Source organism: Juglans regia, chromosome 11, assembly GCF_001411555.2.
Source record: "Juglans regia cultivar Chandler chromosome 11, Walnut 2.0, whole genome shotgun sequence".
Lineage (NCBI taxonomy): Eukaryota > Viridiplantae > Streptophyta > Magnoliopsida > Fagales > Juglandaceae > Juglans > Juglans regia.
Genome location: NC_049911.1, coordinates 23,721,290 through 23,793,378, shown reverse-complemented (window position 1 = coordinate 23,793,378; position 72,089 = coordinate 23,721,290). Strand labels below are relative to the sequence as shown.

The 72,089-nt window shown below is 36.1% G+C and overlaps 6 protein-coding genes and 2 long non-coding RNA genes across 10 annotated transcripts in view; 4 read left to right on the top strand and 4 right to left on the bottom strand.

The window, feature by feature from the left end:
- Positions 1-9,198: 9,198 nt before the first annotated feature.
- On the bottom strand, positions 9,199-9,825 carry LOC109008239 (monothiol glutaredoxin-S1-like). The gene has a single exon (XM_018988256.2). The coding sequence runs from the start codon at positions 9,693-9,695 to the stop codon at positions 9,384-9,386; it is 312 nt and encodes a 103-aa protein (XP_018843801.1). The 5' UTR covers positions 9,696-9,825; the 3' UTR covers positions 9,199-9,383.
- Positions 9,826-12,431: 2,606 nt separating this feature from the next.
- On the bottom strand, positions 12,432-29,397 carry LOC109008238 (OVARIAN TUMOR DOMAIN-containing deubiquitinating enzyme 5). The gene is made up of 4 exons (XM_018988253.2): positions 28,816-29,397; positions 28,585-28,699; positions 13,994-14,107; positions 12,432-13,501 (listed from the first exon to the last, which is right to left on the bottom strand). The coding sequence occupies exons 3-4, from the start codon at positions 14,095-14,097 to the stop codon at positions 12,628-12,630; spliced, it is 978 nt and encodes a 325-aa protein (XP_018843798.1). The 5' UTR covers positions 14,098-14,107; positions 28,585-28,699; positions 28,816-29,397; the 3' UTR covers positions 12,432-12,627.
- A 15,136-nt stretch (positions 29,398-44,533) lies between these two features.
- Positions 44,534-45,094, top strand: LOC118343832 (glutaredoxin-C11-like). Its single transcript, XM_035682900.1, has one exon. The coding sequence runs from the start codon at positions 44,671-44,673 to the stop codon at positions 44,977-44,979; it is 309 nt and encodes a 102-aa protein (XP_035538793.1). The 5' UTR covers positions 44,534-44,670; the 3' UTR covers positions 44,980-45,094.
- Positions 45,095-45,620: 526 nt separating this feature from the next.
- On the bottom strand, positions 45,621-50,833 carry LOC118349835. Of its 2 annotated transcripts, none has more exons than XR_004802769.1 (5): positions 50,740-50,833; positions 50,424-50,646; positions 47,064-47,099; positions 46,647-46,986; positions 45,621-46,442 (listed from the first exon to the last, which is right to left on the bottom strand). It is a non-coding gene; the product is annotated as an uncharacterized LOC118349835 (long non-coding RNA). The 2 variants fall into 2 exon arrangements; XR_004802768.1 differs by having other exon boundaries at positions 50,424-50,525.
- Positions 48,494-48,988, top strand: LOC118349834 (monothiol glutaredoxin-S9-like). The gene has a single exon (XM_035695501.1). The coding sequence runs from the start codon at positions 48,615-48,617 to the stop codon at positions 48,879-48,881; it is 267 nt and encodes an 88-aa protein (XP_035551394.1). The 5' UTR covers positions 48,494-48,614; the 3' UTR covers positions 48,882-48,988.
- Positions 50,834-66,355: 15,522 nt separating the features above from the next.
- Positions 66,356-66,927, top strand: LOC109008236 (glutaredoxin-C11). Its single transcript, XM_018988252.2, has one exon. The coding sequence runs from the start codon at positions 66,504-66,506 to the stop codon at positions 66,810-66,812; it is 309 nt and encodes a 102-aa protein (XP_018843797.1). The 5' UTR covers positions 66,356-66,503; the 3' UTR covers positions 66,813-66,927.
- A 492-nt stretch (positions 66,928-67,419) lies between these two features.
- LOC118349831 overlaps positions 67,420-72,089 on the bottom strand; it is a 5,236-nt gene continuing 566 nt past the window's right edge. For both annotated transcript variants that reach the window (XR_004802763.1, XR_004802762.1), the window contains exons 3-5: positions 68,891-68,926; positions 68,474-68,813; positions 67,420-68,269 (exon numbers count right to left, since the gene is read on the bottom strand). This is a non-coding gene — a long non-coding RNA (uncharacterized LOC118349831). The remainder of the gene's footprint in view (positions 68,270-68,473; positions 68,814-68,890; positions 68,927-72,089) is intronic.
- LOC109006467 (monothiol glutaredoxin-S9-like) lies at positions 70,322-70,915 on the top strand. Its single transcript, XM_035695495.1, has one exon. It carries the CDS (start codon positions 70,443-70,445, stop codon positions 70,743-70,745), a length of 303 nt encoding a protein of 100 aa, XP_035551388.1. The 5' UTR covers positions 70,322-70,442; the 3' UTR covers positions 70,746-70,915.

Here is a 72,089-nt window from a genome sequence, read left to right as displayed (position 1 = left end):
TTATGGAGTAGTTTGATGGATATTAGCTCTCAACAGAGGCCTTGGGTTGTGTTGGGTGAAAGACTTGGGGGCAGGTCAAGGCTTGTGCTGGCTATGGATGACTTTAACACTTGTATTGATGCTTGCGGGTTTTCTGAGTTGCAATCTTGTGGACAACAATTTTCTTGGTGCAATGGTCACTCGTGACTTAGTAGAAGTTGGGCGAGATTAGATCATGGGTTAATAAATGCACTTGCTTTTGATTATTTTCCAGATGCTCATTTGAAATACCTCTCCAATTCGCGCTCAAACCATGCCCCTATGGTCTTGTCTTTGAAGAGCCCGTTGGCGAATTATGGATATCCTTCGTTTAAATTTCAACAAATGTGGGTCACACATGATCATTTCTTGGAGTGTGTTTCCCAAGCCTGGAGCGGGAAGGTGGTAGCAGGTTCTGTTATGGTAATCCTCATGATTAAGCTAAAGCGATTAAAAGTGGCTTTGAGAGATTGGAATAAAAATGTTTTTGGAAGAACGGAGGTGCATATTGAGAATTTAGAAGAACGTATTAAGGGGTTGGAGAGGGATTTGCAGGAGGGGTATTCGGAGGATATTGAAGCCAATTTAGTTGCCTCACATGTTGAACTCTCTGGATGGATGGATCGTGAAGAACAGAGCCTTTCACATCAGATAAAACAAGGTTGGTTGAAGAAGGGAGAAGCATCTTCATCATTTTTCCGCACTATGAGTAGACGAAAGCAGCAACAGGTGCAAGAAATGAAGCTGCCGGATGGATCTGTTCTCTCGTCACCAGAGGCAGTCCATAATGGGGCTATCTCATACTTTCAAAACTTTCTAGCTGCTGGTGATAGGCGTCCTTTGCCTTCTTTGGAGAGTTTGGTGCAGCAGGTTATTCAACAAGAAGACAATGATGTTTTATGTAGTATCCCAACTCCAAAGGAAGTTTATGATGCAATTGTCTCTATTCCGATTGAGAGTAGCCCAAGTTCAGATGGGTTTGGTTCAGGATTTTATCGAGCTTGTTGGCATATTATAGGTGGGGAAGTTGTGGAGACTGTGGTTGAATTCTTTAGAGGTATGGTTTTTCCTCGCTTTTATACATTTGGTGTTAATTCCGAAAGTAGAAAATCTTGCAAGTTTTGATAAGTTCAGACCTATAAGTTTGTGTTCTGTTTTCTACAAAGTGTGTTCTAAGATCCTGGTCACTCAACTATCTCCTTTATTAGGAAATATTATCTCTCATGGGCAAGGTGCTTTTATTCCGGGTAGAAACATTTTTGAAAATATCAGTTTATCGTAAGAAATTATTCATGGCATTAATAAACCATGTCATGGAGGGAATGTGTTGCTGAAAATTGATATGGCCAAGGCGTATGATAGTGTTGGAGTTTCTATTGCATGTTTTGAGATCTTGTGGATTCTCAGAATTTTTTTGTCACCTTATTAGACTTTGTATTACTACACCATGGTATTTGGTTGTTATAAATGGTATCCTAAAAGGCTTCTTTAAAGGAGGGAGAGACTTGCAACAAGGTGATCCTGTGTCGCCATATTTATTTATTCTGGTGGAGAAGTTGCGTTGGGGAAGATTACTCCTTTTTCTCAACCTTGTGGTACACCAATTATCTCTCATCTCCTTTATGCTGATGATATTGTGTTATTCTCTAATGGGGGAAAAGCCTCGCTACGCTCTATCACTAAAGTTTTGCAACAATATGAAGAGTGGTCCGATCAAGTGGTGAAGAAAAGGAAGTCATCGATGTTTTTCTCTAAGCATATTACTGAAGGTCAAAGGCACATGTTGCTTCATATTACAAGGTTTTCAGAAGGGAAATTTCCTTTTATATATTTGGGAGTGCCTATAGTATCGGGTAGGCTGCATAGTGTCCATTTTAAGGATATTATTAATAAGATTCGAAGTAGACTAGAAGGGTGGAAAGCTAGACTATTATCTAATGGGGCTCAACTACTATTACTCAAACATGTGCTTCAAATTCTACCGATTCATTGCCTCTCTGTGCTACAAACTCCTAAAAGTGTGATTGGGAAAATTGAAAGGCTCATGAGCACCTTCTTTTGGGGTACCAAGGATGGAAAGCCAAAACGGAAATAGAGGGCGTGGGGTAATATATGTAGGCCGGTATTGGAGGGGGGACTTGGTCTTAATAATATTCTTGATGTGCAGGGGTCCCTCCATATGAAATTGGTTTGGAATTTGTTACAAGGATCTTCTTTATGGTCTTCCTTTTTTCTCAGTAAATATGTTAGGGGGAAGCATATTTCGTTGGTTGATCCGAATAAAGGCACAAAGTTTTGGAAGATGTTAATGAGATGCCTGTCAAAGGTATCTGGAAATTCTAAATGGAAAGTGTTGGATGGAGATGTCTCCTTTATGCATCACCATATTAGTGATTTACCGAACTTAAATCTGAAGGATTGCAAATCGGAGCTCACCTGGAATGTTGAGCTTTTTGCTAGACTAATGGGGATGGAGAAAGTAGAGGAGCTTGTAGAGCAATTGGGTTGTCTTAAACCTGGTAAGGATTTGTTGATCTGGTTGAAAAATCCGAATGGACAGTTTTCTACACTATGTGTTCAAACTAAAACTACTGATTTTCATTAGGCGAAATGGGTGTGGCATACTACTATTCCAAAGAAGATTTCAATTACAATGTGGAAGGCAATGCATGAGTGTTTGGCAGTGGATGATCAAATTTGCAAATTGGGAATTCCAATAGTTTCTAGATGTGATTGCTGCTCTCTCAAAGGCTATGAGGATCTGAACCCTATATTGGCTACTGGTGAGTTTGCTGAAAAAGTATGGAATATGTGCTCGGTGCAGGTTGGAATGCCGAATATGGTTGGGAGGAGATGGAGAGATAGAGTGGAATGCTGGCATAGCCGTGCAAGAGGCTCATCTCAGACTGGTCAACTGCTGGGCATACTTCCGTCAGTAATTATTTGGAGGTTATGGTGGAGGCGGTGCAAGGCTAGAATAGAAGGGGTACAAGAATCAAAGACTACCGTGTGGTGTTCAATTAAACACTGGATCTCATGAGTTGCGATTAGACTCAAGAACTCAGGAAATATATCACGTCGGGTTGAAGACGTCCTTTGATGTTTGTAGTTACCAGTCAATACAACGAGATAGATGGTATTAAAATAGGTGAGTTGGACAAGGCCAAAAATTGGGAGCTATAAGCTAAATGTGCATGGAAGTTCATTTGGTAATCCAGGCCCCTCAGGTGTTGGTGGAGTAATTAGAAATGATAAAGGTGAGTTTGTGTGTGGTTTCGCAAATTATATTGGGAATAATTCAAATAATGAGGCAAAAGTGTTGGAGCTGTTATATGGTCTTCGTAATGTTTGCTCTTTGGGTGTGAGAGATGTGGAAATTGAAATGGACTCAATGTTGGCAATTCAATGGTTGAAGTCTAAGCAATGTGGCTTGTGGTATTTGGAGGATTATTGGGATGAAATTTCCAGAATACTAGACAGGCTTAATTATTCCATTAATCACTCTTATAGAGAGACAAATGCAGCGGCAGATGGCTTGGCTCGTAGTGGAGCAAAGGGTGGTAATGGCTTGTGGTTTTCACTCTCGAAACTCCCTTTCTTTATAAAAGGTATAATAAGACTAGAAAAGAAGGGTTTTCCTTATATTAGAATTACTCACCAATACGTTTTGTTTTTTGCAGAGATTTGTAGGATTGTTTTATGGATTTCTTGTATAGTTTTTTTTCTAAGGTTATATTGGTTTTTGCGCCCTGGGTTTTAGTTTTTAGAAATAAATGTTACCCCCATGTGTGGAGTTGTTATCACGGTATTCCTTCGTTATAAGTGAGGTTTTATTAATAAAATTGGAGTACTGTGGGGCCCCCGACCCCCATGTACAAGAACACGAGAATCGAGACACCCTGATGGTAACAACACGGTCATGTATCCCAACGATGGTGCCAAGTGTGTGTACATGCAATAGTGTACAAAAACAACGCAGTGGATAATTTAAGTCAACTAAGTACCATAATTGTTACACAATTTAAACATCAGTAAAAGTGGTTTAAAAGAGTTATACAGTCATCCAAAATAAAAATAATACAAGTCCAATATTACATGAACGAGTGATCCCAGATCACTCCTCTGGAGGAGCCAAATCCTCAGGCTCGCCCTCAACATCATCTGCATCAAAATCTGCGTTACCAAAAACGGTACCGTAGGTAAGTATAAACCAAACAACCCCGAGATTACAAATGCATTAATTGCTACCAACAATAATGCATGTATATGATGAAATATGCATTATGCCCCAAAACGTCATTTTTCCCAAAAATAAATATTTTTCAACGCACACCAAAATCCCATTTTTGGCCCAAACATATAATCCGTAAAACATTTTTCTAGAAAATGATTTACACAAAATCCATATTAAACACACTATTTTCTCATAAAATAGTCCATTAATCCATTATTACCATATGCACCATGATCTCCCCTAGGGATCATTCGCACGTCCTGGCTTCGTAGCGATGCCCAGTTCCGTGCCCAGCACGTTCATGGCCAAGCATCCACTACGCAACGAGCGATGCCCAGTTCTGCGCCCAGTGCGTTCGTGGCCAAGCATCCTCTAGCCCTCGCCAGCAGAAGGGCCACGGAGTCGGCACAAGACCATCTCGTCCGATCCCATTGTTGCCCAAAGACAATCCAAGGGATGTCACTCAGTATATTCCGCTCCCAAGTGACCAGAGGAGCTCCACCGAGATAATGCCCCATCTCGACTTGGGGTAGTGATACACACGCACCCAAAAATCCTTTCACATGAAAACCCAGTTTTCAATAAACACATGAACATGAATGCAATTACACGAAAACCCAGTTTTCATTTACAAACATGATCATGCTTGCAAATATGCAATGTACATGAACAACATAATTCCCAACCAACAATTCAACACAACCCAAATACACAATCAAACTTGCTCCACTAAACCATCCGACCCCCATACTCCTCGGACTCAGTTCGGCAAAACCAATCAGATCACAGTGTAAGCAGTTAGTGGAAAAATACATTTAAATCTCAAAAGTTATTTGGAAAAATACTTACAGCGCTATATAATAATTTTCAGAGGATCACGGAGCTGCAAGAAGTGACGGCTCAGCAGCGTAACAATGCAAAATGCACTATGGCCGTGGGTCTCAAAAACTCACTTTTGAACGGGTACAAACGAAGACCCGAGATTGATAGGGTAGGGCTTAGGGATGTCAGTGAAGTTAGTGGTGGCGGTGGTGGTGGCTGGCCGTGGGTGGTGGCGGCGTGGGCAGTGGTTGAAGACCAAAAAGCCCAAAACGGAAATATTGATGAATGTACTTCACCGGTGACAGATCGAAGGTGAGGATGGGTGCATTGGGTTGCTATGAGGTCGATGATGAAGTGGTGAAGAAATGATGGCCAGAGGTAACGCGACGGCGACTCTAGAGTGAAGAGAAGGCCGCAGCTTGGTGTTGTGTGTGGGGACAAACGGCGGCGCGAGAGGGGCTGAGATTGGAGGGGTGGTGTCGCCGATCGGTGGGGAAGCTTATGGGAGGGGCGGTGTCACGCACGGCGGCGCACAGCGGTGGCTGGGTGGAGAGGAAGAAAACTCACGGGAAGTAGAGGGAGAGGGGTGTCGCGCGGGAGAGAAGCAGAGGGAGAAGAAAAATGAAGAAAAAGAAAAGAAAAGAATAAAAGAAAAAGAGAGGAAAGAGAAAATGGAGGGAAAGAAATGGGATCCAATCCTCACATCTTGGGTCACGAAAATGATCCAACGGGAACGATTTCAAAATAAAAAATTAAATAAAATAATTTAAACGTAATGATAAAATGAAATTAAAATAATTAAATCCAACAATAAAATAATTTAGGATAAAGAGAAATTTAAATGCATAACAATAATTAAATATTAAGAAAACACAACAAAATAATTTTTACAAAATTAAAATCATAACAATAAACCCACTAAAAATCCAACCAATTTTAAAATAAGAGAATAAAATTTAAATTAATAAAAATAATCATTCATTAAAAATATACTAAAATACGGAGTGTTACAGATACCTTCTTCTTCTAAAAAAAAGAAAGTATTAATATATTTGTTTTAAAAAACTGCTTAATGATTAAACAGTTAAGTCTCAATTATAATGTTGCTAAAAGGGTTATAAAATAATTTTTATGTTTTTGTGGTGCGTTCTTAATTTTCATTCTCCATTTTAATCAAGAAATAGTTTTGTCGATTTCATTGGAATCGGTCGCACTTTTTAGGTGTTGGAGGTTGTGTCGGCTGTTAGAAAATAGACGCTAATTTTAAATTGTAAAATCTTTAATCTGGTGTGGCTTCCTACACCTGTTTTAGTTTTTTCTTTTATTTTTAACAAATCTCCTTAATTAAAGAAGATTGGTTGGATACTTGAGCTGCGCTAAATTCTCATTTCTATCAAGATTATTTTTTTAGAACAGAATTTTGTGTCCTGTCAATTGTTCTTAACTTCTTAGTATGTCTGATAAGTGAATTGGGAAGGGAAATGCTATTGCTAGAAAGTAGTATTTACAAATTGGTTTAGAACTTCATTACAGTCAAGTAAAGTAGTGTTGGGTTTAACATATTTTTGGAGTTACACTGGATTCTTTGAGCCTAGAATTGAATGGAATCCTGAAATTTGATTGCTCCTCTTTATGTATTGGTATGTCACAATCATTACACCCAAGTATTGCACTTATATTTGTTCACCATACTTTATATTTTATGTATATTTATATGCTCATAAATCTTTAATAACCATACTTAAACTGCAAATTCATTTCATGCAGGAATATTTACCGTGTCTCCAAAACATAGCATGCGCAACATTATGCTCAGAAAAAGAATAGATCATATAGCTAGGTGCAGAGGTGGATCAACTCTAAAAGCTGCGCCACAAAAGATTCAATGTTCTCTCGATAAATGTTGTGAATCAAGACACCACATGACCTCGACATGCATGACCCCCAAAACTTTGTAACCGCCATCTCAATGACCAAGAAAACAATTCCATGATATTTTGTTGTTTAAGGAAGAAACTGTAATTTGAATTCCCAACAAACATGTTTTATTTTCCAAATTTGCTTTAACCTATAGTTTGTTTAAACTTATTACTGTTTGGCTTAATAGTTTATAATTGGAATGAGATTGTTATCCTTCTTTAGCTTATCATGATTACGTTTTTTTGGTTATACAGAGCATGTTTATATTTTACAACAATTTATTTTTCATTTAACCGGACAAATCATTGCCCCACTACGAGTTTGTGTGTGTGTGTATATATATATATATATATATATATATATATATATATATGAAAATGATAGACATACAATAATTTTTTATAAAGTAACATTCACTTTAGTAAAATATACTCTCATTTTAGAACATGATTTTATAAAAGATTATAAAAAGGTTGTACATGTATCATTTCTCACTAGTACTGAAGATCAGATTTTAGTCTTTTCATTCATCAGTACACTAGCTGGTATTTTCTATCCCAAACCCTTTTTCTTCATCACCAGCTTAATTTGTGCAAATATTTATCAGTACGCCATCCTACATCTACCATGCCTGCATGCATGCAAGATTATTCTGCAGATATATGATTATATCTTTGGCGTACAGTTAAGCTGGGATATATATATATATATATATATATATATAAATATATATATATATTTATATTGGAGGGCAGGCCTGCAATGTACGTCACTCTAGAATTAACATGTAGAACTACGATCGAGGTCGGTTCCTGGCATCACACACGACGTACGGCCCGGTTATAAAAGCAGTACTAGTACGTACAACTTTGGTTCGATCTAGTATAGTTCGATCTAAACGTATATATTTGTACTTAATTTCTGCATTAACCTTTAAGCTGATCATGATGTCTTTTTCTAGATACGAAATGAATTAAGAAAATACGTGACAATTAATTAATACATAATTATAATGACCTTTTTTTTTTTTTCGCTCAGTAGCTAGCAAGAGAAAATAGCTAGGGACAACGTACGTACGTACGTTAACAAGCATGCATGCCGCTGGTTCCCGGAGATCGACATTCTTCTTGTTAGTTTTTGAAATATGAAGATGCAGATCGAACTTAATGCATGTTAGCATGCATTCAGACCGAGAGCTTATATCGACGTACGTACGTACGTATTAACATGTCAAGATTAATGTTAATATTATAGATTACCGATAAATTAAGCAAGCTGATCATAAATATATACGTACGCAATTAATTAGCTAACCGTACTCCCGTCGGTGGATGAAGGCATCTTTGCGCACGCGCGAGCTGTTGTTTTCTTCTTTTGGTACTCCTCTCACGTGGTTCGCTATTCCAATTATTCCTGCCATTGTGCATGATGTGAGTCGGGCATTTTGTGATTGAACAGATGTTTTTTTTTTTTTTTACCCAGGGGCCAGTTCTATTCTGCATGCAATCATCATGATCAGGGATAAGATTTATATAACGTACATGGTTATTATAATCGTTTAATATTCCAAACTACTAAGTAGCTAGCTAGAAATCAAGAGGCCGGCCATTTTGATCCCCCCTGATCATCGGTGACATGATCTAGCTAGGCAACCTTGCAGCGCTAGCTATAGCTTTTGATCTCATGGGAGTTGAGGAATGATCCAGAGTAGTGGCCAATTGCTAAGTGCGCATAACTTGGTCAGCTAGCTAGCTAGATCATGATCTTCTTCTAATTCCCTTCGAGAAGGGAGCTAGATAGCTAGCATTAATTCCCGTATTCGATCGAATTATATATCCCCGATTAATGTACTAATTCTCATTCAGAAATTTATGATTCATCATCATCATGATAACCCATGAACTAGGTAGAAATTAAAGGAATTAATTAGTATGCATGGCAAGAAAATATATATATATATATATATATATATATATATATATATATATATATGGAGATCAAACCGTACGTATATATACTTGGCATGCACTTGCTGTATTTATTTTCTAGCACAAGAATTAATCTTGCATTTAGTTAATTGGTTATTCCAAGTACCAACTAATTATAATGTGAAAAAGAGACAATTAATGCGGTTCTAGTCAACCAAAACGAGAGTACCACACGGAGAGAAGATAATTATATAATTAATTAGACTCGAACAAACATCTCATAATGTCCAAACTATATATATTATATATCACGGGCGTACAAAAAAGGTTTATTCGAGCCTTATCATGATTAGTTAGTAATTAATAAAGTAGCAAAAATATTGATCAGTAGTACATGCATGATCTAGATGATCATTAATATATATATATATATATTTATATATATAAATATTACTTGATGATCAGACCCATATCGCTCTGGCCTCTCTGAGTAATGGCTCCAGCTCATTCCTAAGAAGTAGACTGTTGACCTCTTTGCTACCACCAATTAACCTCTGCCCTATGAACACAGCTGGTACGTTTTCTTGACATCCTAGCTGCTGCAGCGCCCTCTGAATTTGCGGGCCATCTGGTACCTGATCCAGCTCGTAAACTTTAGGGTTTGCTCCAAAGCTACCTATTACTGACTTGACGGTCAAGCTCAGGCAAGAAGAGCTCCTATTGCTGAAGATCACCACTGGGTACTCACCCACCAACCTCCTTACGGTCTCCATTAATGTTACAGATGGAGGTACTTGCAGGAATTATGCGATTTGTGTCAAAGAAGCTTAATTGTGCATGCAGTGATCGAGTTAAAGGCTTTGCTGTGAAGAGCTTGAGCTCCAATTGATGTCTATTTATAGAATCCGTTTTAGACTGTCTGGTTCCTAGAATAACAACAGAAGAGGATGAATAAAATGTGCACAAGAATATAATCGGATCAGTCCTAAATTACTCATTATGATTACTACTTGATAATGACTGAAGTGAAGCTTTTTACACACAGAATAGCAAGTTGCAAAGTAGCTTGAAAATGTATCCACCCATCATCTTAGCAACCTTAAGGTTAATGTTGTCATTTAGAAACGTCAGTACTGAATGACAAGTTGCATATATATCGGAATATTAACATGGAAAATGTGATGATCATTGGGATCAAATTAGTACAATATTCCTCGAGCTAAAGTACTTATCCTTTTCTCAGTGACAAGCTGGTACTGATTGATATAAACATTAATGAATATTAACCAAAGTGGCTGCAGGTACTTACTGTGGGTACCGACATATATGCATGCATGATAGATGGAGGATTGATACAAGAAAAGCTTATTCCAAATAAATAAATAAACATATTAGACACACTACAAGAAAACTGGGCCTTCCCAACGCTCAAATTCGCCGAAAATGATCATCATAATCGTAGCGAGTTTACACCATGGCAACGAGTTTGTATTCGACGAGATTGATATTGTTTGCGTCGATATTACTTGCGGCGATTTTATAATCACTGGAAAAGCCCAATTTTCTTGTAGTGACAACATCCAAAAAAAACTTTGTACGTTTTTTCGTGCATGACATTCCTAAATTCATTCACTAGAATTCATTCCCGATTTTAGAGTCACATACATGCATACATGCATACATACATACATAAAATTCAAGAAAACCGAAAGCTAAATAATTAAAGGGAGATCAAGTAGTTTTGGGCTGAAAAAAAAAAAGAAAAAAAAAAGATGCTTATTAAAAGTAATGATCTTCCCAAACAGGTTGAAAATCTATGCAATGGCCGTACAAAAAAGAGAAGATGCCTTCAAGACCCACCACATTATCTTTTATCACACATTGCACTAATCGGAAAGATGCGCCGCTAAGATATTCTCTGCGTTAAATGGCTGATTAGTACCCTAAACTTTGGACCAAGCTGCCTATTATAATGTCATGATCAATATATAAATATCACGTGTGTCCAAAATATAACCATATCAAAGCTTTATTTTGATGTCAAAAGAGTTACTTTGATGTCAAAAGAGTTAAAAGGAAGAAAGAAAAGAAAAGAAGCAGCCGGGGATGGAGAGAGAGAGAGAGAGGTCAATGTGCTAGGTCGAGATGCCACTTGGTAGCATATATAATGCGTGTGTATGTATAGTAAGTAGTATACATTGTGCTTTCAGGGATTTCACACCATTAATTCTTTAAGTAAGCAATATGCTCAAAGCAATGTACATTAATGATTAGGAAACTCCTTTCAGTACTCGTAGATACAACCATGCATAGCTTGTACGTTCTATAGAAACACTTCCATAGAGCTAGCGAACCGGCCTTGTACGTGATCATGATTGTGAAGGAAGTAAAACTGATGATATGGCTTATATATGGTACACTACTACTGCATCACTGGCCAACATGACTGTTCAAACCACAGCTTATATATATATATATATACGTTGTCAAAATTTTTAGTAATTTTGCGCATGATTTAATCATAAATAGGAAGTGACGCAACCACAACTGTTTTTAGCGATGCAGTTAAATTTCGCCGTTATAAACTTTTTGAGACGGATTACTACCGACCACTTAGCGGCGAAACTGGTTGGATGGGAAATACCATTTGCGGCATAAATTGGATTTGGATTATTTAAATCAATGTGATGATTTTAAACTCCTTTCTTTTCAATGTGATTTGAAGTTCAAAATTTTGAAAAGAATTTGGTCCAAATCTAAATTAAAATGTATGATCCAAATGAAGGATTTAGATTCTAAAAATCCCAATCTTAAATCCTCCTCTCCAAACCCAACCATCCAAACACCACCACAAAGTCTAATGAACATTATCTATCCTCAGAAACTTTTTCGAAAATAAGATTTCTGTCGCCTATCCATATCCTGGAAAAGATGCTTCCTCATTTTATTCTCTTTTGTGATCACTCCAAAACTATGCGTATATATAAAAGATGTTTCATGTAATTTTCAAGCAACTACATGTGTCGCCACGTATCTTCGGCCTAGAAAAGAAAAAAAAGCCTCACGTACGATCCAAATGTGATGGATCGATTTGCAAATCTGGCTCTAGAGAATGCGAAGGGCCGGGTATGCAGTGTCACTTTTAGCAATTGATATGATAGGATAAGATATGGAAATCCCAAGTCGATCTTTTTAATTTGCAAGACAACACCCTAACATATATAAATTGACTCACCGGGTATGGCTGAGTGAGCTGTAACAATGGGAACACTGACCAGGGCGAAAAGTTTTATCATTGCTGCTGCTTCAATGTCCTGCATCTCTGAAGTTTATGGAATTCCATCAGAAAGATCTAATAAAAAAAGAACCAAGAGATATATCAGGAATTTTGTTGCAACCCAATTTCAGATTTGGAAATGGCCATGCATCAGCATCAGGGCGGTTACACCTACATTTAGAAATATAAAGAACAAATGAACAATCCAAGGGTTTAATTCAATTCAGAGAGGAAAAGAAAAGTACTTCCATTCAGGGAGGAAAAATCAATTTCAAAGTGTAACTGATAAGAAAGTCCAACCAGCACATTAAAACTTTATGTAGTTTAAATTAAAACAACCATATTATGACAGGAGGGTCATTATGATCCAACAATGCAGTACCTCTTCAACTAATTTTATACTCGTAATTCAAAACATATTTATTCGATCAAATTGGTATCACAGAATTATAGTGCTCCCCCAGGCCAAATGCATGCCTATGGTATGATAGCATGATACTTGAATCTGATGAACCATTCACACCAACACCATCTGATACGTACTCCTTCCCCATCTCTACATCAGGGAATGACCCCGAGTATATCATGATATGTTTTCTAAGGCAGTGAGTTAAAGCACCGAGCTCTAGTTGTCCTCCCCACACTGCTGTTGACTCCACTTCTTTGCAGTAATTCTCAAATCTCTCTGCCAGAGAATTATCAGAATCTCCTTCTATCGCATTATCTGAGAGGAAAAATGGAAAGAAATCAGATGCATGTTTCCTCATATAAGAAGCCACCATTTCTCGAAGCTCTTGGTACGTATATGGAGATAAACCACCAGATAGAAGAGCTAACTGGTCCTCAACAGCTCGGTAGAGACAGTGACCATCCGGCTTTATTTCATTTACAGTCAAACCAAGGGGTTCAAGCTTTCTTTCCAGTTTCTCATCTTCAATCATTCGATCACTTACAATGCTACTCTGCTCCTCTTGAATTCTTTGCTCTCTTTCTGCTTCTTGCTGAGCTCTTTTTCCTCGTCTCTTTGCACTCTTGCTAGGCTTTGATTGGTCAGGTTGACTGGCAACAGAAACCCCAGCAATGGCTTTCACCAAATTGACAATATTGCTTTTTCCCTCTCCATCACTACTGCTATAGCCTAATGAAGCAAGTTCTGCAGCATGTTTTTCTTTAAGTTTAGCAGAAAGTTGAGAGATCTCTTCCTCCACCTGTTTCTTCTTAGCTTTCTGTTCAGCCTTGCTACCTTTGGCTGCTGCCTTTTTCAGTTCAATTTCCTTGTTCTGCAGCTGCGATATCTCTTTCCTGTACAAAAATAAGTGTCATTATGTAACATCATTATCTGAAAATGCTGAAACATGGAATCCAAATTCTAAAACAATAGAAGAAAAGAAAAGAAAACTAGATCATTGTCAATGCACTGCCTAGCAGAGCAAAGAACAGATGGAATAATAAAATCTAATGCTAGTAAAACTAGATCATTATCCCACAATGCAGTGGGCAGAATGCATGTGGGGCATTCAAATCAGGCCAATGTCTTATCATACCCATTGAACTTGAAAAAAAAAAAATTGACTTTATTTTCCAAAATTTTTTAAAGGGGACAATGTTGGTGACTTGTGTTATGCTGTAACATGTCTGCATCTTCAAATTAAACTGTAAAATGATACGTCAAAGTAATAAGAATTAAGCATCCAGAACCATAATGTTCCAAAACAAAGAAAATCAACACATTCAACACATTCACAAAATGAGCCCCAAAAAAGTAATAATTTAGAATTGCGATGAATACATCACCTATGCCTGGAAAGCATATCATCACGAGTTTCCTGTTTCTTTTGTGATGCATTATCAGATATTGTTTCTGATGTTTTGTCCTCTATTTCTTGATAATCATCCATTTGAGCAACCCTGCAATCAAGGTAGACAATAATTCAGACACGGGGAAACCTTTCAAAGTAACCAGTGAAATGTTCAACTTGAACAGATGATTTTCATTTCCAAAATTGTTTTCTTTTAGAAGTAAAAATAAAATAACATCTTAGCTTGTTCCGGTTATAACGGCTCAAGAAAAACCAAAGCCACATCTGGGTTTATTTTTTTATTTTTGGTAAGTAGCCACATCTGGGTTTATGCTCCAAAAGAACTAATCAATATTGCATTTGGAGCTTCCTTGTGTCCCTATTCACCACCCTCCCACAGATGTGGGGCATCACACTGATCAGAATTGTACAAATAATTTCTAGTATCACTAGATCATCATGCATAGGTGATGCTATATGTACTGTGTACTTTGGGCACTTGTCTAGTCTTATTGTCAATAAACTTTTATTTACTGACAAAAAAAAAACAATTGTATGAATTTTACAAATGAAAACCTTCACCCATCAGTTGTTATGCTCAAACATTGTTGCAAATACATGATGATTTTAAACTACATATCTCTAGTAGCATGGGCAGGAACATCTAGAAGACTACTGCCTATGGTCAAACAGATGTGAACAATTAAAAAAAAAAAAAAATCAAGAATTCAGAAGGTAGATTAGATCATTCCATCATACATCATCCATCAACCATGGAGCAAAACTTTACAGTAACAGCAAATCTGGTAAATTAACAAGCTGCTTCATAAGCATATTGCATTATAAACCATTTGTTTTCTCTCCGTACTGTTTCCATGAAGGGTTCTCGAAGATCATTATCTCCTTTTGATTTGCTGTGTCTATATGGGTCACTCGAAACTGGTCCTAATTGAAACTAAAATTTTTGAGCTTTCTATGGAAGGAAGTCAATCGGTGGGCATTGTAGAGCGAGGTAGAAAGGTGATGAAAGAGTTGGTTTTGGGATCCTCAGCTGTGACATGGCTGGTGCAGACATTGGAGGAGTGTGCTTGCTCAAATGGAAAAAAGGAATTTTATAAAACCTCCCTTGCAAGCAGCAGCGCTTTCATTGCACAAAGAGGTTCAAATGCTTATGGAAGATTCCTGACTCTAGCGGAATATAGAGGAGGTGGAAGAAGAAGCATCATTATAATCCCTGAAGAAGTGGAAGGGAATGGCTGGAAAAAAATGGCAATGGAGCTTCGTGAGGTGCATGAAATCGTGGGAAAATCTGGGAAGAATTCCTTAAGAGGGGCTGGAACCCTCCAAGAAAAAGACTCGGATAAGGGCCTTGTGAAGTCATACGCAGAGGCTGTCTTGACTCCATGTGATGATTCTGCCATTGAGGGAGATGGTTAACAGTTTCATCCAGAGGGTAAACCAACAATACGGGTTGGGCTTAGAGGTAGTTGTGGGCTGTGTAATGGAAATGGAAGAGTTAGAGGGGCTTACTCCCTGTGGGCCGCAAAAGGAAAGGGCCCAGCCCATATGGCCTCAAGGCCTGTAGCTCAACATTGGTGGGCTAACTCCAGGAAAGGGCCCAGCCCTTCAGTCAACACAGCATCCAGACCGTCGGAGCCATTGACCTTTCGGCCGGGGACGTCACAAAACGGGCCCCGGACAAGGGTGATCTGGTGGTCGACAACCCGACGGTGCCAGTGACACTCAACACAGCATCCAGACTATTGGAGCCATTGATCTGTCGGTTGGGGACCTCACAGAACGGGTCACCAGACGTGGGCGATCCTGTGGTCAACAACCTTGCGGCCGTTGTGGAGGCACCGACGACACCCAAGGAAGTCGGATCTATTTCGGAGATACAAAATGTCGCCGAAATCACAGAATTGGAGGGTGCGGCCCCACCTGTGTCAATGTAGAGTGGGCCGAGACTCTCATTAGAGGTGACCTCTAGCTCCAATAAGGCAACTGAGTCTAAAGAGGTGTCGGTGACATCAGAGGAATTCGTACTTGCTTTGGGGGTAGAAATCGTTTCCGAAATCACAGAGTTTGAAGGTGCGGCCTCACCTAAGTCCTTACACAATGGTTCAAAACTCCCATTAGAGGTGGCCTCTAGCTTCGGTAAGGCACCTGAGTCTGCAGGGGCTGAATCTTCCAAGGTGGCTATAGCTTTGTATGAGCCTGATGGGAACGAGAGAGAGCACTGGATGGGGTTGTGTTCTGAGCTGGCAAAGGAAGTTCCTTTGGGTAGTAATGGAGAGTTCTGGGAGGCACCTACCCCATTGAACTCTGTACTTCCGAATAATACACAGGCTTTAGAATGGGTTATCCATAAAGTTAAGGAGATCCAACACTGCATGGGGATTGTATGTAATGGCTTCGAAGACCAATTTATTGTTTTACTTGCAGCTGTAGATGCTGGACAAAGACGGGCTAGCCCGGATGGCAACTCAGCTAAGAAGAAAGCTAGAGAGCTCAAACAGCTTACCTGGACAGTTAATGATGAGACAAGTGAAAGGAGCTCAAATCGTGGGAGAGCGAAGGGAAGGGCAAAGGAGGTTGTACAATGATGCCAAAAATCATTTTTTGGAATGTGAGGGGGCTGAACAAGAAGGAGAACAATCAGAAATCAACTACGAATGTGGCGAGGCGCATCAGGATGGAGGAGCATGTAATCAGGTGGGTTGGCACTATCTACCCTCCAATGGAGGAGCATCGGGGGGCATTCTAGTGATGTGGGACAAACAGGTGGTGGAAAAGATGGAGAATGGTATGGGGGATATTACGATGGCTTGCTCGTTCAAGAACGTTGAGGATGGATTCCAATGGACCTTCGCAGGAGTTTATGGTCCTAATCTAGATCAAGGTAGAAGTTTATTATAGGACAAGTTGGCCGGCTACGTAGCATTTGGTATAATGCCTTGGTGCATTGGGGGTGATTTTAATTTCACTCGGTTCCCGAGTAAAAGATCAGGTGGTTCCAAGTTCCAACTACAACTCATCAATGGTAGACTTTTCTAACTTCATTTTTGACCAAGATCTATTAAATATCCCTCTTGCAAGTGGTTCCTTCACTTGGTCGAGCAACCGTGAATCTCCTTCTTGGTCGAGGATCGATTGATTCTTGGTTTCCTTGGATTAGGAAACCCATTTTCCAAAACTCATCCAAAAGCGTCTTCCTCGACTATGTTCAAACCATTTTCCCATCCTTCTTAACTGCGGCAGAATACATGGAGGTCCAAGGTACTTCAAATTTGAGAGCATGTGGCTGAAATATGAGGGCTTTATTGACCGAGTTAAACATTGGTAGACTTCCTATCATTTCCATGGAACCCCAAGTTACATTCTGGCATGTAAATTGAAGGCATTGAAAAAAGATTTGAAAAGCTGGAATGAACATGTGTTTGTTAATGTGAAAAGCCAGAAGAAGACACTCTTGGAGGAACTTAAAGGTTTGGAGAATATATTGGAGGTAAGGGAAATGTTAGAAGTCAAAAGGGCTCGCAAAACTGAAGTTACTTTCGGAGGGGGATAATTGTACAAAATTCTTCCATCGGGTGACTAACTCGCATAGGAGAAACAACACCATTGATACATTGTTGGCAGATGGGGTGACTATTTCCAGCCCAACCGAAGTCAGAGGTCACATTGTCAACTACTATGAGAACTTACTTTCGGAACAATTCACTTGGAGATCAAGAATAGACGGACTTACCTTTGATACTATCGATGCATAAGTAAAAGGATGGCCCGAGAGGCCTTTTGAAGAAATAGAGGTTCGGAAAGTGTTAAAAAGTATGGCGGGTGACAAAGCTCCAGGCCGGGACGGCTTCACTATGCGTTCTTTCAATTCTGTTGGGAAGTGATCAAGGGGTGATATCATGGAGATCTTTCAAGAATTTCATGAAAATGAAAAATCTGAAAAAAACCTTAATGTCACTTTCATTGCTCTTATTCCCAAAAAACCAGGGGTGGTTGAGGTGAAAGATTATCGTCCCATAAGTTTGTTGAGTGGGATGTACAAAATCATCTCTAAAGTCTTAGCGAACAGATTAAGCATGGTGGTGGAGAAAGTAATATCAAAGCCCCAAAATGCCTTTGTGAAGGGGAGGCGAATTCTTGATGCGGTGCTTGTTGCCAACGAATGTTTGGATAGTCAACTCAAGTCGAGAAGCCAGAGCTTCTTTGCAAACTAGATATGTAAAAGGCCTACGATCGAGTCAATTGGAGCTTTTTACTCTATATGCTAGAGCAATGTGGGTTTGGGGTGAAGTGGTGCTCATGGATCAAACATTGCATCTCTATTGCACACTTCTCTATTTTGATTAATGGCACAAGCAATTTCTCCTGGTATTTTGCGAGGCCAACCATGATCATATCTGCGCACTAAGGGCTCTCCTTCTATGCTTTGAAGTCATTTTTGGTTTGAAGGTGAACTTGAGCAAATCAAATGTAATTCTAGTGGGGCAAGTGCAAAATGTGGATGGTATGGCTTCTATCTTGGGATGTAAGATATCTCATTTACCAATGAAATATCTTGGCCTCCCGTTGGGTGCTAACTACAAATCGCTATCCATCTAGAATGATGTCCTAGAAAAGATGGAGCAGAAACTCGCTAGTTGGAAGTGAATGTACTTATCCAAACGTGGAAGAGTCACACTCATTAAGTACCCTATCCAACCTACTGACTTATTTCCTCTCTTTATTTCCGCTTCCATTACAGGTAGCTTACCGCGTGGAGAAAATACAGTGGGATTTCCTATAGGGAGGGATGAATGACGAGTTCAAATTTCATTTGGTAAAATGGGCCGACGTTTGTTCCCCAATTAATCAAGGAGATTTGGGTATCTGAAATTTGCAGCTTTTTAACAAGGCGTTGTTGGGTAAATGGCTGTGGTGATATCCCTTAAAACATCAAGCTTTGTGGAGCTCAGTTTTAGACTCAAAGTATGGTAGTGGCTAGTGCTCAAATCAGGGGAATGGACCCTATGGGGTGGGGCTCTGGAAGCACACAAGACTTGGATGGAATATCTTTTCTAGTTTTATCCGTTTTGAGGTAGGTGACGGGTCCCGTATCAAATTCTGGCATGACAGATGGTGTGGTGACAGGACACTTAAGGAAGCCTATCCAAACTTCTTTGGTATGGCAAGCATGAAAGAAGCCTCGATCGCGGACCTCCTTCACTATTCTAACGGCACCCCCCTAGTAGAGTGTCACATTCCTTAGGGTTGTCCATGATTGGGAAGTTGACGCAATCTCTTAATTCTACACCCTAGTCTATTCAGTCCCTATGAGGGGGAGAGGTGAAGAAAAACTTTTTTGGCGCCCATTGGCAAAAGGGAAGTTCACAATACGTTCCTTCTACCAATCCATCTCTAAGCGTAATGCAAATCTATTTCCGTGGAAGAGCATTTGGAAGACAAATGCCCTCCTTAAGACATCTTTTTTGTTTGGACAGTTTCTTTGGAGAAGTTCTCACTATTGACAACCTAAGAAAACGCCGTATTATAGTATTGGATTGGTGTTGTATGTGTAAAAAAAGCAGAGAATCCGTCGATCATCTACTAATGCATTGCGAAATTGCCACGACTTTGTGGAACGACTTTTTTACTAGGGTGGGTGTAGCGTAGCTTGGGTGATGCCAAGAAGAGTGATTGACCTCTTAGCTTCATGGAGAGGTCTTCAAGGCACTTCTCAGATTGCTGCAACTTGGAAGATGGTTTCTACATGTCTATGGTGATGTCTTTGGAGGGAGAGGAACGAGCAAAACTTCGAAGATCATGAGCAGTCATTGGATAAACTTAGAACTTTCTTTTTTAACACCTTGTTCCAATGGTCAATTATAATTGATTTTAATGGCATGACCAATTCATGAATTTCTTGTATCACTAGAACATCACTCCTGGGCATTGATCTTGTATATGACCCATGTACTTGGGTTTTGCCTACTCTTATGATCAATAAAATTTTATTTACCGATCAAAAAAACTAAATCACCTCAAAGGTTGAAGCCGAAGTGCGGACCAAAGAGAAAAATAAAAGAAAGATGCATGGCTAGAGGCAGATAGAAACGTTTATTTATACACCCAAATAACCTAAACTTAACTACACCATATTTAAGAACATTTAGCATGGGACACGACCAATTATCTAATAAAAAAGTGGGTTGCAGTTCATTTCAACCAAAGGTCCATACTTTTAGTAAAAAAACAAACTACATAGAATTAACCAAAACAAAATCACAACACTATACTACAAAGTCACCACGGAAAATAGTCCCATAGTTGTTCTAATGGAGTGCGTATGCCAAAAAGCATCCATTGTAGACCAAACAAATTAAGAAGTAAAATAATACAAACCTCTAGTCGTATGACTCATTCTAAAATCTACAACATGTAAAGAGAGAAGAAATTGTGTGCATGAGCCCCATGTCACAGGTTTGATTCTCCATAGGATCAAATTGCGATTTAAGCGGGAGGCCATGGCGGTGGATTGTTGTTTTAGTCTCCCCAGGGGTTTAGGTTCCATGAATGAGTCCTAGGGGCTCTACTGTGGGGCGGTTCCCCCCTCATCCAAAAAACCAAAACAAAAAGAAAAGAGAGAGACAATTGAATTAAAATAATCTCACAGAAAGGTAACCACAAATCCAAACAGCCTAAGACATGCATAAGAGATACAGTACAAGCACTAGATTACTGTTATGTATAGGAAATTGTGAGACTCACACTTAAATGAAGATTACCCTAGTACACTTATGTGGCTTCAATTTTACACTATGGAGTAAGAGAACAGAAAACTAGAGTTTGCAACTTTGTGAACTTTTCTCCCATTTGCCGTGAGACAATTGAACCTCTCGCAATAATGACGAGAGAGATAGAGAGAGCCACAGAATATCTCTAGAGGTTAGGGTTTACACAAATGCCACACCCCGTACCTGGGGGTGAACCCTTTTAACCTAAAATCAACAAAATATAAAACTTAGATATAATAATCCTCAAAAATCAAATACCTCAAAAAATCTTCCAAAGAAAGTAAACTTGACGCTACTACATGTTCTCTAAAATCTCACCAATCTGGCAATCCACTTATGTCATATTTCTCTTATTCTATCACGTGCCATCTATTCCAAATGGTGGATAAAAGGGTAAGTCCACCAACTCAATAAGCAGTGAACCTATTATAGTGTGTAAACATGAGCCAGTTACGGAATCCAAAAACAAATAATTCTCAAAAAAAGGCAATGGTATTTTCATAAGCATTCCATTACAATAATAACATAGACAAGAGACCTTATGCACAAGTGTACTAAAACAACATCAGACAGAGGCCATGTTTACACTCGTGGCAGGGTTGTGCGAATATGCGGCTAGCCAAGCATAACATAAATCACTTTGTCACCAAAGTGAGTGCACTCAAGACAAAGGTCATGTTTAACCCCATAGCAGGGTTGTGCATATCTGTAGATAGCCAAGCAAAACGTAATTCACTTTGTCACCAAAGTGAGTGAACTCAAAACAAAGGCCATGTTTACCACAGCGGCAGGATTGTGCATTCTATGGATAGCCAAGTACAACATAAATTATTATGTCACCAAAGTAATTGCACTCAAAACGGAAACCATGTTTACTCTCGTGGCAGGGTTGTGCATTCTGTGAATAGCCAAGCAAAACATAAATCACTTTGTAACCAAAGTGATTACAATCAAAACAAAGGCAAACCATTTTACACTTATGGCGAGGTCAGAACAGAGGCCACCATTTAACACCTATGGCAAGGTCAGAATAGAGGCCACATTATATACCTGTGGCAAGGCCAGAACAAAGGCCACCATTTTACACCCATGACAAGGCCTGTAACTAGGACTGTTCATCCGGACCAGGAAAAAATCTCAGCCCAGTCCGAAACCTGGGTAACCAAATTCTGGATGCAGTTTTCGGCCCGAGTTTTACCCAATCCAATAACTGGATATCTATACCTGGTAATACCCGATTAAGAAGTACTTGGGTTCTAGATTTAAACCTGGTTTTTGTTTTAAGATGCAAAACAATACAACTCGGTTTTTCTACTCTCTTTTGAGAAAAGAAAGAATTGGGAGAAACACCTGATTGGATTTTTCACTCCTGGTGTTGTCATCGCATCTATTCTAGGGAAAAGCTAGCATCCTCTTCTCCCGATTTCCCTCATCAGAGCTTCTTTTCTTTGAATAGCTTGCAGGTGCTTTCCCTTCTATATTGATTTGCCTATCGGTTTTTCTGTATTTTCATCCCAAATCGAGTCTAGGTGCATGGGTTTTCTCTTGTTGCTCGGTTCTTCACAAATTTTCTACTTTTCCCTTTGGGGTCTTCATTGTGTTTTGCCCAGATCAGGTCCATTTATGGTTAGCTTGCCTAGCTTCGATTTCGTGCTTGGCTGGGTTGACTTGGTTGGTCTCAGAGGCTCCGCCCATCCCATATGCACGCCGATTGATCTCATAGGTTCAGAGTCTCAGTCCGGTGCATTTGCACGCCTAGGCCAGCTCAAAAGAGACCTCCTATTTACTCTTTTTTTTCAAACACTTGCCACCTATAATGTTGTTGCCTCAAGATAGTCGAACCCTCATCCTACTTGCCATTTTTTGCGATTCTCTTTTCCAAATAAAGTGGGTAACTGGGTGGCCTTTGGAGTCCTATATTTATTGCTTGGTGCGTTAGGCCTCCCTTTTGTTCTGTTGAGGGTTTATTCCTGGCCTCAAATGGCTGGTTTTGTGGTCTCTCTCTCACGTTCCTCTATTCTTGCAAGGTATGGCTCTTGGTACCTTGATGTTATGCCCTGTTTTTTGTTCTCCTTTGGGTTTTGGGTGCTGGTTTGCCCTTTTGATTTGTTTGGCAGTGTTTCGTCCTCCATTTTCTAGCCCATTGCACTGCTTCCGTTTGGGGATTGGTTTCTGTTTAATTTTGACTTATTTGATGAATATTTATAATTTTTCTTTGATACACACTGGTTTGTTATTTATTTAAGTGGGAATATATGTGGCTGCTGACGAAATTGGGACATATATGAGGATGTACTAATTTAGTGTCAAACTGAAGTTTTCCAGCCCAGAGTTAACTGATTTTTAAGCAATTTAAAAATTGGGTTAAAGGAAAGCACGAGATTGTTTTATATTGGCAAAAAAAGACTATTCATGTTTGGAACTCTAAAATTATGAAGTCTTTTGCTTTTGAATTTGATATGCTTAATGCCATCCAAACTTTCACTAGATAGGTGTAGGGCTCATGCAGCGCAGGTATTCTAAGCTCTCTTCAGTTCTAAATGGTTGCTTCATTTTTAAGAGTAGTCAAAATAACAACAGTAAGTTCTTTGTTTATTTCTAAGCTATAAAAGTATTATCAAGCTGAGACCCTGCTGAGATATGATTTATTGAATATGAAGATCTCTTTTGCTCTGTACTGCAGTGTAGGCTGTACTATATTTATGTTGAAGAGAAATTGATTACTTTTAAATTTCAGTTGCACTGCACTGAGTATCAAATGTTGTAGGAGATAACATTTAATTGGTCATTCAATTGATAGATTGATGAAAGGGTAGTTAGCATAGATGTTTCAATCAAGGAGGCACCACCCTTTTTATTTATTTTTTTGAACAACTTTATGGTGAAATTATATCAAATATATAAAAAGATTAAATAGGGGCCAAAATCTGCTGTCTACCTCTGCACGAGTCCTTATGAGTTTACTTATATCCCAAAGAGGTTGCTAGCAGGCAAATAAACACAGGGAGGATATGGGGGTCAATAAAGAAGTGGTTTAAGCAGGGAAGAGAGAAAGGGACTATTCTCTCACAAACCACAAGAATCATTCCTTTTCCTTTTGGGGTTTTGCTTTGCTTTTTATCTTCAACTATTTTCTCTTCTGAGTAGAACAATCTCATGAAACAATTATCTGCTAATATTCTATCATTTTGTGTGATAACCATAAAATCTATACAGTAGCGATGTCGTTGTACTTGGATTTGTCTGTGTTTATTTAACATTCCCCAGCCTATCTTTGATCTCAGCAATCTTCATGAATGTTGGTTTGGAAGTTATCTTGTTGCAGAAACAGCAGAACATAGATTAGAGTTTGAATGGTCTTAATTATTTATGTGCCTCTTCTCCAGTAATTTTAAGAATACCAGAGGGAAAAACAAGTGGTAAATTGGCTTATTTGATTTTCATGATTTATTAACTTTTTTCATACAATTTATGAAAAGGTAATGTTCTTGCTTAACTCATTGGATTAATGGAAGTAGGAATAGTTTTCAGATCATTACATTTTTCATTAACTACATCACCTTGCTCGTTGATTAAGGCGGAAAATATGCATTGTGACTGAAGCTTGAGTATTTGGTGATTGTAAAGCGAAATTTCACCAACAAAGGATGTCATTGAAGCTGTCATTTGGTGTCAATTTGCATCTATAATCCTCTAGAACCCAACATCACTTATTATGTAATCCCTCGTTGTTGGTTTTATAACTCGCATCTTGTGATTTTGTATTTTATATTGTAATGTATAAGTAGCAAACAATGTAATATGTAGTGGATTGCATTGTGTGTGTTGCATACATTTTACATATTGGATTTCTTTTTTTTTTTAAATGCATTTAGTCAAAAAGGTCATTAGTTGCTTATAGGTTTATAGATTTAGTTATTCTTTTGACATAAAATTTAGTTATCCATTTTGATATGTTTTTATTATTATGGACAATGGGCAATGTTCAATGTTTTGAGATTTTTTTCATTCCCTTTATTGTTTCTTCAACTTTATTTTTTCTTGAAAAGATTTTAATAAAATAGAGGCTTTTAAAAATTTTAAAAAAAAATTGATTTTGCAAAACAATCTAGGTACAACCCAAACTTCCAGGTTTCAAAAACCCGTATTCATCCAAGTACTGGCCTAGGTTGGCAAGGTTTGAAACCCGTTTTCGGGTATATCCAGGTACCCGAACCCGAGTGCACACTCCTATCCACAACCAAAGCAGAACAAAATCTTTTTTTTTTATTGACACTGGGTGTCCGAGAACAATGTCCAAACTAATCTTGGGGGGTGCACAGGCCCTCGACAAGAAGTTTCCTGCAAGTGCACCTTAGATAATTCAAAAGAAAAATCTCCAAGTCCAATAGCCCCCCTTAGATATTGTTTGCACCCAAAAGGATTTAAACCTTAGACTTGGAGAGAGCATACCACCACCAAGACCAAGGCCTTTACCGCTTGAGTCAAAACCTAGGAGTTCAAAACATAATAGAATCTTATGTCTCAGGGTTTTCAGATACAATGCAATAACAAAATAGTATACTGAACAAATAATATCATATAATCAGATAAATATTTCAGACTTCATATTCACATTTTTATGATAAAATATCACATTTCAAATTTCAGATACATAAACTAGTGTAAAAAATAACTGAGACTGTCTTTATAACAAAATATGCAAGTTTTTCACAAAATCAACCTTAGTAAACTTTTGGAAAAGCCTACCGTAGGAGCACCGCTTACTTAACTTTTAGAGAGTGCTATCTAAGGCTTGAACCCAAACAGTAGCAATATCACAACCTAATCTAGAAAAAATATCACTCCATATTAATAACTCATACCAATACGAAACTACCTATCTAACAAAATTCTATAACCCGAACCATAGCTCAAAAAGAGCCAAAATCACTCCTTTAACCAATTACATATAGGCCTCGTTTATTTTTTTTTACTTTTTTATAAGTAAAAGGTAAATTTTATTGATATGAATAAAATAGGCATAGCCCGTGTACACAGGAGGTATACAAAAGAACACCTAAATACATTCTAAGAACGATAGATTAAAGACAATAAGTCATTAGCATTGTTCCCATTAAGCACAATGGTTGAAAGCCAAAGCAATAACTGTATACAAAAAAATTCTGAAGCTTCGCCATTGTGCGCTCCCTATCTTCAAAGCACCATTCATTTCTTTCCGATCAAGTACACCACATAATGCACAACAGAATCATCTTTCACACTGCTGCCATTTGAGGATAGCCTTGAATCTCCTTCCAACAAGCCAGTAAATCGACCACCCTCAATGGCATTACCCAAGCGACATCAATTCTTCTAAAGATCTTATCCCAACGCACCCTTGTCACCTCACAATGCAATAATAAATGATCGACTGATTCTCCATGTTTTTTACAAAAATAGCACCAGTCTATCACAAAGAGCCCCATCTTTCTCAAGTTGTCTGTGGTCAAAATATTCTCAAGTGCAACAGGCCATACGAAGAAAAATACTTTAGAAGGCACACGAGACCTCCAAATATTCTTCCAAGGGAAGGGAACATTACCTTGTGATGCCAATATTTTCTAATACTCCCTGACTGTACACTTCTTGCTGCCATTGGACCTCCACTGCATCCTATCCCCCTGTGCCGTAGTGTTTCCCGTGGAGTAGATGAACCTGAAAAATTCTGAAACGGTGTGCAAATCCCAATCATGAATATCCCTATTAAATAGGACATTACACTGGTGAGAACCATGAGAAAATACCCGCAAATCCGCCACAGAAGCATTCGTTAGCTGCAATACGATAGAGAGCTAGAAAGGCCATACCAAACATCATGCCAAAACCTGATTCTGGTACCCTCCAGCCACAAAACGAATATGATTTTCGAAACTCAGTCATTCCCTCCTAATAAATTTCCATAAGCCCACGCCATACTGCCTCGTCGGAGCACAAGCCCCCCCTAACACTTCCATGTCTAGAGTCAATAATTTCCTCCTACAGCAAATCCCCCTCCAAGTGGTACCTCCATAACCATTTCCCCAACAAAGCTTTATTGAAAGTCCTCAAGTCGCACACTTCCAAGCCACCATTCAAAATTGGAGAACAAACTTTCTACCACTTAACAAGATGAAATTTTATTTCCTCCCACATTCCCCCTCACACATAAACCCAAAATAATTTCTCAATCCTATTTGTCATTCTTGCAAGCAAAGGAAATAGAGATAAAAAATAGATGGGGAGATTAGTTAAAGTGTTCTTAATTAAACTAAGTCGACCCCCTTTCGATAAATATAACTACTTTCAACTAGTCAGTCTTTTCTCTACTTTTTCTACAACCCCATCCCAAACAGCTCTAATCTTAAAAGTCAATCTCAACGGGGGGGTCCAAATATTTCATAGGCAAAGAATACACTTTACAATCTAGAATGCTCACTAGGTTATTGATACTAGGCATCACGCCCACCATAACCATCTCGGACTAACCAAGGTTCACCTTAAGCCCTGACATGGCTTCAAAACATAACAAAAGTACTCATAAAGTTTAAATCTGACCATGATCTGCTTCACAAAAAAAGAGAGCATCATCTACAAATAAGAGATGTGAGATTATGATAGAGTCATTAGTACCATTATCCACCAAAGCCACACCTCCCGAGCAAGTATAAAAGAAATTCTCAATTCACATGATCACATGTCTTTTCCATGTAAAACATGCATAGAATACCTAGAATTTCCTTCAGCAACTTATAATCCAAGCACTCATTGGCAATAAGGACCGAATCAAGGATTTGTCTCCCTCGAACAAATGCATCTTGGTGCTTAGAAATAATTTGTTCCAATACCGGGCTTAACCGATTAGCAAGACCATCAAAATAATCTTGTATACTCCACTCACAAGACTTATGGAGTGAAAATCCTCAATTGTCGTAGCCCTATGTTTCTTCGGTATGAGAGCAATGAACGTCGCATTGAGACATTTCTCAAAGTTCTTGAAAAGTGGAATTCAAGGAAAACCTGCATAACATCACATTTCACAATATCCCAACAAGCTTGAAAGAACCCAATCGAAAAGCCATCCAGCCCCCGCGCTTTATCCTTGGCCATACCACGAATGACCTTATAAATCTCGTCTTCATCAAAACTACGATGATGAAAAGTGATAATCTCATCTCGTTTGTTTTCACAACCATTCACATTTCATCTCATATAATTATTACAACTTTCTCAAATTCTCACACAAAATAAAAGAAACAATTCAACATTTTCAAATTTCAAAACAAAAATAATATTAAAAAATATATTCTAACAATATTTTATTCAACTTTCAACTTTTATCTCAACTTATCTCATTTCATCTGTGAAAACAAATGAGGCCATAATCTTGGCACTACAAACATCAATCCTAAATTTCCTTCTACCAAAGACAACGTCCAAAATTCCCTTTTCAATACCAGCACACCCAAAGTGAATAACTCTACAAAACTATCTCGTTTGTTTTCACAGTTCATCTCATCTCATCTCATCTAATCATTACAACTTTTCTAAATTTCCACACAAACAAGGCCTTATTCTACCTCTTTCTCCTAATACGCTCAACACATACTCCACTCAAACCAAAACGGATCTCCAATCCGTCAATTCACGCTTGCCTAAACACCACCATTAACCCAACAGCAGCACAATAAACTCCACAAAATCTCAAAACCGTCCAATTTCTCAACAATTCGGATTAGCCGTTTAAATAACATGAACACTGGTAAAAAGAGCATCTTACCGGTGGTGACGATGGGGCTAGGTGGTGGTGCTGCGTGCAGCAGGCGATACAAGCAAGCGGCTTGGTGGCGTGAGGTGGCACAGCTGGCCCTGTTTTCCTCTACTGCTCACGGCCGCTGCGAACAACAGGGAGATGAGAGAGTAAACAGAGAGAGAGAGAGAGAGACGGATGAAGAGAGAGAAGAGTGAAGCAGACAGAGAGAGAGAGAGAGGGAGGGAGATAAAAGCTTACCACGTCGTGAAGCAGGGCGGAGTGGCGAGCGGCAGTACGGCGGCACGGACGGGGAGCCGAGAGAGAGAGAGAGAGAGAGAGAGAGAGAGAGGGAAAGACCGCGAGGCCGAGGAAGAGCGAGAGAAAAAATTACCAGCAACAAACTGAGGCACGGACGGCGACGGGACTCCGTGCGACGGAAGTGCCTGCCCGACGGCACAACAAGAGAGAGTGAATCGAAGGAGAGAAAGACGAACAGAGAGAGGCAGATATAGACGGTCAGAGCCCGAGTGCTAACCGGCGTGCAACAGACCGATGGAAACAGGGGCAGATGGCGTGGATGGCAATGGAAAGAAAATTTACAAAGAAGAGAGAGAGAGAGGGTGTCGGTGGCTGGGAGAGAGAACGACTGAGATAGAGGGACGGAAGATGCTTACCGGCAGCGAACACGTTGACGGATGAAGAGGACTTAGCGGAGGTAAACGGTGCGTAGGGGCGGCCGAGAGACGGATAGAGGAAGTGAGACAGAGAGTGACGAAAGAGAGATGAGCGAGAGACGTCGGGGGCTGTGGGAAGAAGGGGAAGAAAAATAAACCCTCGGGTCAAAACGTTTTTTTTTTGTTCGGTGGACTGGGTTGGTTTTAGAAAAGGATCATGGGCCTGAGCCTATACACAATTAAATATGTGAATTATGGTTGATAAATTCTACTCACACCGATCCTTCATCCCGCTTAATGTGGAATGTTCACGTTGGTTGATTTTTAAGTAATAAAAAGATAAAATTTGAATGCATAATATTCTTCTCTTCTCTCATCAATTTTTCTTCTTTTCTGAGTTCTCTCCCAAACTCATTGTCCGCAAACCAAACCTATCAATTTTTTTCTAATCCCATCGTCTGCAAGCCAAACAACACGTATTTGTTTGAAACTTCTTATTTTCCTTTGAAACTATTATAGGAACCGTTTGTTTATTAACATGAAACTATTTTAAAAAATTCAATATTTTTTTATTCTATCTCTTTGCCTCTATAGAGATTTCTTTTTTCTTTATTAATTGAAGTGTTTGGGATTTAGTGGGTCTTATGGTTCATATCTTCTCGTCAATACGCGTTGCATTTCCGTGTTAACTTTCTTGTAAATATATAAAGTTCTTGAATTTGCTTCTTCGTCTGGCTGTTGTTGTTTCGTGTTGATGTCGAATCTCCGTTTGCCTTTGGTGGTACGCTCATTTTGACATGTTCATTGGTAATTCTTTCACATTCTTTTATCTACTAAAATCCATGTTTTATGTTTCGTTGTGAGAAAATTGAGATGAGCATAATAAAAGAAAAAGAATAGAATGTTTGTATTGTTTTCTCAAAAAACTTAGGATTCTTACTTCATCTTGGAATTTAAGAGTGAAAGTTTCCTTTGTTCAAAAACATTTATTGGATCGAGTTTTTTGTGAATTTTTTTTCTTGAATTGGGAACTTCATTTATAAGGGATACTGGAGGCCGATGTTGCTGGGGAACTCACATGAGAAAAATGTAATTAAAAATGACATTTATGTTGAGGCTAATCGTTGAGAAACTCACCCAGAAATGAGATATAAAAAGTCTCATTTACGTTTGTGTACCTTTCCTCTTCTTTTTTTAAAAAATATAATGATATGTGGCATGATAGAGACATGACACGTCAAGCGGGAGGGCCGGTTATTGTAGAAGGACTCATTATGATTTGCATCATTGGGTGTTCACCCACTTCTATATTTATTTGTTTGTGATCTTTTACCCATTCTTTTATAAAAAATTGATCTGAACCTGATACCCATTCTTTCGTCCCTCTCCCCCATTGTTTTTATGGAAAATATTCTATGTTCCTTGAGTTTATTTCTTTAATTTGATCGCTCATGTATTTATTTTTAATTTTTTTTACTTAGTAGTTAATTAAGTGGTTATTGCTATGTTTTTAAAAAAAAATTAAAAGGAAAAAAAATACAATTTGTACTGGGCACAGTATCGCATGCTTGTTTTACACATTGGAGAATACTACCTTTTGTTTTGAAAGTTTTAAAACACAGAATATGTGTTTGTTTATATAGAAAACAATCAAGGACATACATGAAGAGATGAATCTGCCGCTCAATTTTTGCAGGAAATGGAAGTGGTGCCCTGAGATTGCTTCGGTTTTATGGTTTCAAATGGGAGGGAGGGGAGGGAGGGAGGGAGGCTGGCATTAGGTTTTTCAAATGAAGGAGTTCCCGAAGGTCAAGTGGGAGGAGAGTCTGAGCTTCGATTTTTGGAAAACAAAAACCAAGAAGCAAATCGATTCTCCGTCGTGCTTGCTCTTACACAGTGAAAGACCGTCGAAGAGTTCAATTCAGCTGGAAATTGTCCCAGTTCAAACCCTAGTCAACTCCAAGAAAGATCAATCCAAACGAATGAGAAAAAATAATTTTGAAATTTAAAGTAACGAAGAACATGAAGTAGTTAATATAACTTTTCGTCAGTTTTACTAACAAACAACGGTAAGAATTGAAATGGAAAAAAATAAAATAAAAGAGAGATCAAAATCAGGTGGGTGAGATTGACCATGGAGGTGGACTTTCTCACACGCAAACAATATGGATACGAGGTACTGACTACTGAGTATTTGTCCATATAGATTCGTCAAGATCATAGTAAAATGTTCTCAGTACGAGGTATTGAGAAGTGTTAAGAAGTTGTGAATAGTAATAATCAAGTAATGAAAAAGAATAATATAATATTGAATAGTAGTGAAAAGTAATAAATATTAGTAAAAAGTAATAATAAAGTAATGAATAGTAGTGGAGTATTTTGAGAATACATGAGGTATTCTTGATACCCAAACCTCTAAAAGCCCAATCGTGGGGTTTTCTTTCCCCCCTTTTGTTTGTCTGTAAACTACAACTAGGTCTGTGCAAAACTTTTGCCAGCTCTGACTCCGATCAACGCCCGCTCTAGCTCTGACTCCGGAGTCGAGATTCGGAGTCGGAGTCAGAGTCAAAGTAACTCTGAAGTTCTATGTCAGAGTCGGAGCCCATATGGACTACGAACTCTAACTAATTTCTTTTTAAATCATATGTAAAACAGTGTCGATAACATCTGATATTTTGAAACTAACTAACTAAAACAACTTTGTTCCATTTCAAGTGAAACAACGTTGTTTTGTTCAAATCGGGGCCCAAAACTCAGGACCCCTCTTCTCCCCCTCACTCTTTCTCAAATCGTTTCTTTCCACTCTGTTTCACTCTGCCTGTTAGCCGTGCTGCTTCTTGTTCCCGTTGTCGTGACACTGTCGCAAACCTAGTACCACAGTAGATTCCTTCCCGCCAGCCATTGCGACGCCGTAAGTTCGCCTCCTGAATTGATTTGTTTTTGTTGTTTGATTTATATTGATTTCTATTTAAGGGTTTCAAAATTTTGAGGATTTTTTTATTATTGTTGTCGTTGACTTCATTGAGTTGATTTAATTATATATTTAGTTCAATTCGTTGTTTGAGAGTTGCCAAATTTTGGTGCCCTATTGTGGAATTTTGATTTTAGGGTTTGAAGATTTTTAGAATTTCTCTCCGAATTGGGGGTTTTGAATTGGGGGATTTCATTCTATATTGAAATCATTTTGTTGTTTGCGGGCTACATAATTTTGTTGCCCTATTGTGGAATTTCTTTTCACAGCATGTCTTTATTGGTTGTTTTTTAAATTTTTCCAGCTCAATTGAAATAGATATGAATGTTGTACCTACTCAGGACAATTGTCCACAAGGAGATGCCACAATTCCTACACCGACAAGTACTTCCACCCCTAGACCCACATCTGGAGCAAGTAGTCAAGTACCTATAGATATAGAATATGAATGTATTCTTAATGAGGATGAGGAGTTGGATTATAACGATCCGACACAATAATTTTAAGGTCAGAATATTGATAATTTTTATTAGGCCTAAATTATATTTAATAGGTCATATTGGATAAATTCAGGGGCAATAAATTATTGATATTGATTAGGAATTTTAATTAGACTCAATAATGAGGTTAAATCTCATTTATTATTATTATTATTAAACAAGTTAGACTCCTTTTAGAATTTAAAGATTGGTCATTAGAAATTTATTTCAATTTAAAATCAATACTGGTTGAAGTCTCATATGCAGTCTCAATTACTGTCAATCATACATTGAATGAACTACTATATCGTGTTTTTAAATTCAAACTCTCTTCTTGAATGATTTCGATCGAGTCCAACTCGAACTCGTCGACACCCTCTCCCAAATCTCTCTATAAATATCTCTCTTCCATGTGTTATTTGGAAAAAACCATAAACCTTCGTAAGTGCAACGGCGGAACCCAAGATACCCAGTCCAGCAGCGTCCATGTTCCATGTTCACCACATCAATAGCCGATTTCCTCATTCATCTCACAACATCCTTCACATTTTCTCTCTCATTCTAGTTCACATGATTGATTTCATACTGGAAATATTGGATTAATGCTGCGAGATAAGTAGTTTGATCATAAATTAGGATTTGCATACGTTAGATAGTTATATATATTATTATTAAAGTCAGTTCTTTGGAAGCCAATGTTTACATATCATGCATGTCATGATATTTGCAAGCATGCCATTCATTATGTTTCATCTTGCATATTATTGTTATGTATGTATTATGCATCTCATGCATTTCACATTGAATAAGACACATAAGCTTTCATAAGATCAAGATAAGTTCAGAATAGTTATCCAGATGGTCATTTAGATGCATGGTACCAATGCGATTTATGGGTAGACGTGCAAACCACGGACCTAAACGTGGTACACCATAGTATGCTTACAACCATGAGATGTGGGGCTGGTGCACAACCTTGTACATATGATTAAGTGTGTGAGCCAATATGATAAGTAAGATAAGCCAAGATAAGTCATGCATATCATAGCATACGTATGAACAGTCTTGATTTTAAGTTCTCAGGATGAAATATTTTATGAAAAACTTTATGTTAAATATGTTTACATTATGATGAGTTTCTTACTGAGTCATCGACTCATTTTAGTTGTTTTATGTTTTTAAACTACCCAGGTCAGAATATTTATAAAGGTAGAGCTGCAGGACGTGATTTGATCCAGAAAAGTGTCATAGTGGCTTAGATCATGTATAGAGATTTTAAGTTATGATTTTTATGACACAGATTTTGTGAAATTTTAAAAATACTTACATGCACTCTCATTTACAATTTTATTATTTTAATTCAAAACAACTCTATTTATTATATGGAATCTTTGTACTTAGAGTTTCCTTTAAAATAAAAGAAAATATTTTTAAGTCAAGTTCAGTAGTAGCATTCTGGCTTTCTCGAGAATTTCTAAAAGTGATTTTATTCTTAAACATGGGGAGCAGGGTGTTACATGGATATTGATGTCGATCAACCACCATGACCTAATAAAAAAAAATCATGGACATGAAAATATTTCACCCAAATCCCTAGTGATCATGAGAACCTGCAAGCAATGTGACACTAGTGTAGGCAAATTTGTGGTTGTCATTTGAAGAAGCAAGACACTTCTATATTAATAGCATATCTTATAGGTCGCCAGTGGTATAAGATACACAAGGAGTTAGTGGCCAATGATCAGACGAAGTTTTAATAGCATATCTTATAGGTCGCCAGTTGTATAAGATACACAAGGAGTTGGTGGCCAATGATCAGACGAAGTTAAGTTACGAAACTTCTAGCCACTGATGGTACGCAGAGTAAGAAACTTCTACAGCATCTACAGTGAGAATATGCTGAGGGATTTGCTTGCAGAAATTATCATTATGGATGAGATGCATTTTCTCACTGTTGAGGAAAAAGGCTTCAGTAGATTTGTGCAGTGTCTTGAGCCCCAATTTCTCATGCCTTCACAATATACGGTAATGCGAGAGCATTTGAAGATGCATGCTAAGGAGAAAGCACATATGAAGGAGATGTTTATTACCACTGGCCAGAGAGTGTCATTTACAATTGATACATAGATGCCCATACAAAATCTTAGCTATATGCATATCACAGTCCACTTTATTGATAGTGAGTGGATATTGCATAAGCGGATTATTGGGTTCAAACAATTTGAAGATCACAAGATTTCATCCATTAGAAATGAGATGAATGACTATATAAAGGATTTCGGGATTAGAAAAGTACTTTGTATTGCAGTTGACAATGCCAGTGCCAATAACACTGCAATAGAATGTTGCTCTTCAGTTGCTCGATGCATTGCTACTTAGGGCTATTTTTGGGTGCTATGGGATAAATCTAGAAATGGGACGAGATTCCCGAAATCTTATAGTGCCTATTTTTTCCCTCAAGGTTTTTATAATAACAACTCATTGGCCCTTTGATAGAGGAAGGGGAAAAGAACTTGAGGGAAATCCTTAATTTGGTGAACAAAACTTGATTTTGATTTTGGTTTTGATTTTTCATGACGATGACGAGGAGACCATTTATCTCCCAAATCCAACGACTAAATTTGGTGCACTGGGTAAACCATGCCAAACAATTTATAGAACACGCCTAGAGGTAGTTGTTGGGCAGTACTTGTTGGAGATTTGGAAGGAAGTAGGTATGGATCAGCTATAAGTGATAGCACTTGCAAGAGAGTATATATCATTTTATAAGAGCCTTACTAATGTTTGGGAAGGATTGAAGCATAACCGCACCTTGTGGACAAGGTGCTTTGAAGTGGAAGGTTTGTCACACTTTAGTATATCTATAGGAGTAGACCAAAGTCATGGTGGGCTTTGGTTTGGGGTAATAAAGATTTAGAAGTTTGGGCTCATATGGCTAATGTTTTTTACTTAGTTTTATTGTACTTCTCTGTATGGTCTAGGGTCATGTTAGTTAAGCCCATATGCTTGTATCTCCACTTATGTTTATTTGCTGTTAATTTGAACTTAAAAGGCCAATGGCCTCTACTTAGCTCCCCATAGGGTTTTCATAGGAGTATATGTACTGAGACGATGGATAGGGTAAGACATTTTGGAATGATATAGAACTTTCTTTGTCTCTTTTCTATAATTTTTTCTCTCATTCTTCTGGAGGAACTCCACTCGAAGAAGCATATCTGTGTTATTTTTATCAAATACCTAAGGTGTGTTATAGGAAAATACCTACCACAGTCGCAGCAAACCAGGGCCAATAGCAGCGGTGCGGTGGAATTGGGCATAGGGTGTGTTTCGTTACGATAGTAAGGTATTCCAATTTGATCTTTTTCTAAAACGGTGGCTAATTTGGTAAACATAGAATTCACTGCACGAACAAATCTTTTATATATAAATCAATTTAAAAAAGAGAAATAATATTTACAATCTTAGGATGCGAATGTCTCATGCACTCCATTTGAAAAAAAAAAAATTTTGAATACGCATGAAAAATTATTTTTTAATAATAGACTCTATTTTTTTCAAAGGAAGTGCGCGGGGTTGTATACCCTACAACTGTATCTAGAATTATTATTTTAAAAAAATACGGATTGACCTTGAATGTCCAGAATTTTTTACAAAATTTTATAAAAAAAATATAAATTATTTACATATCATATTTTAAAAAGAATGTATTTTATAAAATAATAATTTTATAAAAATATTTCATAAGTTATTTTATAAAAAATATCATTTATTTTAAATATAATTATATAAATTATTGTAAAATATTAGGAGTTTATTTTTTTTTCGGTTATCAAGAACATCAAAACCCTTTGTTTTTTTCGCGTGTAACGAGAGTAATGCATGCATAATTACAATAGTAAAATGCTATTTGTAATCGGTAGGGAAACCGTTGGGAAACCGCATCCCAAGTGGTATAATTAAAACGGCACCGTTTCATTCTATTTGTCAAAACACATCGTCTCTTCTTCGTCTTCCTATTACCTCATTTCTTCTTCTTCATCCTATTTTTCTTTACAGTAACATCACACAAGTTTCCAAAGGAAAGGTGGAAAAGCATAGAAAGTCCACCATATCGTGAATGTGGGGCATTGGGAAGCTCAGCTGCACGGATGCGCCATGGGCAACCCTCTACAACACATTTTGCAAAGTAGCGAATCAGGTCGCTTTTTATAATACGTAGCTCAAAACCAAACACATCACCAACTCAAAAAAAATACCAAAGACATCACCTTACAAATCTATATTTTGAAAACCTACAAAAATCAATTGATCCTGGGAAATGGTTCAGAAATTCATGGGATTTCATGGTACAACATGGTGCAATCTTCTCGACAACATAATCCAAACTGGTGTGATCAGATTGGCCCCTTTTCAGTGAATCTTGGATTTGCAGAAAATTGTTGGAAATGATGCATCGAACCCATCAACGACTTTCTCTATAAAAATACCAAAGACATCATCAAACCAAAGAAAAATGAGACATTTATTTCATAGATCTAGACGGGATGCATCCTGGAAAGCAAATCTATAGCTATTCAAATTTCTCTTACCCACGACGACTCGCACAACTGTCCAAATTTTGTTAATCCATTTTGATCTGGAAGTATCACTCTTTATTTTTTGATCTGGCAGATCTGAGATCAAAGATGAACAAGCAATCTCTACTTTTTTTCCTACCCACGAAGACAACCACAAATTTGAGTTGTAGAAGACGACCCTCTGCTCTGCTTTTTCTCACAAAGTTTGGGCATCCATCTTTCTTCTTTCGTCTATTTACTTTCGTCTATTTTCTTCTTCTTTATTTTTTTTAATATATCCTCTGACGTATCATTAGCCGATTACATCACGATTCCCCACAGCGGTTGTACGTAGAAGAGCTGATTACAATAATATTTTGCTCCATTTTCATTTATATTTTCAACTAATTTACAAAACTTTAGCTCACCTAATTGGAACGCATATAAACGCTAATGAATATGGTTGTACACAGGGCAGCTCAATAGATTTTGAGGCTTAACGCGATAATTTAAAACCGGCATTTTTCTTATATCAAATTAACTAGGTTATATTTAAATATATTTTTATTTAAAAATTATTTTTCTTATTTTTTGAGATGCAAAATTGTTAATTAAATTTTTATATTCAAATTCTTCTAATATTTTCTTTTCAATTGATAATATGGTAAGTCAATTTAAGATTTTATACTTTTTCCAAATTCTCCAGCAATAATTGTAGTAGTACATTCTTAAGCACTATCCTCAGATCCTTTTTTTTTTTTTGGGTTTGTTGTGTTGTTTCATTATCTCTATATTGTTTTTGTTGTATTTCTTAATTTATTTTATTATCTTGTGGTCTTATTTGGTATGTTTCTTGATCATCTATAAATGTTTCATCTAAAGTTTCTACTATATTTTGTTTATTGGTAGTAACAAATTTATTTAAAGATCCTTTTTGGATTTCAATCAATTTTTCTATTTTTTTTTTTAAGTTTCTCATATCCAGATGAATATTTTCTATTAGACATATTTTCTAATAGAAAAGAGCAATATCCATTATATAAAATCTTACTATGCTGATGAATATTTTAGAATAAAATAAATATTAACATAAAACAATAGAATCCGATTTAGAAAATGAGATTCACTTTTATATAAAAAATGGTCTTCACTTTTATATAAAATTGTTAATATGCACAATAAAATAAAATATCTTAATATTAATATCCAAAATCAAGAAATAAATTATAGACTAAAATATTGAAAGAAAAATAAACAAAGTTTGAAAAATAGGCAATAGGTGCCCTGGCCCATGGGCTATGTGAATTGTGAAAGCTATGAGCCTATGGTCAATTATCTAGGTTTGGGTAGTTAACATATCTCAACACTTTCTATGTATTCTCGTACTATTGAAAATACTTCACATGCCAAACGCAATGAACCATCTTCGTATCAAAGTCTTTCCAAAAATCACTATAATATTTGTCATTATTAAATATAAATAAAAAATAAAATCATTATAATATTTATCACTATTATATATAAATAAAAAATAAAATCACTATTATATATATAAAAATAAAATCATTATAATATTTATCACTATTATATATAAAAATAAAATAAAATCACTACAATATTTATTAATATTAAAAAATCACTACAATAAAATCATTATAATATTTATAAGACCCATACATTTTTCAACTACCTATCCAAAAGTCAACAATTCAACATATTTCACACATCAAAATAACTTAAAATACTCTCAATGGGACTCACAAATTCACTCCAATCTCTACTCATAACTATTCACAAACATTCTCAACACTTCTTAAGTATTCTTACTATCCAAACGTAACCGTCTTGAAGAATAAGACAAAAACAACCAAGGGACAATGATGTTTTAAACAAGTCATTCATGGAATCACGTGGCTCTTTTATTACCACAAACCTTCAGTGCTTCATTGTATATATATAAAACAAAAAAACTTCACTTTATATAGAAAGTAGAAACTGCAGTTCAGAGCTTCAGATTAATCAACTTTTAGCTTTATTTACTTTCATCACCAAAATACAGTAGAGCTGCAGCAGCTACTCAATGTATGTTGTCTGGCGATGCGTGTGATTGGAGACAATGAAGAGGTTGTCAGTGCAAATACAAGCAAGATGGATGCGGAATAGAGAAATTAGAGAATGGAAAGGGGAGTACAAATGTGATAAAATAAGATTTGTCGATTTCAATTATAAAATGAGAGTTTTTGAGATGCTGCGTTGGATTTTTTTGGACTATGTAGAGGTAGATTGAAACCATTGAATTTTCAATCATTGTTGTGACTTTTGGCTTTCTTAATAGAAGTTGCAAAGTTTATGTAATTTAATAAAAATTTATATATATATTTTATAATTGTTAGCGATTGTTTTCTACGGTGGAGTTGAGAATTGATTTTTTCAATTTTCAATGTTAATGTCTTTTTATTTAGTTTAGATAATTTAATTTTTTTTTAAATAATTGTACTTAATTATTTTTTTAATACTTTTTTAGACATTCTTCTACTATAGAACCTTAGGCAACCGCTTAACTTACCTTATGAGAGAGCTGGCCCTACTTGTACAAGTGCCGATCTGCTACTTGAATTTCAACCTACCTTTGGTTGCCGTGTTCTAGTTCAAAATGTGATTCAACAGGGAAAGTGAAAAGGGATGGTTTTTTAATTAGGGAAAGAATAAAATTTTAAAAATACTAAAAGAATAAAGGTAATTAAGTTGAGGTGACTTGATGTAAGTAGAGTATTTCATAAATTATATAGGTAATAATTATACTATCATATATTAATAAAAAATAATAATTACAATTGTGAGTGTACAAACACCATATAATTATTTTTAAAAAAGTAAATAAATATGAGACCCACATAAAAAAAATTAATTTTTTAATAGCGGACTCCACTCTTTTTCAAAATGACTGCATAATATTTGCGCACTCCACAATTGCATGTAGCATTACTCTATATTAATTGGTATAATTTGTTTAGATAAAAAAATAAATAAATTATTTAAATCCATATATTTCCATCATTTTAAGTTTTTTTTTTTTTAATTTTTGATTTCACATAATGCTAGAGTAGAGATATTGAGTTCAAACTCTTAACTCTACACTCTACCTCCATTTAATTAAACATTCCACATATTTAGGACTGTTCATCCGACCCGACCCGACCCGACCCGACCCGAAAAGCCCTCATTTCTAACATGACCTGAAGCTGGTCAGTTTCGATTTTAGATCTTGATGTGATTTTTCACATAGATTTTCTAACATTCCACGTAGATTTTTCATGTCATTGATGTGATCTTTTGTTATACTATTGTTTATGAACATATAATCGTCTTTAGATTTGATATTCCATTTTATCAATGAAAATTGTTGTTTGTAAATGGGGAATAGATTCTATAATTAAATTTGTGAAATTAGATGAGCATATTGTCATATCTTCCTATTAGAAATTTGGTGTTATAATTCCTAATCGTGTGTATAATTTGGATTGGAAAAATCAAGTGTTGGATTCGGTTGATGGAAGCCCGAAACTTTATTTTCATTTTTATTTGTGTCATAATCTCATTTTAATTACGTGTTTTAGTAGATTTCAAAATACTTTTCCGATTCATATCATCTTGCCATTGGTCTTTTTCTTTAGGTTTGCGTTCTTGTAGTGTTTCTTTCGACTCTCTGTGGATCGACACTCTGAATTAAACTATAACACCACTTAATAATTTGGGTGTTATTAATTTATGACATAGATGTATGTATGGTGTATGGTATTTCTTGATAATTGGTGGAAAATATCTTATGTTCTATAGGTAACACGATTTTATCACCAAGAAAGAGGTATAAGCTTTAGAATCCAAACTTTAGAGAGTTTTCGGTTATGATTTATTGAAGTTATTATTTTAGATGGAGAGTTTTATTATTATTTTATGTGGAGAGTTTTATTTATGTGGAGATCATTAGTTACTATTGTATGTTGAATTAAGATAATTTTTGGGTGGGTTTATTATTAGGCTTTTAATCGATTCCATTATTAAGGCAGATACTTATTTAAGTTTGAGTTGAATTTGGAGTGTATGATGGTTGATACGTAGCGTGCTGATGTGTACGCTTAAAGATTTAGTAAAGTATTGGACCAAAATAGGGCACGATTATAATTATTGGAATATTAAGTTCAACTAAACTATTGAGGAGTAAAAGAGACATAGAAAGAATGTAGGTTGTTGGAGGTCTAGCAAATTCCAAGGACGGAATTTTTGTAAGGAGAGAGTTTGTAATGACCCGGCTCAATAATTCTAAGTTCAAGATAATAATAATTTTTATTAGGCCAAAATTATATTTAATGGGTCCATATTAGATAAGCCCACGAGCGATAAATTATTGAGATTGATTAGAAATTTTAATTAGGCTCAATAACTAGGTTAATTCCATTTATTATTTATTGAATGAGTTAGACTCTTTTTAGAATTTAAAGATCGGTCATTAGAAATTTGTTTCAATTTAAAATCATTACTTATTGAAAGCCTCATACGCAATCTCGGTCATTGCCAATCATATATTAAATGAACTATTAGATCATGTTTTTAAATTCAAACTCTCTTCTTGAATGATCGTGAATGAGTCCAACTCGAACTTTTCGGCATTCTATTTCAATAGGAATACAACTCTACAAGTTATCTTCATGTTAAAGCTCTTTAAACCAAGTCTAATTCAAACTGGTTGTCACCCCCTCCCAAATCTCTTTATAAATATCTCTATTCCGCGTGTTATTTGGGGAAAAAAAAACCAAAAACCAAAAACCTCTCAGTCAAGTACCGTAATCGATTTTGTGTCAGAAATTTTAGGAAGCAACACTATAAGGTAAGTAGTTTGATCATAAATTAGAATTAACATAGATAGCTTACTATATATATTATTATTAAAGTCAGTTCTTTCAAAGCCAATGTTTACGTACCATACATGTCATGATATTTGCAAGCATGTCATTTATCATGTTTCATTCGGCATATTATAGTTATGTATGCATTATACTTCTCATGCATCTCATGTTGTATAAGACACATAAGTTTTCATAAGATCAAATGTAAGATAAATTCATAACAGTTAATCAGATGGCCATGAACTCAAACGTGGTCCACTGTAGTACTCTAGAGTACTGCACAATCGACTTCCTTTGTTATAGCAGGGGAAGTTAGTGTATAGCCTTACACACATGGTTAAGTGTGTTGTCCAGCTAAATCGGATCGAAAGTTAGTGTATAGCCTTGCACACAGGATTAAGTTGGATTAGTCAAATAAATCAGATTAATCAGTTAATTCAGATAAATCAGTCATGCATAACATAAAGAACACCGTATGAGAACCTTCGGATGTGGTATAGATTTACTTTAACAAACCGATTAAGAACACCGTCGTTATTGGAGAGTGAAAAAAAAACTGGATTGAAAATGAAATAAGTGAGTCTAAAGAGTACGTGTTTTAAACAGTAAGTCATTGAAGCGGTCTTTGGGAATCCGTTGTTATATATTTCCTTTTGCACTTTTTCCTGATCTTGTCCTTTTTCTCGATGCTATCTCAACTGCAGATGAGAATAAACAGCTTGCTATCTCGAACGTGCTATGGTAGTTTTTCAGAAAATATGTCGATTATTTTTTCATTATTTGCTTGCACCTTTTTCGGTGCCATGTCAAACATGGCAAGCGGCTATTTTTTCTTCCAGATTTTTTTTTTTTCCCTTTTCTAGGTGTCATTCAAGTGCAAATAAAAGGTGTGATTTAAAATTCTTTCATTCTTTCATTTTTTTTTTTTTGCATTTATTTCAGAAAAAATGTCGGTTATTTTTTCTTCCTGATCATTTTTTTTGCACCTTTTTCTGTGTCATATCAAATGCAAATAAACATGGCATGTAGCTATTTTTTCGGTGTCATTCAAGTGCAAACAGAAGGTGTCATTTAAAACGCGTTACTTGTATTGCAATATCGATTTTTATATATATAATTAAATAGATTCTTTTGGCCATGCCAGTTTCTTTCTCAAGATTTCCTAACGCTTCCAATATACGTTTATCCATAGTACTATAGGATATTTGACTGTCTTTAATAATGTCGGTTGTTCATACAGTATTGAATAAAATAAACTCTGTCGTGTTTCCCACTGATTGAATAGAAGGGAATGGATAAGAAAGCTATCGCTCCTTGTATCTCTTCTCCACTTCCTCCAAGCTCTGAATCTCCTTGTGTGTGATACTTGACATTTAAAAGCATTTAAAACTATTGACAACATAGGTCCGATCCAAGGTATATGAAAGGCTGTAGAAGTACAAATTATCCGTACTTGAACTAGTTTATGTCATAGGAAACCTGGAAATGGAGATGGATTTTGCATCACATTTGCAATCACCTTAGAACTAACTCTTTGTTTGCTTCAACAAAATTACATTAACAGAATAATATAACTATGGATTTTCTATTTGACGCCTCCAGATTTCGCTTTAGATTGGATGAATTCTGAAGTGTCGGAACATGCAACACAAAGTTATCTGTCCCCATTTATAACAATTAAAGATGCAATGCACTTAACATACATAAAAAAATATGTAGTATTTGTAGCAGAAACTTTTTTTCTTTAAGAATACTGTGCACCAGACGTGTTATGTCCCAAACATAAAACATATTCGAAAAATTGAAGATAATCGGCATTCAATTTATAGGGTCAATCCAAAATATCTATAAAAATAATAGTATTGGAGGCAAAGTTCCTTAAGTACATATAGATACTAAGGTAACTACTAGGCTAATCCATCAAGTAGCTCGTGCAACTTGGTCAAAGATGTTATAATACTATCAATAAAATGGAGCATCGAAGCGATAGGCTCTGTGTCGTGCCATCTTGTCTAATCGACCATCTCCAGTTGGTCATCCTCCGTTGCGCCTCTTGATCTTAGCACATGATCTACCATTTCGGTTGGAATGGTAGTTGAGAATATCAAAGATATTTGATTACAAATTCCAACAAGTTAACAAACAATTTAAACTTAGCACATGCGACTTGTTTATAGCACATAAGGTCTCTATCAACCAAATCATAGTTGGCATTTTCTCTTATCTAAACAAAATATCTGAAAGAACTTCCTCTTTTTTATCTACGTAAAAAGTCTTAAGCTGGTTTTCAGTTTTTTGGAATAAACAATGCAATCCATTTGGCCTCAGGAGCCTATATAAATAAGGGTCGTGAAATCTCGATATCCATAACTAAGCCTCAGTACACAAAATAATCTCTCACTTGCATAGCTTTTCCCAAAAGCCTTTAGCTTTCAATTGGAGGTTCCTCAGCTGCATTGCAACTTATTTTTCTACTCTTCATACAGCAGTTTTTCGATATCTTTATCAAAGCAAGCGAAGCTTATTGAGATGGATAGGGTAAAAGATTTGGCATCAAAGAAAGCTGCTGTGATATTCACCAAGAGCTCATGTTGCATGTGCCATAGCATCAAACAACTCTTCTATGAGCTTGGAGCCAGCCCTGCAATTCATGAGCTTGACCAAGTTGCCAATGGGAAGGATATGGAGTATGCTCTACGAGGGCTAGGATGTAATCCCTCAGTCCCAGCTGTGTTCATAGGAGGAAAGTATGTAGGCTCAGCGAAGGATATCATATCCCTTCATGTTGATGGGTCTCTCAAACAAATGCTCATGGATGCCAAGGCCATCTGGTTCTAGCAACTACAAAAAAAAAAAGTCTCATACCATGCTTTTTGAATACAATGTTTTATAAGGGCTTTGCTTTTTCTTAAGTTTCCTTGTAAACTGTGAAAAAAGTTGCACTATATGGAAATAGCCTTCGGGCATTTGTTCTTCAAAACTTACATTATCAACATACATACATGTTCATATTAAGGCATAGTTTACCTCAACAACAGGGTTACCTAACTCCTAGTCTTACATTTATAAGGGAGATAGATTTCATGTCACCTTTACAGAGAATTAGGAGGTCTTCAGCAAAACAGATGAGAAATCTTCCATTTTTTGACACCTTTAGTGAAATTTGAACTGCCCCTTGATTACCATACCCTCCATTGACCCTGAAAATATATATATATATATATATATATGTACATATGTATGTATGTGTGTATGTTTCTGTGCACACACACTTGAGATCTCAGGTGTGAAGTTTTAAGTTTCTGGGATTTTTTCCTATCCGACTATAGCAAAGCCAAGTCCTGCAACAAATTAAATTCTCAAAATTGTGTCATGATCAGACAACATTCAAGAGAATTATTTTTTATAATTAATAAAGTTTATTCATATTCAAAATTAGGCATAGCCCAAGTAAACAGGTGGTATATAAAAGAGAAATACCTAATTACAGTCTACAAACAAAAAAAGACGCACACGAGTCACTAAAATCACCCCCATCTAATACAATAGTCTTAGCCCAAAGTAACAAAGTTTGGAAAAATGAGTCTCTAATCCCCTCCAATGAGCGATCACTATTTTCAAAACATCTTTCATTCCTCTCATTCCACATACACCACATAAGACATAAGGACACCATCTTCCAACATCCGCTACTGGACAATTTCCACGTGATCAGCTCCAACATGAAGCCAATAGGTCCACCACCTTCTTGGGCATTACCCAAGCAATGTCCAGCCTTAAGAAGACTTATCCCATAGAGCCTTTGCCACATCACAATGGAGAAGAAGATGGTCTGTCGATTTGCCATTCCTTTTGCACATGAAGCACCAATCCATTATGAAAAAACCATACTTCCTCAACTTGTCTATGGTCAGAATTTTGGAGTGAGAGGCCAGCCAACTGAGGAAAGCAACTTTTGGGGGCACTTTGCTCTTCCAAATGCGCTTCCAAGGGAAATTTTGAGAAGAGTGGGTATACATAGCCTTATATAAAGATTTAACCGAGAATTTTTTGTTCCCGGGGTGTGTCCACAGCAGTTTGTCCTCCACGCCATGCTCCAAATTCAGTGCATACAAGGTGCTGTAGAAATCAGAAATGTCTCCCACTTCCCAATCTTGAACTGCTCTGGTAAATGACACATTCCACTGCAGCACTAGCACACTTATGCAAGCTAAACTGTAATGAATGAAGATGTGTAATGTTTTTTGGTGAGTAATCAACCATGTTCCAACAAATACTTGTCCACTTGCTAAAAGCAATCCCTGCTCCACGAAGAGACCATAGCATTAGTCATAGAATCATGTACTTAAAGTTGTGCATTGGGACATTTATATTCACAGGGTAAATACCAAATTTGTGTATGTATACATGGAAGCATGTACATACACACACACACATATATATACTACTAGACACATACATTCTATATACTTGCGTGAATAATTAGGCTGAAGCGTAATTCTTACGTTTGAGAATCAAATGGTTGGTTCCAAACTTCAACCTCTGTCACCACTTAATTTGAACCTGGTGCAAGGGATAAAGATTGATACCATCTAGCAGGTTAAATCAACCGCAACTTAGAGAACTTTATGGTGACTGCATGTGCATGACTCCTTGGCCTAAGGAAGGGGACAAGATGTTGATGCTACAAGTTGTCATGCCTCCCTAGGATTCCTCCACATCCAGAAAGCCAAAAACTTTTCCTTGTTGGCTGATTTGCTCTTACAAACCAAGAATAGATTCATAAATGCAAACATGTAGGCACTACATGAAGATGCCAACTGTTTTAATTTTTAAGTTTCTTGACTGCAAAAATAGAAGTCTAGATTAAATCCCACCTTTACCAAGAAACTTATTCAGGAATTAATCATGGTTATCCTTACCTTGGAGCTTATAGGCTGCAGTAGCTTCCAACGGACCTAAAAAATAAAAATGAAAACAATCATGCATACATCACGAGTACAAATATTTATCATGTTGCTCAATATATATACTCTATTATATATGCATGTGTCTTAACAGAGCCTAGAACCCAAGAAGTGACAACTATATATGTGCAAATGTTATAGGTTTGTTTGAAGGTGGAGATTATGGTATCAATCATATTTATCGAGAAGGAAATGTGCCGGCTGATTATTTAGCTAAAATAGGAGCTCAAGGTTCGACCTATGTTTGAAGCTCTTTATTGAGAGTTCCAAAATATCTAAAAGGATTGTTGCGCACGGATAAATTGTCATTGCCTTAACTGAGAGGTCTTTGAGTTGTTGGTCTTACTATTTCATTCTTGTTTTTAGTCTTTTCTTGGTGAGATTTGGTTTTTTGTGGCATATTGCTTGTTGTGTATTTTTTATATGCTTGATTTTTAACCAAGGTATTCCTTTGCCATAAGTGAGGGTTTGTTCTTAATAAATTTGGGAAGGGGCCACTCCGACATGTGGCCCTAACTCTTAAAATAAAATAAAAATGTTATAGGCTACATGTGTTGCCAGATATCCCATGGCTGAACATGAGTGCCATGCAATTATGGTAAAGCAGATGACTCATGAACTTTGTGATTCATTAGCTCGTCCAAAGTTTGTCCTATTTTGCTCAAAGGGAAAAGTTCACATCAGTAGGCACTCATCGCCTGCTCATTTTTACATGTGAGAGCATTGTATGGAGAGGAGAACAGTACAACATTTGTGAACAGGGAATGACATACTGGCGTGTGAAAAAGAATCATGCAAATTGGTGGGCACAACAGGAAGAATCACAGCCACCGAAAGCCCATCTCATTCACAGTCTTTATGCATAAGAGCTCCAAGGTGATTGTGAGAATTTGGTAAAAATGACCTGCCCCATAGAATTTTCAACTTTTGTTGTGTCCTGATGGATTTTTCTTGATTACAGAAAATATACAAAATTTTATGAACATGGTTGATAATATGAAAAGAGTAACAAAAGTCTACGTATCAGATGGTTATATACTCGCAGCTTCTCTAATAAATTGAGTTATTAGCATGTAGAATATATGTCCGCCAACCTTTTATGCCTGTTAGAAACACAGTATCTTCATATCAATGAAACATAAATATCGTAGCCTTCATCTTAGAGAGTTTCTTTATTACTTTGGGAATCTAAATAAAGCACTCTAGCTTTTGAAATGTTCTCGTTCAAAGAAAGCAGCCCACCCTGACCTGTCCCTATAAATAGTCTAGCATTAGAGCTCAAAATTCAAACAACCTTAAGCTTCAAACACTTTTTCCTATAACCCAATATAACTACTGGGTCGAATTCAGTTTGGATTCGATCCATGGTTTTAAGGTTTTAAGAAACTCAAAGTCACCCACCCAAAAACTTCTGAAGATTAGACACAGTTTTTCCTGTATTACTTGTTATCTTTACACAAGATTTCCATCCCTAATAAGAAGACATTCTTGATCAGGATCGCCAAGATGGACAAGGTGACAAGATTGGTTTCAGAGAAGGGGATAGTGATATTCAGCAAAAGTTCCTGCTGCATGTGTTATGCGGTCATCATTCTATTTAAGGAACTCGGGGTGAAACCGTTGGTTCATGAGATCGACGAAGACCCTGAAGGCAGGGAAATAGAGAAAGCTCTCATGAGGTTGGGTTGTAATGCGCCTGTACCAGCTGTGTTCATTGGAGGAACACTGGTAGGATCCACCAACGAAGTCATGTCCCTCCATCTAAAAGGCTAGCTGACTCCACTGCTGCAGCCTTATAAATCTCCTTGAATATATTACTCCAACAGCTCGTGGGAAGAATAAACTTGGCTAAAATTAGTAATGCAACAAGCTCGAATAGTCTTTGTAGTGTGTTATGTGTGAAGTAATCTTTAGCATTTAATTAGCTATATATAGTGTGTACTATGTTTCCTATTCTTAATGAAGTTGGCTTTTAAATACACTGTTTCATGAGTTGTATGCAATCTAACTAAATTGGTGAATGCAATCGTCAGAGCTTGGGAGTTGTAGGGAACTTTGATATTTACTATCTCTGGAAAACTACAGCTCTCGAGAGTTGGACATGTCCTGAATCAGATATTTTCACATCCTAACATATTTGATAATATTCAATCCTATTATAGGAATTTTTAGCAGATGTCTCACATCCTATATATTATGGCCACCAGAAGGGAATATGGAGTCTTGGTCTTAGTAGAGGGAGCTTTGATATTTACAAATGATGGAAAACTACAGCTCTTGAGAGTTGGACATGTCCTAAAGAATAAACCATTATCATATTCAGAATGCATGATTTCCACAAGTATTTCAATCATAATCACCTTAACATATAACAAAAATATCCATTAGCATAGAAACCATAGGGATTTTGTCACTTTATCATGATTTATCAGAAAACTACCAAGTTATAGTGGCTTGATTATGTTTGCAGAGTGCATATGTAGAAAAACAATTAAATGGGTTTTTTAATAGCAGCAAAAATTGAAGAGAAAGGGGTACTTCTGCAAGTAAAAGAAAATTAGTGCAACTTTAACAATTTCTGAAAACAAAAACTATTTCTGGGAGGGAGAGAATCCAACTTTTGGTATCCCTATTGCATTCCTCCATATGCAAAAGTTCAAAAAGAAAATTCTTAACTTTGTAGAACGTGCACCATTGATTCCTCTACTTTTGGGTAAAGAACGGTATTGCATTCCTTGGCTAATCCCCTTTAAATTGTTTTGCTATTGTTCGCTATGTCATCATGTAACATTAGCCCTAGTAGTGAAACTTCAAGCCACAAGCCTGAATCCAGCTCGGTGGTTTGCCCTTGCGATTGATTGTAAGTCCCTAAACTCTAATTTGTAACACTTTGCTCCTGGTGCTTTCAATTTTGATTAAATTAATCATTCCATTAATAATGTATATATTAAAATATCACTTCGTTATCAATCACTAAGGTGTTATTTGGATACTGAGTTGAGATGAGATGAGTTGAGATAAAAGTTAAGGTTGAATAAAATATTGTTAGAATATTATTTTTTTAATATTATTATTGTTTTGAGACATGAAAAAATTAAATTATTTATTATATTTTGTATGGAAATTTAAAAAAATTATAATGATGAGATAAAATGAAACACTTTCACTATATAAACGTGGCCTAAGTGTCGTGTGTCATTTAAAAAAAAATTAAATTTAAATAATAATGATAAAAAAAAAAGTCATCGAGAAAGAAAGGAAGACAAATTCAATATCAATATCAGCAGCCATTAACATTAACATGTGAGGTATTACATTATCTTAGCAATGCCAAAGGTGAAAGAAGTCTGTTCACAGATGCGAGCAGCAGACAGCAGATTCCTCACTGATAAATGGAGACAAGCATATAAAGTGAGGCTGCGCAACGAAAGAAAAGAGAATATCATCATCTGGGGTGCCTTCTTGACCCAAGGAATCGCATAAAAATAAGATCTTCTTGGCTTTTTCCGTTCAATCAGCCTCAATCTCAGTCAAGAAACTTCAATGAACATGATATTGAAGAAAACAAAAGAAATTGGTATATGTCCTTTGCTCTGTTACAGATATTGAGAAGAAAGGAGGAACGACTCACCGGTTTGTATCTTCCTGTACCTCTGATAAATCCACCAATCTCTGCATTGCACTGACCCAATGGTTGAACATTGTTTCTCTTACAAACCGTAGATGTTGGGGTTCTAGAAATGAGTTTTTAAAAAGTGTAATTCATCGCGTAATCGTTGGGAAAAAACAAAAAAATTAAAAAATTAATTTTTATCTGATGTATTTTTTATTTATTTTTTATTACATGATAGTTGTACGATTAAAAATATCTTTTCTTTTTTAAAAAAAATAATAAAAATAGAGAGAAGCTGGTGCCAGATATAATACCCCCATCTTTCGTTGTAATATATTTGGAATAAAATCATTCCTGAATGTGGTTTGAAGAATCTAACATTTTCTGAGATTTATATTTTGAGGAATATAATGTTTGAGAATTTGGATTTATATAAATATATATATATATATATATATATATATATGAGTAAACTAACATTTGAAAATGACTAGAAATCCGATATAATTCCCGACAGTACGAGATTATCACGTACGTGTTTGGTTAATTATAGACAAGAATCCTATAGGTATTATTCTTTTCAAAATTATTTATCATCCTGTTAGTTAGTATTTATCTCACCATTTTCTTATGTGATATCAAGTAATTAAAAAATAAATAATATTTATTTTCTAATTACTTAATACCATATATATATATAAAAGGATAAGAACAATGTTATATACAATCTCTATTTAGGGATTGTAATACAAGTTTAGATAATTTTATCTTTAAAAAATTTTAAAATTATAAAAATATTCCTCCTAAAATAATGTATTTTCTCATTTAATAAAGGGCCTACAAATACAGTCTCCAAGTAGAGACTGCAAAAAAAAAATTTCTAAAAATAATGATCAAATTATGAGAGGATAATTCATGGAATCAAATAGAAAAAAAAAAATCTCACATAATCTAAATTTTCTTATATAGCCATCACAATATCCATCACCCACCTAAAAAAATAGAATCAAATGGTTTAAAAAAAACTATAAAAGAAACCTGATAATTAAAAAAAAAAAGTTCAATAATATAACAAGCACAATAAATTATGAGACTAATAACAACGCACTTCTAAACCAAGGGCAAGGTTACATTTGAGGGTTTGGTGCATCCCTCTCTCTCTCTCTCTCTCTCTCTCTGCCTTTTATATAGATTTAAAACCCTTAAATGGATATGCATTTGTCATATTTGTGGGCTCATAACTTGGGATTTGAATGTGTTTTTTCTGGCTTGGACCCTTTGCTGTGAATTTTAGTTCAGAGCAAATGGTTATATATATATATATATATAGGTTATATATATATATTTATTGGATTTTTTACTGTTAGCGACAAATAAAACTTGGCGCAGAAACTATTTTTGTTGCAAATACTTATTTGTGGCAAACATTATTCTCCACAAATACTTATATGTGACCAAGAATATCGTTACAAATAAGCATTTGTGAAAAGAACTTTTTTGTTACTATATTTTTACTATTTACGGCGACAATTTACGCAAAAGCTAAGGTTATCTGACAATTGCAAAGATTAAAGGCCTGTTGGCAAAAAAAATCCTTTTGCGGCGAGAATTTGACTTTTGATGTCAAAATTGGTAGCCGCCAAAAGTGATATATGTTTTATCGTGTACACAAATATTTATAAGCTAAACATTTTCTTAGCTTAGAGTATGATGCTAGAGTATGTTAGGTGTTCTCTTTACACTCCCCCTCGCAGTTTAGGTACGATGTGGTTAATCTTCTCGGGAAGTTCTACCTAAGCATAGACCTTCTATATAAATGGAAATAACATTCTATAGCAAGCAACGAGAGAAAATTCCTATTAATTCTATTAATTTAGTGAAAATGTAAAGCATGAACTATGAACCTGTGCCAGCTTGCAGGACATTTTAAGAAGAACGATGGTTCTGAATTATCACCATTTACAATATCTACAAACAATTGTATATTTCACATTCTTATAATATTATTTGTAAATAATAGCATTTACAAGCCCTCTCAAGCAAAATTAGTGAGAATCCATTGAAAGGCATATGTGGAAGCATGTCCTCATTTAAAGAGTTTTCGTGTAAAGAATCATATCTACCACCATATCTACCATCTTAAAGGAATGAAGAATTCTATACATTAGTCACTATTCAGTTTCATACTTCACTTTTATTTTAAGGTATTTTTCATAAAGTGTGAGGCGATTTTTCATTAGGTGTAAGGTGTAGAGTATGAGATAGTAAATAGTTACTGATAAGAAAGAATTTTTCTAATAGAAATACATGTACCATGACGTCTAAAATAAGTTCCAATAGTTCTCTGCCTAATGATAAGAACCTTGATTCTGTTTTTTTATTACTATTTATTCTCTTGAAATAGTGTAATACTATTTATAAGTTCTAGACGTACAAGCTATTTGAAAAAAAAGTATGTCTTATTATAGAAAGAAATCCATATTTCTATTGGGTTCATATTTTTTTAAAAGATTTTCACGCCCAAAATTTAGAATTATTTAGAATTTATTATTACAATGATTAAATTAGGTAACTACAGTTAGTTAGAATAAAAAAAATAAACAAATGGATTAAAAAAATAAAAATTGGAAAACAAAAATAGTAAATTAGTAACGCTTTCCGTTAAGAGAAAAACTTTAAAACGGTCTACCTATTCTTCTCCAAATAACAGTCATCCAATAAAAAAATGCCATGTATGGGTCCCATTTTATCAACACTGTAATCGCACCACTGACTAATCTTTCACGGGAACAAAATGAAATCCCACCAGAAATCCTTCTCCCCCCCTTCTCTTGTCAATATCCCTCACCTGCGAACCCTCCTCCCAGGCGAACCTCTTGCAGCCCTTCTCCCCCCAACCCCCTCTCACAACCACCTCGCACCGGCGTCGAGCCCTACCCCTACCCCCTTTCGAGCTAAACCCCACATGCGGACCCTCCCCCCAGGAGAACCCCCACGGCCCTCCTCCCCCCACCTCTCACGACCAAGCCCTCCCCTCGCCATTGGCGTCGTCCGATTCTTACCCTTACACCGGCGTTGACACTCTACCTCTTAGTTGACGATCGACCACTAGTCATGAAGGCCAATGGTGATGTTATTTCTTATGAATTGAATTTGTAATAATGGATTTTTTTATGCTATGGTTTTTTGTTCAAAACCAATGGTGATCTGAATTGGATTTGTGATTATTTGATGCATGTTTGGGTTTGTGATCTGAGTTGGTTTGTGATTTGTGATTATCTGAAATGAGATGTTTGATATACGTTTGTGATTACTATGATGCATGTTTGGGTATGACGGTGATGGACATTGGTGAGGGGATGGTGGCGATGGACACTGCTGAGGCAAACACACTGCTATGGACGAAGATGAAACTTGATTGTTGTGGACGACGATGAATGTGAATATTGGGTGACAGATGATGAAGAAAGACAATGTAATTATCGGATGCTTTGATTTTATGTTCTTTAGTGTAGACTTTCTGACGTGGCACCCTTTGATTGGGGGCTGTTTAATGCCCAAAATCAGTCGGACCATTTCAAAGAGGAACTCTTTCGTTAACTTCCCTGTTGACTTTTCGAAAAATGACAAGCTTCCTTCAACTTCTCCCGACCAATAAGAAGTATCAGGAAGCCCATTATAGTCATTTGATGGAGCAGCTGCAGACGTGGCATCGTATTATTTGAGATGGAGCATCATATCCTCTGGCTGCGCCTGACAAATTCCATAAACACAAAGTTTCAGAATCTATGATCGACCTCTGCATCCATTTCTTTGATCTCAGAGAGATTTCACGATACAAAAGAATAAACAGATAGAGATACAAAGAGTAACTCTTCTCTCTCTCTCTCTCTGAGCTCTGACAAATCATCAATTCATGGCTTCTTGACCAGGTATCATCTCCAAATGGCCTCCATTACTCTCTGTTTTGTTCCCGAGTAAATGAAGGAAAATAACATGGTATCATTTCAATTTTTCATTCTTCACAAGAAGTAATGTCTGTTTCAATAATCTTTTTTAAAGATTCCCTCAAAGAACTAATCAGCCCCTAAAATAAATACCAGAGAGGGAGGATGATCAATTGCTCCACATGAAGTTGGCTAAAAATTAACACGGTAGACTATTTGTTTTCATACACAACACGTCAAATTAATAGCTGTATGCAGCACTCTACTCGGTAAAAGTATCTAGGAGTGTTCATTCGGGTACCCGGGTATACCCGCCCTAGAACTCGGATTTCAAACCGGGGTTATGACCCAGGCCGAAACCCAAAAATCTGGATTCTGGGCTGTATCCGGATTTTTTTTTTCAAAAGAGGAAAGCTTATATTATTATTATTATTTTTCATAAAAAGGTAATGCTGATAAGCATAATTTTTTTTTTTGTATCTAAAAGCCTTCCTTCATTTCCCTTGATTCCTTTCATTCCAAAGAATAAAACATGACCGAGGTGGGTGTGGTATATCTCTCTGTCATCCTTGGAGTGATCTTTGATAAAATGGCTTCTCCAGGAGACATTGATTTCATTCACAGACGAAAACCAACTGACACACTCTTAAAGAAATTGGAGATAGCATTGCTGTCAATAAATGTGGTGTTGGAAGACGCAGAAGAAAAGCAAGTTACAAATCCTAATGTAAAAAGGTGGATTGATGAGCTAAAAGATGTTGCCTATGATGCATAAGACATATTGGATGAGATTGCTACTGAAGCCCTCCGACGCAAGTTGGATGCTGAATTCCAACCAATTGCAGGAAATGTATGAAACTTTATCTCTAGAACTTTCCATAATCCTTTTGCCCATCGAGTAGAGCCAAAGATAAAGAGGTACTTGTTAAACTAGAACATCTAGCAACACAAAAGGATGTTATGGGTCTACGCGAAGGATTTGAAGGAAATCATATTCATAAAGGTTGGCCACTTCTTATGCCATAGAGTCCGACACTTTTTGGTAGGGATGAGGACAAGAAAATAGTATATGACTTATTGCTCTCGTCCAATGTGGGGGGGAATGAAATGTGTGTGATTGCTATCGCATGGGGGGATTGGCAAGACTACCCTTGCTCAACTGGTATACAACGACAGTATGGTGAAACAACATTTCAACCTTAAAATATGGTTGTGTTTCAGAAGAATTTGTTGTGTCCAAGGTAAAGAAATCAATTATAGCGGCAGCAACTTCTTCCACTTGTAAGATTGAGGATCCAAAGTAGCTTCAAGATACACTAAAGAACAATTTGAAAAGGAAGAAATTTCTCCTAGTTTTGGATGATGTTCGGAGTGAGAAACCCATTCATCGAGAGTTCCTAGGCCAACTACTCAATATGGAGCTCAAGGAAGTAAGATCGTTGTCACCACAAGGAATGAAAGCGTTGCATTGGCCATGCACGCTACTTCACCTAACGTAAAGTTCAACCGCTCAAATTGTTATTGTATAGCTTGCAACACAAAGGATGAGTTATCTGTCATCCCCTTGGTGATGAGCCACTCCTATGAGACATTGTAATGTGTTGCACAAAAGAATGTTAGTGGTAAAAAAAAAAAAACCTCACACTCCCTTACATGTTTACACTCAAATAATGACACTCCATTCGTGTTTCACTCTTAACTAGTTTTTTCCCGATAATAGGCTCACACTCTCTTGCATTTTACCTCAACAGTTTTCCCACTCAAGTTCTTTAAGAACTAATTGAACTCAATCAATACAATGCAATCTTATTTTATCCCAACTAGTAATTAGGTCCAAGAAACAAGAATAAAAAAAACACGGAAAGAATAAAATAACTAGAGAATCAAGGAAATTATACGAATGAAACAAGATACCAGCTATAATGAAATACGCAGCCCCTTTGATGATAAGGCTCAAGAAAAAGAAATCGGATTTTTTTTTTTTGATGATTTTTTTCTTTTCTTTTCATCAACTGATTTGATCACAATCAAAAGAATAAGCAATTGAAAAAATCCTAACAATAACTCAAAACCTTAGAATAAGTGATATATGACAACCTCTCTCTCTCTCTCTCTCTCTTTTGGCAACCCTAATCAAAGAACAAGGTAACCCTAATCAAACAATAAGGAAACCCTAGAAAACAATGATAAATTCGGCAGCCCTAGGATGAAGGAAATTTCTGCACTTATTATTATTATTTTATATAAGTAATGCAAAAATTAAAAGATAGAATTGGACCTGATTGGAAACCAAGTTTTGAATACCAAATGATATGAACATGTGGAAATGAAATCCCTTAAACCCACAATCAAATTAAAAACTCACCCAAGAAAGCCAAACTCAAGTTAATGGATGGAGAATCTAGACCCGTTGAGAACTCATTTCAAGAACCTAGATTATATTAAAATCTAGACATGTTGAAGAGCCTGTCTCAAGAACCCAGATTATAAGGAATAACGCTACAAAGGTTGTGATTTACCTTTAATAAGTTCAAAAGTTTAATAAATAACAATAGGAGTAAACTCAATTCACAATGAAAATTTAATATTGTTTAAGCCTTGTGTTGGACGGCTACAAGTACTTAAATACCTAAACACAATTACTCCTAGGCCAAAATATGGCCCCTTTTACCCAAAATGCCCCTGGATGAACAGTGCTGCAGTTACAGTAACGTGTCTACAGTAATTTCTTGAAACCCTAGTTCCTAAAAAGTAACTTTCCAAATAAGTCATTGGCCAAAATATAAGGCTTTCTCAAAAACCATAGTTCATAAGAAATAAGACATATGTGGGTCAAGAATCCTCAAGCCCACTTATTCTAAACTAATAAAATAAATCCTTTAACAAATTGAAAGCCTCAATAACAATAGGCCCAAATAATAACTCCAAGTCATGTCTTCCACAGCTTGTATTAAGTAGATCAAAACTGGTTCTCTTTCTTTCAAGTTCATCTTGGATGTTGGGCTCTTGTTAGCTTCATCCCAAGTGGATTGCACCAATCCTTGTATTACTTCCTTGATCTTCTTGGCTCTTGATATTGTGATTGGTTCATCTAAAACTTGCAAAGGATCTTTAAAACTAGGCTCACTTTGATTCCCATCATTCGAAATTGATTTAGTGATATCAAATATAGGAATACGGAGATGTCTTAATTTTGTATTTTTTCCAAAAGGAATACGGAGATGTCCTTTATATTCGATGAAATATGTTATATCTATTGAGAGTTGGGTCTAGATAACTTTTTTTTTTATTTAATGATTGAGGAAGAGTTTTTTTTAATGATGTTGTAATTTTTTTTGAGTAATTCTATATACAATCGTGAAGTGCGTAAATATCACGTAATTACTTTGAAAAATAGTGTGATTCACTACTAAAAAAATGTTTATGATGATTAAAAAAATACATGAAAAAAATAAAAAAATAAATGAAATGCGCTTCTCAAACATTTCCTTGGGACACTTTTTCAGTAGCTGTAGTGATACTCATATTTGATTCCTTCCCAAAACAACTCTATCACTACCCTTGGTCCCCTCTAACAAACTTCCAGGTTAGATAACTTGACACTAGGGCTGAGCACCGACCAATTCAGAGTCGGTATGGCCAACCTCCAAATCAGACCTCTGACTCCGATAGGCACATTCTCTGCTCCAACTTCGACTCCGACTTGTGAAGCAGAGTCGGAACGGAGTCGGATTTTGGACTTTTTTTGCTTTTCTTTTTTAACATTATATTTGGCCTACTTTTTTTAAAAAAAATATTGTGCTTTCAAATTTCAATTGTTTCAAAAATTACAATCTAAACTAGATAATTCACTTTTGATTACCACAAAAAATACAACTAACTAAAAACAAGTACTAACATGCTTTCAAAAATTAAAAAATAAAAATAAATTAAATTACAAACTTCCAAATGCACCAAAATAAATTAAATTACAAACTTCCAAATTACAAACTTCTAAATCCCAACAAATGAAACAAAATAAAGTAAATAAATGTTACAAACTTCCAAGTGTTCCAACTTCCAAGTTGTTCCTGAAACAAATATGAAAAATTACTAAAGAAAACATAAATGAGCATAGGAAATGCTTGGCTACAAGATACGTATTTTGGTACTAGATTAATGTGGTTTCTGACTCCAAAAATAGAATTTGGGTCCTAAAATAATGCAGGAGATCAATAAAAATTTGTTTATAAGATTAGATATGGATAAGTATACGTATACGTATATATGTATGTATACACAAATATGTATTCTCTCATGCATAATAATTAATTATTTTTATTCCTTATCAATAATAAATGAAATTCCAGCCTTCCAGACACCAGCTTGCTCTGCTCCATTTTCAACCCGCTCAACAAAACCCAGCTTGCTCCCCATTTCCTCACCCACTTATTCTCACTTCTGTACCAAAACCCACATGATTATTATTAAAAATAATAACATTAATAATATAAATAAAAGCTAGATTCATATAAAAGAAATAATATAACTAACACATATTATAAACCCACTACACAGATCATATAACCAACACTCATAATTGAAAGGTACTCTTGCGCACATATTGGCCAATTTTAAACATCACAACAAGCATTGGAATATATATTACGAGTACTAGCAGTACTCTTAAAACTTGAAAACTTTCATTCTTTACACGTGCACAACTAACAAATGTAGCAGCATACTTAAATGTTCAAATCATCAACAGAACCATCTTCATAACACAAAACCATATTTATAAGTTATAACACAGAACCATCAAAATTAACAGAATCATCAACAAAATATGTTCATCCCAAACACATTTTTTAACAAAAGGGATATCAATTCCAGGCAAACCAGGCAACTCATATATGCATGCTTATTTACATACAATATGGATAATGCACGAAAATACTTCAGTGCCTAATCTACACAGCAAATGTTCAAAAGCCTGAAATTCGAAAAGATCAAATGGTGTTTCCTTCTGTGCCACTAAAAGAAAAGTATATAAAAAATATGGGTGGATTTGAAAAATGAGAAAGTTATGGATGAAAACACCACTAAAACAACATAAAAAATTACATATTTTTGGGTAACAGATTCATTAAACATAATCAGCAAAATAAATGTAACGCCCCAAACCCGGTTGGCCCGGAGAATTACTACCTGTCACTTAAGAACATGTTTTCCAACACAACTAAAAGAAAACTCCAAAACTTTATTAGCAAAACTCAATCTCATGTACTCTAAATAACGACATTGAAAACTCTACAAAGTCATTACTGCAGTAAAATAAACTAAGGAGTCCAAAATCTCCCGGTAGTCATAACAAACCAAACTAATACTTTCATAAGTCTTACTAAAACCCAAGCCCAAGATATAATTAAATCTAAAAGACATTAAAACTAAAGGACATCAGAATTCATTCTTCTAACATCTTCTCCCAGCTTAATTATTCTCACCAATCTAATCCAGGTCCTCAGTTGTACTCTCCACATCATCTGAAAAATATTATGAAGATAGGGGGTGAGTTATCAACAACTCAATAAGCAGATGACATATGCTAGCGTGTAAATATGAGCATTTACAAAGTATAGCATGCAGAACAAAATATTTTCCAGAGTTATCATGCAGAACAAAACATATTTTCAAAAGTAACAGAGCGATGGTTTTAAGACACGTAAAACCCATAATACTTTGATATAACATAAACTGAGTATCATCATCAGATCAAAACAGAGCATCAAACAGAGCAGAGACTATGTTTCACCCCCGTGGTAGGGTTGTGCTAACCCTGGTGGCCAAACCAGGCAGAGACAGATGTGAAATCTTTCCTTTATTCTTCTCGGAGCTCCGAGTGTGCACACAGGAAAAACCACAATAAAACCACTTTATTTCCAAAGTGGATGCACTCAGAGACAAAGAAGTTGATACCAACCCAAACAGAGCAGAGCATAACAGAGCAAAGCAAAGACAGATTCAGATACAAATACCAGTACACCATGCTAAAGGTTTTCAGATGTTATATCAAAATAATACAAAATACCAAAACAGAATCAGATAGTTTACACATACTGACAACAAAAGTCAGAACATCTTTCTAAATAAATGCACAATTTTCCATATTCTCAATATCGCTCACTTTTTCAAATTTCAAAAAAATACATGATAGAATTTAGCTCATGTCTACACAATGCATGTCAGAACAAATTTTTCTTTTTCACACAGATTTGATGAATGATGCAGATAAGCGACCGAGGTTGATCTTTGTTTTTACAAGTTCCCATCATATCACAAAATATGCAAGTTTCATAAAATCAACCTCCATCTTATTAATTGTATAAAACCTAGCATAGGAACCCTGCTTACCTGAACAACTTAACTTTTCAGAATTTTCCTAAAAAATGTCAAGTCGAATATAAATCGTCACCTATAAAAATAATAAAATAATTTTCGTAAGTTTTCAATCAATCACGGATTTCGATATTTAATCCTAAACTTCTAAAATAACCTATTTTAATATCTCAAAACTTAAAACCCTCATAATCCCAAAATATATCATCACTTCCTAAAAATCACCAATATTCACCATGACCAACGTCCAACTCAAAACACCAATATTTAAACCCGAAACAGCCAACAAATTTCATAGCATAAACCAATCTCACACTAACAACTCCATCATCCAATCCAACCGACCCCCCTTACTCCTCGGACTCAGTCCGCCACAACCAACAAATTCACAGTAAATATGAATTAGCGCAGAAATACATTTAAATATCAAAAGTTCTTTGGAAAAAATACTTACAATGCTATAATATAATTTTTGAAAGATCATGGAGGTGCTAGAAGCAATAACGCATCAACAAAATAGTGCCAAATGTACTGTGGCCGTGGGTCTCAAAAACTCACTTTTGAACGGGTGCAAACGAAGATCCGAGATTGATAGGGTAGGGCTTAAGGATGTCGGTGAAGTTAGTGGTGGTGGTGGTTGGCCGTGGGTGGCGGCGTAGATGGCGGTCGAAGGCTAAAATATCCAAAACGGAAATGTTGATGGTGGGGCTTCACCGCTTCCAATATACGTTTATCCATAGTACTATAGGATATTTGACTGTCTTTAATAATGTCGGTTGTTCATACAGTATTGAATAAAATAAACTCTGTCGTGTTTCCCACTGATTGAATAGAAGGGAATGGATAAGAAAGCTATCGCTCCTTGTATCTCTTCTCCACTTCCTCCAAGCTCTGAATCTCCTTGTGTGTGATACTTGACATTTAAAAGCATTTAAAACTATTGACAACATAGGTCCGATCCAAGGTATATGAAAGGCTGTAGAAGTACAAATTATCCGTACTTGAACTAGTTTATGTCATAGGAAACCTGGAAATGGAGATGGATTTTGCATCACATTTGCAATCACCTTAGAACTAACTCTTTGTTTGCTTCAACAAAATTACATTAACAGGATAATATAACTATGGATTTTCTATTTGACGCCTCCAGATTTCGCTTTAGATTGGATGAATTCTGAAGTGTCGGAACATGCAACATAAAGTTATCTGTCCCCATTTATAACAATTAAAGATGCAATGCACTTAACATACATAAAAAAATATGTAGTATTTGTAGCAGATACTTTTTTTTCTTTAAGAATACTGTGCACCAGACGTGTTATGTCCCAAACATAAAACATATTCAAAAAATTGAAGATAATCGGCGTTCAATTTATAGGGTCAATCCAAAATATCTATAAAAATAATAGTATTGGAGGCAAAGTTCCTTAAGTACATATAGATACTAAGGTAACTACTAGGCTAATCCATCAAGTAGCTCGTGCAACTTGGTCAAAGATGTTATAATACTATCAATAAAATGGAGCATCGAAGCAATAGGCTCTGTGTCGTGCCATCTTGTCTAATCGACCATCTCTAGTTGGTCATCCTCCGTTGCGCCTCTTGATCTTAGCACATGATCTACCATTTCGGTTGGAATGGTAGTTGAGAATATCAAAGATATTTGATTACAAATTCCAACAAGTTAACAAACAATTTAAACTGACAGTTTAAAGATACATGCATGACAGTAAAAACATGAATGCAAAGTGTGAACATGAATAACTTGACATGACTTGAAAAATAGCATGACATGTACTGACATGACTTGAACTGAATTGACGTGAACTTAAAATTGAACATGACATAGCATGTCTTGAATTTGAACATGAATTAACGTGATTTGAGACTGAACATGAACTTGAACTTGATACTGAACATGAAATTGATACTGAACATGAACGTGAACTGTGGGTGATACTTAGTATTTGCACCCTCACCAGTACGTATAACATGAAATTGAAATGTGGGTGGCACCATCGGTGTTGGTGCCTGGTTTAGTTCTGGTGATTAGTTAATTAGGTCTCATTCGAAGTCTGTTGACGATACTTTGTCAACCCAGAAAATGTCACACCAATTTAAACACTCTAGCATGAACAATAGAGTTCCACTAGGATATTAGCCCATTCTACCACTTAGGGTCGTGACAAAAGTAAAAGACTTGACTGATGTGAAAAATACTGTTTTGAGACACACTCTGTACTTGAGACATGACGTGATGTGAAATGAAATGACTGATAACATGACATGTAACAACCCACTAGAAATTCAATAGTAGAATTTTTTTAAGTTTTAGGAACCTTGTGAAAACTGCATAAGTTTTCACGAATTGACCAATCGCGTAGATTTTAATCTGTCAGCATAGTCAGTGTTGCCACTCACTATGATGCCAGAAGATCAATTTTTTTTTTTTTTTTATTTGAGATAGTTAGAAGTGTCAAAATGCGATATGGTCTATGCCATTAGACTCATTTGATTATTTAGAATTTTATAGTACAATAATCTCATTTTCAGTTTTCGGACGAAACGCTTGTTTGAAAACACGTTTTGTTTATTTCAAGGCACTTCAGGGTTGAATTTCGATAAACGAATTGCACAGTTAGTTTAGTAGGTATATTTTGGATTTTTTAGTGTAAAGTTTATTATTCTCTTTCTCAAAGTGAATAGTAATCTCAATAGTAGAACCTAGTGCAGTATTTTCAGAATCACAACGTGGAACATCCAAACTAGGTTAAAGAAGTTTTATTTGAATACTTGACAAGATTTTAGCCACACTTGATGAATAATATTGGACATTTGGTATAAAAAAGAACCATGAGATGGATTGTGAAGAAAATCAATATGAGATCGCCAAAACCCTACACAATTGGACCCATTTATTGAGAGACTGTGACTCGTATGAAAGGGAGTGTTAAGCCAAAATATAAATAATTTAAAAATGGCAAGAATTTGAAAATGCAAAGTGAAATTCCCGACCTAAAGGATTACCTTTTCCATCCTGATGGATAGTCCATCAGCCCAATACAATAAGTCTATCCCAAAATAAAAACAAATAATGTTGAGTGTAAGGCTGCTGTTTAATTTGGCGCCCTATTTATTTATATTATTGTTACACTAATGAGTCTTCTGTAATAGAATTTTGTGTTGGGTACCCACCGCCCGTACGTTCTCATCAATTCCTTATTTATAAAATAAATAATAAAATTTATTAGAATTTATTAACTTAATTTTTGAGATGAGTGATGATTTCACATCATAATATTAGAGTCGAGATCCTAAATTCGAACCTTAACTCTACTCTTTACTTTATTTAATTAATTAAATATTTCACATGTTAAACCTTACTTATTGAGCAAGAATTTGACCCACACGCGAAAGTGATTCAATTTCAAATTCAATGGAGTCTATGTCGATCACTCTCCTCTTTCTCTCAAAAGTTGACATTCCTTCCTCTCCAGTGTCCACGGACCACGTATCCTCCTAATTGTAACAGGTAAGATTCTTGTACATCTAATGCGACATTTTTCTATGGACCAAATGACGCGCGCTAGATGATCATCATGCATGACATATCATCAACATGCATGTATATATGCTATTGGCCATATATGATCTATAGCTAAATTTCGATCATACAAGATGTATATATAATGGCCATGCATGTCACTCATGCTTCTGGGTCTAGTAATATTATTATATATTGACGTGAATAAATAAATGTGATGAGGGCGTGGCAGATTCTCAACTTTAGTTACAAGGATTCTTGCATATCAAAGATCATGCAGAACAAAAAAGAAGATGCATTGATTTGTCTGGTGAAAGAGCCAAGCAAAAGCTCTATATGATTCTGCATGCTTTTATTTTATTTTCTCCTTTATTGTTGTTCGAGTTTATATATTACGTGTTGGCCTTTAGGCAAATTTGGCTAACGGATATTTAGGCTGCGTTTGGATGTTGAGATGAGTTGAATTAAGTTGTGAAAGTAGTATTTTGTGGCTCACATTGAGATAGGTTTTACTTTTTAGGTTGAAATGTATGAAGTAGATTGAGATGAATTTAACTTTTTTATGAGAAGTTAAAAAATTAGTAGTAGATCTCATCAATAATTGGTTTGAAATGAGTTTAGTTGGGTTTATCAGATAACAACCAAACACACTCTTAAAGTTCTTCTATCTATAAAAGGAACATTCATGAGTATATATGTATGATTCTTGAAGGACCCAGAAATATAATTAAAAAACAAATATCGAAATAAAATAGAACAAGGATTAGAGTTAAATAAATGATGTTCATGATTTCGTGATCCAGAGAAAGTAATGGTATTACATTCTAATCGATCATGTTCTTCTGCTACCCACCCTCCAATTTCGTGATCTTCTTATCCAGTTACATGATATCCAATTCCATTGAATTTGATGCGGGGACCAATATTGCACAGAAAGTGGTAATGGAATTTGGATAAACTAAATTCTTATCTGTCTCCACATCAGCTGAATGATTCTACCTTGACAGATTATAAAAAATATTACATCCCAACCTAAAATTATGGGTTCCAAAATACAACATTAATGGAAAAGCTAGGAAATGAATTAATTTCAGAGACTTCGTGATGATCATGCCATGAAAATAAGTCAAATTCTCTGGTTTTTGAACTTAAAAATGATTTTTGGAAAGTCTCAAAAGGTAGTGAAATTTCAATGACCAAGGCACCTAGTACTGTTATGGTTGTGATGCCATGATGCGATATGATTTATCTATTTGCATATAATAAAAAAAAATGAATGTGATAGCATTTAGATCCATGAATTTCCCCAAATAACCATTGCTAAGTATTCAATTCCCTTCCATTTTGGAGGATAATGGTGTCTTCTATCAAAAGAATTCTTCTTGTCACCCAGCTTTTTCCATTTTAATAATAATAATTTCATAAATGATGCTGCCAAGCAGGGCCGAAAGCGGTTGTGTAACAGTCTACAGATCATTTATTCCAAAACTTTTCGATCCTACAGACATTCCAGGAGATTTCAATTTATCATTACAGTGTGATACTACATGCGACTTGTTTATAGCACATAAGGTCTCTATCAACCAAATCATAGTTGGCATTTTCTCTTATCTAAACAAAATATCTGAAAGAACTTCCTCTTTTTTATCTACGTAAAAAGTCTTAAGCTGGTTTTCAGTTTTTTGGAATAAACAATGCAATCCATTTGGCCTCAGGAGCCTATATAAATAAGGGTCGTGAAATCTCGATATCCATAACTAAGCCTCAGTACACAAAATAATCTCTCACTTGCATAGCTTTTCCCAAAAACCTTTAGCTTTCAATTGGAGGTTCCTCAGCTGCATTGCAACTTATTTTTCTACTCTTCATACAGCAGTTTTTCGATATCTTTGTCAAAGCAAGCGAAGCTTATTGAGATGGATAGGGTAAAAGATTTGGCATCAAAGAAAGCTGCTGTGATATTCACCAAGAGCTCATGTTGCATGTGCCATAGCATCAAACAACTCTTCTATGAGCTAGGAGCCAGCCCTGCAATTCATGAGCTTGACCAAGTTGCCAATGGGAAGGATATGGAGTATGCTCTACGAGGGCTAGGATGTAATCCCTCAGTCCCAGCTGTGTTCATAGGAGGAAAGTATGTAGGCTCAGCGAAGGATATCATATCCCTTCATGTTGATGGGTCTCTCAAACAAATGCTCATGGATGCCAAGGCCATCTGGTTCTAGCAACTACAAAAAAAAAAAGTCTCATACCATGCTTTTTGAATACAATGTTTTATAAGGGCTTTGCTTTTTCTTAAGTTTCCTTGTAAACTGTGAAAAAAGTTGCACTATATGGAAATAGCCTTCGGGCATTTGTTCTTCAAAACTTACATTATCAACATACATACATGTTCATATTAAGGCATAGTTTACCTCAACAACAGGGTTACCTAACTCCTAGTCTTACATTTATAAGGGAGATAGATTTCATGTCACCTTTACAGAGAATTAGGAGGTCTTCAGCAAAACAGATGAGAAATCTTCCATTTTTTGACACCTTTAGTGAAATTTGAACTGCCCCTTGATTACCATACCCTCCATTGACCCTGAAAATATATATATATATATATGTACATATGTATGTATGTATGTATGTTTCTGTGCACACACACTTGAGATCTCAGGTGTGAAGTTTTAAGTTTCTGGGATTTTTTCCTATCCGACTATAGCAAAGCCAAGTCCTGCATCAAATTAAATTCTCAAAATTGTGTCATGATCAGACAACATTCAAGAGAATTATTTTTTATAATTAATAAAGTTTATTGATCTTCAAAATTAGGCATAGCCCAAGTACACAGGTGGTATACAAAAGAGAAATACCTAATTACAGTCTACAAACAAAAAAAGACGCACACGAGTCACTAAAATCACCCCCATCTAATACAATAGTCTTAGCCCAAAGTAACAAAGTTTGGAAAAATGAGTCTCTAATCCCCTCCAATGAGCGATCACTATTTTCAAAACATCTTTCATTCCTCTCATTCCACATACACCACATAAGACATAAGGACACCATCTTCCAACATCCGCTACTGGACAATTTCCCCGTGATCAGCTCCAACATGAAGCCAATAGGTCCACCACCTTCTTGGGCATTACCCAAGCAATGTCCAGCCTTAAGAAGACTTATCCCATAGAGCCTTTGCCACATCACAATGGAGAAGAAGATGGTCTGTCGATTTGCCATTCCTTTTGCACATGAAGCACCAATCCATTATAAAAAAACCATACTTCCTCAACTTGTCTATGGTCAGAATTTTGGAGTGAGAGGCCAGCCAACTGAGGAAAGCAACTTTTGGGGGCACTTTGCTCTTCCAAATGCGCTTCCAAGGGAAATTTTGAGAAGAGTGGGTATACATAGCCTTATATAAAGATTTAACCGAGAATTTTTTGTTCCCGGGGTGTGTCCACAGCAGTTTGTCCTCCACGCCACGCTCCAAATTCAGTGCATACAAGGTGCTGTAGAAATCAGAAATGTCTCCCACTTCCCAATCTTGAACTGCTCTGGTAAATGACACATTCCACTGCAGCACTAGCACACTTATGCAAGCTAAACTGTAATGAATGAAGATGTGTAATGTTTTTTGGTGAGTAATCAACCATGTTCCAACAAATACTTGTCCACTTGCTAAAAGCAATCCCTGCTCCACGAAGAGACCATAGCATTAGTCATAGAATCATGTACTTAAAGTTGTGCATTGGGACATTTATATTCACAGGGTAAATACCAAATTTGTGTATGTATACATGGAAGCATGTACACACACACACACACATATATATACTACTAGACACATACATTCTATATACTTGCGTGAATAATTAGGCTGAAGCGTAATTCTTACGTTTGAGAATCAAATGGTTGGTTCCAAACTTCAACCTCTGTCACCACTTAATTTGAACCTGGTGCAAGGGATAAAGATTGATACCATCTAGCAGGTTAAATCAACCGCAACTTAGAGAACTTTATGGTGACTGCATGTGCATGACTCCTTGGCCTAAGGAAGGGGACAAGATGTTGATGCTACAAGTTGTCATGCCTCCCTAGGATTCCTCCACATCCAGAAAGCCAAAAACTTTTCCTTGTTGGCTGATTTGCTCTTACAAACCAAGAATAGATTCATAAATGCAAACATGTAGGCACTACATGAAGATGCCAACTGTTTTAATTTTTAAGTTTCTTGACTGCAAAAATAGAAGTCTAGATTAAATCCCACCTTTACCAAGAAACTTATTCAGGAATTAATCATGGTTATCCTTACCTTGGAGCTTATAGGCTGCAGTAGCTTCCAACGGACCTAAAAAATAAAAATGAAAACAATCATGCATACATCACGAGTACAAATATTTATCATGTTGCTCAATATATATACTCTATTATATATGCATGTGTCTTAACAGAGCCTAGAACCCAAGAAGTGACAACTATATATGTGCAAATGTTATAGGTTTGTTTGAAGGTGGAGATTATGGTATCAATCATATTTATCGAGAAGGAAATGTGCCGGCTGATTATTTAGCTAAAATAGGAGCTCAAGGTTCGACCTATGTTTGACGCTCATTATTGAGAGTTCCAAAATATCTAAAAGGATTGTTGCGCACGGATAAATTGTCATTGCCTTAACTGAGAGGTCTTTGAGTTGTTGGTCTTACTATTTCATTCTTGTTTTTAGTCTTTTCTTGGTGAGATTTGGTTTTTTGTGGCATATTGCTTGTTGTGTATTTTTTATATGCTTGATTTTTAACCAAGGTATTCCTTTGCCATAAGTGAGGGTTTGTTCTTAATAAATTTGGGAAGGGGCCACTCTGACATGTGGCCCTAACTCTTAAAATAAATAAAAAAATGTTATAGGCTACATGTGTTGCCAGATATCCCATGGCTGAACATGAGTGCCATGCAATTATGGTAAAGCAGATGACTCATGAACTTTGTGATTCATTAGCTCGTCCAAAGTTTGTCCTATTTTGCTCAAAGGGAAAAGTTCACATCAGTAGGCACTCATCGCCTGCTCATTTTTACATGTGAGAGCATTGTATGGAGAGGAGAACAGTACAACATTTGTGAACAGGGAATGACATACTGGCGTGTGAAAAAGAATCATGCAAATTGGTGGGCACAACAGGAAGAATCACAGCCACCGAAAGCCCATCTCATTCACAGTCTTTATGCATAAGAGCTCCAAGGTGATTGTGAGAATTTGGTAAAAATGACCTGCCCCATAGAATTTTCAACTTTTGTTGTGTCCTGATGGATTTTTCTTGATTACAGAAAATATACAAAATTTTATGAACATGGTTGATAATATGAAAAGAGTAACAAAAGTCTACGTATCAGATGGTTATATACTCGCAGCTACTCTAATAAATTGAGTTATTAGCATGTAGAATATATGTCCGCCAACCTTTTATGCCTGTTAGAAACACAGTATCTTCATATCAATGAAACATAAATATCGTAGCCTTCATCTTAGAGAGTTTCTTTATTACTTTGGGAATCTAAATAAAGCACTCTAGCTTTTGAAATGTTCTCGTTCAAAGAAAGCAGCCCACCCTGACCTGTCCCTATAAATAGTCTAGCATTAGAGCTCAAAATTCAAACAACCTTAAGCTTCAAACACTTTTTCCTATAACCCAATATAACTACTGGGTCGAATTCAGTTTGGATTCGATCCATGGTTTTAAGGTTTTAAGAAACTCAAAGTCACCCACCCAAAAACTTCTGAAGATTAGACACAGTTTTTCCTGTATTACTTGTTATCTTTACACAAGATTTCCATCCCTAATAAGAAGACATTCTTGATCAGGATCGCCAAGATGGACAAGGTGACAAGATTGGTTTCAGAGAAGGGGATAGTGATATTCAGCAAAAGTTCCTGCTGCATGTGTTATGCGGTCATCATTCTATTTAAGGAACTCGGGGTGAAACCGTTGGTTCATGAGATCGACGAAGACCCTGAAGGCAGGGAAATAGAGAAAGCTCTCATGAGGTTGGGTTGTAATGCGCCTGTACCAGCTGTGTTCATTGGAGGAACACTGGTAGGATCCACCAACGAAGTCATGTCCCTCCATCTAAAAGGCTCGCTGACTCCACTGCTGCAGCCTTATAAATCTCCTTGAATATATTACTCCAACAGGTCGTGGGAAGAATAAACTTGGCTAAAATTAGTAATGCAACAAGCTCGAATAGTCTTTGTAGTGTGTTATGTGTGAAGTAATCTTTAGCATTTAATTAGCTATATATAGTGTGTACTATGTTTCCTATTCTTAATGAAGTTGGCTTTTAAATACACTGTTTCATGAGTTGTATGCAATCTAACTAAATTGGTGAATGCAATCGTCAGAGCTTGGGAGTTGTAGGGAACTTTGATATTTAATATCTCTGGAAAACTACAGCTCTCGAGAGTTGGACATGTCCTGAATCAGATATTTTCACATCCTAACATATTTGATAATATTCAATCCTATTATAGGAATTTTTAGCAGATGTCTCACATCCTATATATTATGGCCACCAGAAGGGAATATGGAGTCTTGGTCTTAGTAGAGGGAGCTTTGATATTTACAAATGATGGAAAACTACAGCTCTTGAGAGTTGGACATGTCCTAAAGAATAAACCATTATCATATTCAGAATGCATGATTTCCACAAGTATTTCAATCATAATCACCTTAACATATAACAAAAATATCCATTAGCATAGAAACCATAGGGATTTTGTCACTTTATCATGATTTATCAGAAAACTACCAAGTTATAGTGGCTTGATTATGTTTGCAGAGTGCATATGTAGAAAAACAATTAAATGGGTTTTTTAATAGCAGCAAAAATTGAAGAGAAAGGGGTACTTCTGCAAGTAAAAGAAAATTAGTGCAACTTTAACAATTTCTGAAAACAAACACTATTTCTGGGAGGGAGAGAATCCAACTTTTGGTATCCCTATTGCATTCCTCCATATGCAAAAGTTCAAAAAGAAAATTCTTAACTTTGTAGAACGTGCACCATTGATTCCTCTACTTTTGGGTAAAGAACGGTATTGCATTCCTTGGCTAATCCCCTTTAAATTGTTTTGCTATTGTTCGCTATGTCATCATGTAACATTAGTCCTAGTAGTGAAACTTCAAGCCACAAGCCTGAATCCAGCTCGGTGGTTTGCCCTTGCGATTGATTATAAGTCCCTAAACTCTAATTTGTAACACTTTGCTCCTGGTGCTTTCAATTTTGATTAAATTAATCATTCCATTAATAATGTATATATTAAAATATCACTTCGTTATCAATCACTAAGGTGTTATTTGGAGTTGAGATGAGATAAGTTGAGATAAAAGTTAAGGTTGAATAAAATATTGTTAGAATATTATTTTTTTAATATTATTATTGTTTTGGAACCTGAAAAAAATAAATTATTTATTATATTTTGTATGAAAATTTAAAAAAATTATAATGATGAGATAAAATGAAAC

What these genes read in the sequence shown, in the direction of transcription:
- LOC109008239 (XM_018988256.2), bottom strand. Translation starts at nt 9,695, where the DNA reads ATGGAGACCGTAAGGAGGTTGGTGGGTGAGTACCCAGTGGTGATCTTC.
- LOC109008238 (XM_018988253.2), bottom strand. Translation starts at nt 14,097, where the DNA reads ATGGATGATTATCAAGAAATAGAGGACAAAACATCAGAAACAATATCT. An exon ending in GATATGCTTTCCAGGCATAG is followed by an intron (nt 13,502 to 13,993) that starts GTGATGTATTCA and finishes ATTTTTGTACAG; the next exon opens with GAAAGAGATATCGCAGCTGC.
- LOC118343832 (XM_035682900.1), top strand. Translation starts at nt 44,671, where the DNA reads ATGGATAGGGTAAAAGATTTGGCATCAAAGAAAGCTGCTGTGATATTC.
- LOC118349834 (XM_035695501.1), top strand. Translation starts at nt 48,615, where the DNA reads ATGGACAAGGTGACAAGATTGGTTTCAGAGAAGGGGATAGTGATATTC.
- LOC109008236 (XM_018988252.2), top strand. Translation starts at nt 66,504, where the DNA reads ATGGATAGGGTAAAAGATTTGGCATCAAAGAAAGCTGCTGTGATATTC.
- LOC109006467 (XM_035695495.1), top strand. Translation starts at nt 70,443, where the DNA reads ATGGACAAGGTGACAAGATTGGTTTCAGAGAAGGGGATAGTGATATTC.